Source organism: Panicum virgatum, chromosome 8N, assembly GCF_016808335.1.
Source record: "Panicum virgatum strain AP13 chromosome 8N, P.virgatum_v5, whole genome shotgun sequence".
NCBI lineage: Eukaryota > Viridiplantae > Streptophyta > Magnoliopsida > Poales > Poaceae > Panicum > Panicum virgatum.
The window spans coordinates 37,131,520-37,203,140 of NC_053152.1; the positions used below are offsets into that span (position 1 = coordinate 37,131,520).

At 47.5% G+C, this 71,621-nt stretch overlaps 4 protein-coding genes across 4 annotated transcripts; 2 read left to right on the plus strand and 2 right to left on the minus strand.

Moving 5' to 3' along the window:
* Positions 1-6,320: 6,320 nt before the first annotated feature.
* On the minus strand, positions 6,321-8,310 carry LOC120685007 (bisdemethoxycurcumin synthase-like). Its single transcript, XM_039966858.1, has 4 exons — positions 8,221-8,310; positions 7,951-8,077; positions 7,567-7,836; positions 6,321-7,170 (listed from the first exon to the last, which is right to left on the minus strand). The coding sequence occupies exons 1-4, from the start codon at positions 8,308-8,310 to the stop codon at positions 6,446-6,448; spliced, it is 1,212 nt and encodes a 403-aa protein (XP_039822792.1). The 3' UTR covers positions 6,321-6,445.
* A 5,095-nt stretch (positions 8,311-13,405) lies between these two features.
* LOC120684423 (bisdemethoxycurcumin synthase-like) lies at positions 13,406-14,880 on the plus strand. The gene is made up of 2 exons (XM_039966287.1): positions 13,406-13,608; positions 13,695-14,880. The coding sequence occupies exons 1-2, from the start codon at positions 13,410-13,412 to the stop codon at positions 14,717-14,719; spliced, it is 1,224 nt and encodes a 407-aa protein (XP_039822221.1). The 5' UTR covers positions 13,406-13,409; the 3' UTR covers positions 14,720-14,880.
* A 17,003-nt stretch (positions 14,881-31,883) lies between these two features.
* On the plus strand, positions 31,884-33,383 carry LOC120684465 (bisdemethoxycurcumin synthase-like). Its single transcript, XM_039966323.1, has 2 exons — positions 31,884-32,119; positions 32,220-33,383. The coding sequence occupies exons 1-2, from the start codon at positions 31,921-31,923 to the stop codon at positions 33,245-33,247; spliced, it is 1,227 nt and encodes a 408-aa protein (XP_039822257.1). The 5' UTR covers positions 31,884-31,920; the 3' UTR covers positions 33,248-33,383.
* A 25,245-nt stretch (positions 33,384-58,628) lies between these two features.
* LOC120685353 (chalcone synthase C2) lies at positions 58,629-61,803 on the minus strand. Its single transcript, XM_039967208.1, has 2 exons — positions 61,469-61,803; positions 58,629-60,038 (listed from the first exon to the last, which is right to left on the minus strand). The coding sequence occupies exons 1-2, from the start codon at positions 61,656-61,658 to the stop codon at positions 59,032-59,034; spliced, it is 1,197 nt and encodes a 398-aa protein (XP_039823142.1). The 5' UTR covers positions 61,659-61,803; the 3' UTR covers positions 58,629-59,031.
* Between the last annotated feature and the right edge of the window lie 9,818 nt (positions 61,804-71,621).

Genomic DNA, 71,621 nt, shown 5'->3' on the forward strand with positions numbered 1-71,621 from the left:
GAGTAGAGCAGGAGTAAATAGGAAGTTAGAGCAGTGGAGATGCACGTTAGAGTCAAAAGGGTTCAGACTTAGTAGGACCAAGACCGAGTACATGATGTGTGATTTCAGCACATCTAGGCATGAGGGTGGTGACGTTAGTCTCGATGCGCAGGTGGTGGCTCATAAGGACACTTTTCGGTATTTAGGTTCGATGCTACAAAAGGATGGCGATATTGATGAAGATGTTAAGCATAGAATCTCAGCTGACTGGTTGAAATGGGGTCAAGCTTCTGGTGTACTCTGTGACAGGAGGGTCCACAAAAGCTAAAAGGTAAGTTCTATAAGACAGCGATTCGCCCGGCGATGTTATATGGTGCTGAATGTTGGCCTACAAAAAGGCGACATGTCCAGCAACTGAGTGTAGTAGAGATGCGGATGCTACGGTGGTTTTGTGGGCACACAAAAAGGGATAGAGTCCGGGATGAAGCTATCCGGGAAAGGGTAGGGGTGGCACTAATTGAAGAGAAACTTACCCAACATCGGTTGAGATGGTTTTGACATGTCCAACGGAGGCCTCCGGAGGCGCTGGTGCGTAGTGGAGTGCTAAAGCATGTTGATAAGGTAAAAAAGGGTAGAGGTAGACCTAAACTGACTTGGGAGAAGTCGGTTAAGAGAGACCTTAAAGATTACGATAGCTCTGAGGAGTTAGCTTTGGATAGGAGCTTGGAGACTAGCTATCAACGTGCCTGAACCATGACCTTTGTGTCTTTTGGGTTTCATCTCTAGCCTACCCAACTCGCTTGGGACAAAAGGCTATGTTGTTGTTGTTTTTGTTGTTGAATAAATGTTGTTGACCCATGAGATGGCTATTGGCGTTTCTTTGCTCGTGGTAGTGAACAATTCTACTCTGATTGGCTAGATCTGATTGCCTTCTAGCCTATTGTTTAGCTTTTATGCAGCTCTCTACTGATATTTATGTAGAAGTTCTTGAAAGCTCAATTTCTTCGTTGGTCTCGCCGGTTCCAACTAGTGGCGGAGCCACCAGTTTACGAGCTATGGCGGCCATCATACTTGATGGCTGACGAGCACCTTGGTACCAGTTTCTGCGAGGTTCAGCTCCCTAAACTATTCAGGGTGGACTATTTCACCTCCTGAATTATAAAATCGGATATTTTACGACCTAAACATTTCAAAAACGGTCAAATAACCTCCTCAAGTGATTTTGGAGGGTGCTTGCTACAGTGACTTGGTTTGTCTTTTTCCTTTTTATTAATTTCTGTTGAATCTTTGAAAAATCATAGTAAATGATAGAAAAATTATAAAATTAAAAATCTAATTTTGTTGGATTCTGCATGAGCTGATCTAAATAGTAAAAATATAATATAATATTCTTTAGTACAAACTTTTTATTGTAAATTTAAATCTATGCCTTTTTTGTAATTAATTAGTAATTCATAGCTACAGTTACTACGGTCCAATTGTGGTGAAATTTTTAGGGTTCAAAAATTATTGTATGTTTGAACTGTAATAAAAATTTTATAGTCATCGGATCATGTGTAACTTAGTTACAGATTTTTTTAGGTTTATGCTTGTTAAATCTATGCTCCAAAACTATGCTTTACCTGATCCAATGAATATAAAATTTTTACTACTGTTCGAGCATACAATAATTTGCCAATTATAAAAATTTCACCACAATTGAACAATAGTAGCTGCAGCTATGAATTATTTCAATTAATTATAGAAAAAGTATAGATCTAAATCTACAACAAAAACTTTGTACTAAATAATATTATATTATATTTTTATTAATTAGATATACTCATGCGGAGTTCAACAAAATTGGTTTTTTCATTTTATAATTTTTTTTATGATTTACTATGATTTTTCAAAGATTCAATAGAAATATATAAAAATGAAAAAAGAGGATAAAATCACGTCAGGCTGGCTGCACTCGTCATACTCTAAAATCATCCTCTAAAAGAAATATTTCATCCTAAGCATCAATATTCTCTCCTCTACATTCAGTTTCTCTGTACTCGTTCATACTCTATATACATCCTCTATATCAACTACCAAACCATGGGACCCACATGTCATATTTTTTCCCTTTTCTATCCTCCCACCTCGGTCCCTCTCTCTCCTCCCTCCTCTCTCTCTCATCTCCACACGCCACCGGCGCCGCTCCTCCCCTGCCCCCTCCGCCATTTCCCACCCGCGCCGCCCCCGCTCCTCCGCGGATGCCCTCTACCTCCCTCGGCGGCCATGGTGGCGCGGCGGGGGACGACCACAGCGGCGGCGGTGGCGAGCGCCTCGAGACTGCGCGCGGCGGCCGCGGCGGCAGAGGTCGAGCTCACGCGCGCCGGCCGCGGTTCCCTCCGTCCGCTCGCGCGCCGGCCGAGGCGACAGGAGCTGGCACGCGCTCCGGGCCGAGGGATAGCGGCGCGGGTGGGGGCCAAGCGCAGCAGCCATGCGTAGCGGCGCCCGCGGCGCCCGGCGCGGCGGAGCCCACAGCGGCGTACGCGGCGAGCCTGCGCGGCGGCGCGCGCACGGTGGAGCCTGCAGCCGGCAAGCGCGACGGGCCTCGGGCGGCCAAGCACGGCGGAGCAAGGGCAGGAGGCCGGCGAGCACGCGAAGCAAGGACGACCCCGGTGGCGAGGGACCTCGCGTGCCTGGCCGAGCCCGCGGCAGGCAAGCGCGACGGGCCTCGGGCGGCCGGCACGGCGGCCTGCGGCGAGCCTACGCGACGGCGCGCGCGGCGGATCCCGCGGCGGGCAAGCGCGACGGGCCTCGGGCGGCCACGCGTAGCGGAGCAAGGGCGGACGGCCGGCGAGCGCGCGGAGCAAGGGCAGACAGCGGCGCGGGGCCTCGCGCGGCGGCGGCGGCGAGCTCTGCCGAGATCCTCGAGCCAGCGCGCAGCGGGGGCCTCCTCCCTCGATGCCCCGGCCCCTGCGCGTGGTGGCGTAGGTCGAGCTCGCCCATGCCGGCTGCGGCTTCCTCCGCTCGCTCACGCGCCGGCCCCGGCGGCGGCAGTCGTGCTCGCAGGCCTCGGAGCGGAGGCCTACGCGCGGCGGCGGCGCGAGTGGACCAATGCGGCGGCGGCCTAGCGCGGCGACGGGGTCGGAGGCTGGCGCGGCAACAGAGCTTCGGCGGGGTGCGGGAGCGACGACCGCCGACGACGCAGCGGCGAACGGCGCCGGCGTGGGGAACACCGGACGGTTGGGCGTGCGGGCCCCGCGGCGGCGTAGCAGACAAATGCTACGTGTGCTTGCAATACCAGAAATGGAGGCGTGCGGTATTTTACCATCGCCTTTACCGTCCCCCGCTGCGGGGTTTTTTTTCGCTACCTGGTACTGGATGTTGTGTTGCGTTCTTTTTACCGGAGCCGGTACGGGCAGCCTCACTGTAGCAAAGCCACAATCCAAAACCACTTGAGGGTGTTATTTGACTAGTTTTGGAAAGTTCAGGGGGTAGAATATCTGTTTTTATAGTTCAGAGGGTGAAGTAGTCCACGCTGAATAGTTGAGGGCGTTACATAGACTTTTCCCCCATGAAAATAATTGTTTGTTCGGCTGGAAACTGGAGGAAGAAAGATAAAACATTTAGAGCATCTCAAGCAAATTACTCATCCCTCTCCCCAATACTAAAAATATGTTCTTTTGGTAATGGAAGGTGCTCCAGCAAATTATCAACGTCAATACCAAAACTATTTTGGTGATCGCCAAAACACACCTCCTTGCTCAAATATAGGGGGACTCCTCCCAGCACCATATCCTTTGAGTAATCTGCTACAGTAATGGCTACGAAAATGTGAATAGTATTGTTGGTAATAGGTAGAGAAAATATATAGGATATGAGAGATAACTGATGCTCTTAGGCTTCAGACTTGTAGGCCATCAGCCTCATGACCAGCTCTTTTCCCCTCACTACTACAGAATAGACCATTGTTCCAAGCCATTTGTCCCGGTTGCCTTTGGTCCCGGGACAATAGGTGGCTTTTGTCCCTGGTCCAAAGGCTAGCCGGGCCAGCGGGGGGACAGGGGCCTTTTGTCCCGGTTGGTGGATCCACCCGGGACAAAAGGCCCAACCCTTTTATCCCGGTTGGTAGCACCAACCCGGACAAAAGTGTGACTCTTTTATCCCGGTTGGTGGTACCAACCGGATAAAATGACCCTTTTGTTCCGGTTGGTGTTACCAATCCGGATAAAAAGCCCCTCCACGTGATAGTTCAAAAAGAAGTTATTCTTTACTGAGTCACATGTACTATTTAGGTGAGTTGGCAAGGAAGTCATGCACTAGGCAATAGGTCTTGGGTTCGAATCCCGCAGGGCGCAAAGATTTTTTAGCGCGATGGACATTTTGTCCCGGTTCTACCACCGAGGCTTTTGATTTTTTAGCACGATGGACATTTTGTCCCGGTTCTACCACCGAGGCTTTTGTCCCAGTGGCCGAATCCCGATTTCAAAACCGGGACAAATAACCCTTTTGAACCGGGACAAATGGCCCGATCTGTTGTAGTAGTGCCTGAACCTGAACCGTAAAAAATTTACGTACGAAGGCATTGTCGCCCGTCGGTTCATCGTCCTAAGCTACCTCCACAGTTCCCCTTCCAAGAACTCCGACGTCTTGCGCGGCTCCACCCACGCCACCAGCACAGGCCACCGGTTGTCTTGCGCCACCCCAGCCGGCAGCCGGTGACGCCCTCGCCGCCCGGCAACCCGACACAACCGTCCAACCACCACCAACCCACGCTTCTTCTAGAACCGCAGGTCACGGATCAACCCCGGCAGCTCCCAACCCTCAAAACTCGGACCCCTTCTTCGTCTCTGACAGGAGTGATGGACTGATGGCTGTTGCTGTTTTCCACATTTGCTGTTACTAGAACTCTAGAAGCAGCGAAAGTTTGTTTTTTAAGGATTTTGATCCACTAGCTATTCAAACATACACCATATATATATCATCCACATACATGAAAGGCACCGGGCTGGGCAAATATAATCAACAACCGAGCCGAAATAACTAAGAATAGAAATCGAAAAAACCGGAACAAAGAAAATTTAGTTATGTTTCGATTCCATATTCTAAGGAACAGAATTTACCTAGTTATTTTGAGAACCGAGCCCATGCACAATTTAGCCCAGCAGACTAATAAGGCACAAACCAGCCCAAATAGAAACCTTAGCAACGCCCACTACGTACCCCAGTCACCCACTCAGCCAATTCCCACCCCCACCCCACGTCGCGCCCAAACCCCGTCGACAATGGCCATTCGGCCCTCGCCAACGACAGCCGCCGGTCCTCGCCCCCGCTTGGCGTCTGGAGCCCACATCCGTCTCCCACCAGACCGCCGCCGCAAGTGTCCGCTACTGCCGGCCCACGCCGGTGGCCGCAACCATTGAGCGCTGCCGTCACTCCCCGAAGGCACCTCCTCTCATCCCTTGCACACACCGCCCTCCTCCCCTCCCTGGCACGAGACGGGACGACGTCCCAACTTGCGCGGTGGTGATTCGAGGCTCCAATGGCGGCAATAGGGGCAACGGTAGGCGGGCGGCCGGTGGCGTGTCTAGTGTTCAAAATTTCGGCAAAATTCGGTGATTTCGACCATGTCCGAAATTTTTTGACAAACGAAATTCAAAACCTTGGGGCGTGTCTCCATGCGTGGATCCAGCGCGTGCCCGCCGGCAGGTGGCGGCCACCCCGGCGAGGTGAACTACAGCACTGGTAGGTGACAGGATCCATTTTTTTTATTTTTGTGAACCTGTGTGGATCGACTCGGTTAATTAGGTTATAACTAGAACCGAACTGAAGTAATCGAAACCGAATTTTCTCGATTCCACACTTCTAAAAAGAGCCGAAACTCAATTTTCTCGGTTCCCACTTCTAAAAATATTGGGTTATAACCCCAGGACTGGAATTAAGGCTAACAATATAGTTCTGCAAGTTTTTTTTTGAACGAACGGCACTCGACGAGTGTATTTCTATTGATATAGTAGAAAAATACAAGACTACGGCCCTAGGAGGCCATAGTCAGGAAACAAAAACAAAAAAACAACAAACTCGCCCGGTTGGATTGGGACGTCAACACGGGTTACCGCTCAACTATACTCACTGGCCGGTTGGATTGGGACATCAACACGGCCAAACTCTAATCACAACGATGACAGAGGAGAAAAGGCACAACCGCAGCTTCCACCTACCATCGCACTCTTGCTGCTATCGAAATAACTGAAGTGTTCCAGCGTTGATAGAGGAGCAGAAGGGGCAGACACCACCACACCAGAAGGCCACTGCCGTGCAGGACCCAACGCCGCAGTGCTGCTGCACCCAAACAGATAGTTCTGCCAGTTTAATGCACGTATACTTTATTGAGTACAGTTTTGAGCTCTGGATGCGCAGCAGGTCATGTCCCCTTTGCAATAACATTTCCCCGGTTACACAAGACTGTTTATTTAACCGCGCTGACGAGTTATTTCTCGTCCCGGCTGCCCGCGGCCTGCAGCACCATCGTCTCGACAGTGAGTCCCGGTCCGAGCGCTAGCATGACGCCCCATTCGCAGGCCACGTCACCAACTTGGCGGCGGCGCCGCACCTCGTCGAGAACAAAGATGATCGTCGCGCCGAGCATGTTGCCGTACTCGCCGAGCACACGCCGGCTGGCCGCCAGCTTCTCCGGCTCCAACCCAAGAGCGGCCTCGTAGCTGTCCAAGATCGCACGGCCGCCGGGGTGCATCGCCCAGAAGAGGCTGTTCCAACCGCCCCTGCCGGCAGCGAGGCCCAGCGGCGCCACCGCGTCCGCCACGCACTTCTCGACGCTGACAAGAGCTGGAAGCTCGGCGGACACGTTGTAGCCAAGGCCGCTCTCGCCGAGGCGCACCCAGACGGCGGGCTCTGTCCCCGGCAACCTCGCTTGCGAGGTGGCCACCATGTGGAAAATGGGGCACTCGACGGCGGCGACCGCGCCGGCGCCGATGATCGCAGCGCCGGCGCCGTCGCCGAAAACGGAGTTGACAACCAGGCCGTCGTAGTTCGCCTCGTCGTGGGCGCCGAAGCCGATGACGATGGCCTCGGCGCAGACCACCAGCACCCGCGCTCCGTCGCCGTTCCCGGCGAGGTCCTCGGCGACGCGGAACGCGGCGGCGCCGGCGGAGCAGCCGTGGAGGTAGAGCGCGGTGCGGCGGACGGTAGGGCGGATGTTAGTCGCCGGACGGCGGCGAGCGCCGGCGAGCAGAACACGATGGGCGGCGAGCAAGAAGTCGCGAACAAACTCAACGCGAACACGGTAGGTTTTGGTGCTGCCTGAAAGCGCAGCTTTTCTGATCTTCTATTCTCCTTTTTATTGGAAAGCAAAACAGAGCAGCGCCGATCATAGCGCGCACGTCGCGGAATAGCAGCGCGTCCATCCCCACGCTCCGCAACGACGTCCATGTCTGCATGCCCAGGTTCGTGGCCGAGCGAGTCTCGTGCCATGACCTCCTACGCGCGCGGCGTCCACAACCCGGAGCTCGCGCGCATGCAAAACTGAAACGAAAACAGATATGCAGTGCAAGCTTATCTACAAATGTCACACAGGGAATATCTAACAGCGGAGGCCCAGGAGCGCCGCCAGGCTGACGTCCGGGCCCGGCAGGCCCGCGCTGGAGTTGGTGCTGAAGACGAGGTGCGTGATGTCGCCCGCCGGGCGGCTCCACTCCGCGATCGCCTTCTCCGCCGCGGCGGCGGCGAGCTCGGGCACGGCGTCGGCGGTGATGCGCAGCCGTGCGCTGAGGGACGGCTGGGCACGGTCCAGGAGCTCGGGGTGGCTGCCGATCATCTCCTCTGTATGGTGGAAATGACGCTTCCGGATGCCTGATTTCTCACCTGGACATACAGAGGTCGAAGGGATTGATGATGATCCAGAAAAACTTTGATGAAAGCGTCAAATCAAATCAAATGGCTGAACTGAATATATAAGTTTCGATGAATTGTTGTTACATAGTCTCTTCATCTTGGCCTTGAGCGTTGGGCGGTGCTCGTTCCTGGTGACCCGGAAGTACCAGTCGGGGAACTCGTCTTGGAGGCAGAGTTCTAAATAGCCGGCTATAGCTTCCGCTAAAGACGGCTATAGCCTCTAGGAAAGACAACCGCTATGGCATTTAGCCCGCTAAAGCCAGCTATAGCCCGCTAAATGCCGGCTATAGCCCGCTAAACACCGTAACGGTGACCTTGCCGCTAAATGCCTTAGCCGGCGATTTAAAACCATGCTTGGAGGACGGAGTTCGCCGGGTTGGCCGTGCCTATGGCCAACACGGCGGCGCGCTGGTTCTGCTCGAGGAGAGCTGCGGTGGCGCCCATGCTAGTCGCTAGCTGGCCGGTGAGAAGTAAGTGGGCTCCGATGGGCCGGAGAGAGTGCATAAGAATATACTCGCAGATCGACAATATATATAATTGTACTACTAGAAATTCAGTGCGCTACTAGCTAGATTTCCACCGTGTGTATTATTGGTAGCTGATCGGCGAACTGCCAACAGCCATGACTCGTATCGTACGAGACTACGAGCTGCATGGGCCTCTTTGGAGGAGCTAAAGGTGAGTGCTAAATTTTAGCAACAATTAGCACTTATACTTTTGATATACACTAGTGCTAAAGTTTAGCACTTTTATCCATTAGCACTTGGATATAAACATGACCATAGTATAAATTGAGCAAGTTTTAGACTACGTGCCTGTTTAAAGGAGCTAAAGTTGAGAGCTAAACTTTAGCACCTATTAGCACTTATACTTTTGTTAAAATTTGGAGTCTTAACTAACCTTTAGTCCATCCTATTAACACTCATGTTTGGATACACTAGTGAAGTTTAGCACTTTGACCTAGTAACACTTGATTCGAACATAGCCTACATTGCGAGGTTGAGATACTAAGTTCATTATGTTGTGGAGAATGTGTTGGCATGAAATTCATGGCTGCCAGCAACTGGTTATCGGTTGCAGCTGTGTAGACACAGATGGTCCATGTGGTTGCCATCAGAAGCCAAGGATCACGGTTCACAAGAAAAATCAGACTTGCCAAGTACTCCACATGGCAACTAATAAGACAGAAGTTTACGTCAAAAAACCTAATAAGACAGAAGACCGGTGGGTCACGGTCAATTAGAAAACATGCAAGCGGTCATATTATTAGGATGACTTTGAGAATCAAAACGAGTCATGGGTGCTTAAAGCCATACAAGGATAAGTTAGTAATGTAAGATCTACAACATAATATGGGTATAGTGGGTGTTGACAACCAACATAAGGATATCTGAAGAAATAGGTCTGAACGCATTTTGTGGGTTTGCTAAAATGCAGATTTGACTTGTTGCATAGCTCTGGTTAAGATGATCAAAATACATATATAGAACATAGGATTTATTAGATTTTGGATGAGAGTTATGACCTCAAGAAATATTACACCTAAGGAAACAGGTTAGAAGCCATGGCAGACCAATTTCGTAATCCAAGTAGGAGTCATGTTTCGAAACAGAATTTGTAACGGATCCGATTTCTAAGGATCCGTTTAGTTAGCAAAAGAATTTGGGTAAAATTTGTTGGCAAACGTTTGCACTACTAATTAGAAGTATTAAACATAGACTAATTGTAAAACTAATTACACAGATGGATGGAAAATCGCGAGACGAATCTATTAAGTCTAATCAATCCATCTTTAGAGGTTGTTTACTGCAGTACAACATTGTCTAATTATTGCATAATTAGATTCATTAGATTCGTCTCGTAATTTCACCCAGGGGTTATGGAATGATTTTGTCAGTTATCCATATTTAATACTCCTAATTAGTGGTTAAACATTCGAAGTTATTGTAGCGCATAAAAATTTTTGGGAACTAAATAAGTTCTAAATTATAATGGGGCATGACCTCCGTAACCTATATATAAGAATACGAAGGGCCACGCCTTAGACACATGTACCTTTATAGAATTTGATTAACTTACGGCCAGTCGTAGTTTGGCCCATCATACGGTCTACCTATTTTTGGAAAAGCTGCCATCTACCAAAAGGCAGTTTTCCTACTCCATTAAACTTCTGCATCATATACAGAATAAATGATTTCAAGAAAAAAGTCGTAGTTTCAATACCGAGCATCCAAATCAAAATCCGATGGCACAGTTGCACTTGTTTCAAAAAGAGCTTCAAAACAAGAACCCACTCCACTATATTTCAAGATATATTTTTTATAAGAAACTCCTTTTATTGTATTCTAATTTGCTTATGAATTTTGCAAAATTTGCTCATATGTTGTTTGAATCACTTGAGTTTAGTTAAGTGGATTTTGATGTTGATGTTTACAAGATAATTGAATGATGTGATTAGAGGATGATGGCAAACAATTGCATTGGGGTAGGTGGATGTTTGATGCACAATCGGTAATAGGTAACTTTAGCAAGTCAATTAAGTATTTTTTTATGTTGGTATTTTTTAATCTAACTAAGCAATATATAGTATTTAAAAAATATTGTTAAAATATATGCAAGTGGGGTCTTGTCTTGAAGGTTTTTTGGAAAGATATCTAGCTGTACAATCAAAATTTAAACCACCGGTCAGTTCAAGAACTGTAACTTTTTTAAAAGAGGGAAGTAGAAGTGAATATGGAGACGGCCGTATAGAGATGTAAACATACAACATATCTCTGTAAGTAGTCTTTACCTTATTTTTGTCTCCAAACTCATCTCTCTTTCCAAACTCCAACTGTTATTTTCCTTACATCTTTATAGCGTTCAAGGGCATGCATTCTGATTGGCTAGCCGATTTTAGAGCAACCCTAGATTTACCGATCCTTACAGGATCCTCCCAAGCTGAAGTTAACGTTAGGTTTTCGCAGCGCGTCTGGCAGAAGTGGTCAGTCCTATTCTAATGAGTAAAGAGCAGTCGGACTGGTTTGCACCAAGAGCACCGCGAGATGATTTGTCGCAATCCGGGGTATTCTAGCACATTCACTGTGTTGACTAGATTTTGTATGAATAATAGGATATTCAATGTTGGGCGCAATAATTGCATGACAAGAAAGATAATCTTCGAGTGAACAATCAAGAAAGCCCATTGATATATGGGTCCTGTTTGGAGAAATAGCCAAGGGTTATTTTAAGGGCTAAAGTTTAGCCTAAGAAAATAGCCCTCCAATTAAATAGCCCTTGAACTATTTGGATCCAAGGGTAATTTGGCCTTTAATTCACTTTCACAATCAAACTACCCTGTTACCATTGAATATGGGAGGCTCTGTTGTGCTGTTGCCCTTGGTGTGGCTGACAGTGGGTGATTACCGCGAGCAGGGATTCGTGAGAACCCACGTTTAGAGATTCGGCCAGGGGTATAAACCGCGCAAGAATTTCCCTTAAGGAAGCGAATAGAGACGGTGGTTTTTAGACAGGTTCAGTCCGCCCGGAGGCGTAATACCCTACGTCATGTGTGTGTTGCGATTGGTTTTTTGACGATCCCGAGTTGGGGAGCCCAAGCCCGGAATGTCTGTATCAGTTTGGTACCGAAAGAGTCGGTCCCTTTACATGTCCTGGGACCTTTCTATTTACAGACTATGTCTGCCTTCTCTGCTACTTCTCTAACTTGTGTGAATGCTCCCTTTGTATGGTGGGCGCCGTCCTCCAGGCTATCCTGCCTCTGTTAGGCGGGCAGGCGTTTTGTCGTGCCCGCTGAAGTAGTCTTCTGGGGTCCTGCTAGTGTCAAAGGCGTCCCGAGGAGACCTCGAGGCGTCTCGAGGTGGCCGTAGACACTGACCAGAGGGTCTTCTCATCCCGGGGTGATCCGGGGTAGCTTGGCCAGTCCTCGCGCTCTCGGGGTGTGCCAAGGGATGTCCAGGGTGGCGTGAGGCGGCCACGTGACAACTTCCGAGGTCACCCCGCGGACCCTCCTGGTCCGGGGTGACCCCAGTCATAGTCAACCTCGGGGCCTCGCCGGGGGTGGATCTGGTTTTTACCGCGGCGGAGGCGCGGTAAATGGCGGTGGGTCCTGGCCACCGTCCACCATCAAGCCGATGGGATGGGTGGCTCAGGGATAAGCTATCTGCCGCCTATCGTCTTATCTTCTGTGCGTACGGTATCCCCGTAATTATGATGTTCTTACGGGGAAGCTGCGCACCCCATCGAGTCCTACATGGAGTCCGGCGGCGAGGCGCCGTAACCGCCTGGTAAAGATCTTTTTACCAGGCGGGTGTCTTCGAGGGGAAGGAAACGTCCCCCCGGGCTTCACGTGCCGGGTCAGGCCCGGCCCTTTCCGGTCGAGTGCCTGCCTCCGTGGGCGGATGTCCCTAGTGAGAGCTCACAGCTGCGCTCGGCTGACGTCGCTGGCTAACGCAGCAGGTGGCTCCCATCTTCCTTAATCGTGCATGAGTCTGGGTTATGGGGACCCGTTCCCATTATGCTGACAGTGGCCGCGCTGTAAGCGCCCTACTCTACTCAGCTCGGGCCCGCCGTTGCATGGCATTTCGCGGGTCGCCTATCCAAGTGCTGCCAATGCCTGACCGCCACGCCGATACCTCGCACAGCACGCCATCGAACACGTTGGTGCTGCCCTCGGCTTCCCGCTCCCACCAGCAGCTCCGAACACGTCGACGCGAACACGTGTTCGCGCCGACGAGCGCATCTTGGCCTTCACTCTTGGCGCCGAACCATGGGCCGACCTCATACTCCAGCTGTGCCACGGCCTCCAGTTGCTAGTGCACCAGGCCGTAGCGCACCTCCGGCTCCTCAGGCCGCCCTCCATCTTTATCGGATCCGATGGGAGAGCAGGGGGCGACACGGGTGAGGCCGGTGGAGCCGATGGGAGGCGGCAGGCCGAATCTGGAGGGGGAGGTGCGTGGATGGGAGCAAGGGCCACTGCTGATGGGAGGCTGCAGCGCGGGTGGGGGAGGCGGTGCAGGTGGGAGGATGCAGCGCGTGTGGATGGGGAGGAGGGGATCCCGTGCGCCTTGGGAGAGAGAAAAGTCTCTTTTCCAATGGGCCTCACACCAATCAACTCTAAATAGCACCCTTAGGATAGTTTTTTGGATGGGCTATTTGCAAATAACTTCCTGGTTGGCTTCTCTTAGGTTATTGGGGGCTAAAAACTAGCCCACGGTGTCCAATTGTGAGCATCTGCGTTCATATGGTATCTTGTTCAGTTTTTCTATAGTCTTCCAAATCATCCAACTCTATCATTTAAATCATGTGGAGGGCCATTATTTTTAAACCACCGCCGTTGGCCGTTGACGACATGAATAATTTTCATGTGAAGACTCAAAACTTACAAACTGTTTCATGTCAGTTCTTTGACAATAACTTTCAATCTCCAAGCTGGTTTCGACGGCGATGGCCCGGTTGTTGGCGGTTAACTGGCCACCACCTACTATGCTTTACTTTCCACTATGTTATAAGAGAGCACATCTGCTTCTAGCAATCCAACAACAACCATGGCTGCAAGTGCCCATCCGGACACCGTCCTGTGTGACATCCATCAGAGACAGCGTGCCGATGGCCCCGCGGCAATACTGGGCATCGGCGTGGCATACCCGACGAACTGCATCCACCAAGACGACTTCACCGACTGGTACTTCGGTGTCACCAAGAGCGACCACCTCACCAAGCTCAATGCCAAGATGAAGAAAATATGTACAGATCATTTGATTCAGCTCTAATAAAAAAATGTCAATCGATCATATTGTTTTGCCACATCACTAGATTCTTGCTGCTTACAGGCGACAAATCCGGCATCAAGAAGCGCCATTTCTACCACACCGAGGAGATGATCGGCGGCCACCCGGAGATAATCGACCCCGCAGCTCCGTCGCTTGGCGTGCGGCAGGGCATCGCCGCGAACGCCGCGCACAGCCTCGCCGCGGAGGCCGCGTCGAGGGCGATCGTGGCCTGGGGCCGCCCGGCGGCCGCCGTTACACACCTCGTTGTCTGCACCAACGCCGGCGTCCACGAGCCGGGCGCAGACCTTCGCCTCGCCGGGCTCCTCGGACTCCTGCCGGCCGTGCGCCGCACACTGCTCTACCATCACGGCTGCTCCGCCGGCGTCGCCGCGCTCCGCGTCGCCAAGGACATCGCCGAGAACAACCGCGGCGCCCGCGTGCTCGTGGCCTGTACGCAAGCCAACATCCTGTTGTTCAGCCCCCCGGACGACGACGCTCACGTCGACATCCTCGTCGCCATGGCCCTGTTCGGCGACGGCGCCGGCGCGGTCGTCGTCGGCGCGGACCCGACCGGCAGCCCCGTCGAGCGCCCCCTCTTCCACATGGTGTCGGCCTCGCAGACGACGTTGCCGGGCACAGACCACGCCGTGGTGATGAATCTCAGCGAGCGCGGCCTCACCGGCAGCCACTTGTCCGTCGAGGTCCCGATGCTTGTCCAGGGCAGTATAGAGCGGCGCCTGGTGGACACGCTGGCGCCGCTGGGCCTTCCGGACGTCGGCGACGGCGGCTGGAACGGGCTCTTCTGGGCGGTGCACCCCGGTGGCCGCGCCATCTTGGACGGCTACGAGGCCGTCCTCGGTCTGGAGCCGTGGAAGCTTGCGGCAAGCCGGCACGTGCTGAGGGAGTACGGCAACATGAGCGGTGCGACGGTGATCTTTGTTCTCGACGAGATACGCCGCCGCCGGCAAGATGGCTCTGACAAGGAAGGGAAGGACTGCGAGTGGGGAGTTATGTCGGGGCTCGGGCCGGGACTCACGATGGAGACTGTAGTGTTACATGCCACCGGCAGTCAGGATGAGAAGTAGTAATTTTCGCAGCTTCCTGTAGCAAGAATAATGCGAAACAGAACAGCTAGGGTTTGATGGTCGATAACTTGGAAAGCGGAAAAATATACTTGTCCCTCCATTTCTTTCAAATTGTAAGCCACTCCAACTTTTTTAGAAAATCAAACCACTTTTATATTTGACTAAAACTATAGAAAAGATTGCAAAGATTAATAGCACCAAAACTACTGGAAATAGTTTAGTTGCCGTATGCTCCTCTCTTTGTCATGTGCAATATGTCGGGTACACGGCAAAGAGACGGTTTGCCATTGAGCCGCCACAGAAAGACGCGGCAAAGACTAAGCACATGGCATACAAGTCATTTGTCTTGTGCTCCACTTTTGATTGCCCTTAAGCCTTTGACGTGGCATACAAGTCATTTGTCTTGTGCTCCACTTTTGATTGCCCTTAAGCCCTTTGACGTGTGTCACACACAGCAAAACTTTTGCCATATGCAAGAGAGGCGTGTGCTTGTGGCACATGGCAAAGAAGCTAAGTCCCATAGTGAAATAGATATACTATGAAAGTTTATTTAATGAAAAATCTAATAACACTCATTATATATGATAAATGTTAGTATTTTATTATATATTTAGATAAATTTAAATATTTTAACTCTCCAAAATAAAGTTGAAAATGATTAACAATTTAAAACGAAGAAAGTAATAATGTTACTATTTGTTTGAAGGAGTTCTTGCCTTGATTCGATGCAACCACGCATGCGTGGGAAGTCCCCTATGAGATCAGAACAGCCTGATCCGTTTTGCCTGCTCGTATATACCAGGCCAACGGCGATTAAATTACGATGGGTACATGCTCTCTATGCGGCGCAGCGGCCGCGCCTATAGATGGCCAAACGTGCAGCCCGCCCGACCCGGCACTAATACTATTCAGCACTGACACTATTCGACATTAAGCCTTAGTCGTGTTGTGCGCTGTGCCGGCAGTGTTGGACACTCGGTCCAGGCACTACACTATAGGTACTTAATCGTGCCGTGTTATGCCGGTGGCACGGTCAGCACGTCATGGTAGTACCGTCCCAGGCACTACCACCACAAAAAGGCTCAAAACACTCAAAATTCAAGTTTGGGGACGGATTCGAGGAGACTGGAGATGGGAGAGGAGGATGGGACTAGAAGGGGAAGAAGTCCTGCGGTAGTGTCGTGCCGAGCCGACGGTGGAGGCGCAACGCAGCTTCACCGTCCGGACCGCGGCTCCGATCTAGATTGGATAACCGAGGACGAGAAGAGAAGGGGAGTCGAGGAGGAGGGCGACAATGTAGCACAGGAGCAAGACTAAATGGCCCAGAACGACGGCCATCGATAGCCGGCGGCGCAGAACCGGCGGCCGGAGCGGGAGAGGTGAGAGGCAAGAGGTGATGAGCACGAGAGGCAGTTGGATGAGGTGAGGAAGTGGAGTGAGTGAGGGTTAGGATTTGAGAGGGGCGAGAGGTGTCGCCCGCGGCATATATACGCCGACCGATGTGACGAGTCTTAAGTGGGCTCTCGGTCTAGTAAGTTTGTAAGGCTAATGACTAGTAGATCAGATCTAACGACTAGTATCAGATAGGTACCCCGCCCACCAATGTTGGGCGGGCACTCGGTCACGAGGAGGGCTCGAGCATAAAGTTAGAAATAAGAGATTGGCTCTTAATTAGTTAGGTGTAAAAGCAAATCAATCTAATGTTGATATTAGGAACGACTTGTCTGATTGGATAGATATTGTTGCCACCAAATTTGCTGTAAGGATCCTGACTATCCCTCTACTTGGCGTGCCAACTATCAGATTGAGATTCCGGCAAGTCAACCTAGAGTATGCCTGAGGGAGCTCACAGAACCAAGAATTTGATAGTAACACAAGACAATAATTAAGGCAGTTTGGACCATGATGTGTGTAATACCCTACGTCCTATTGGGATGGATCTGTATTGTCGTGTGTTCGAGATGAGAAGCCGCCGAGGCCAATGGTGCGAGACCGGCAAGGCTGGCACGATGACTTAGGGGCACCCACTATTACAAAAATATTTTTAAGAACGGGTAAAAACTTATTTTTAGGAGCATGTGCGATACCCATTTATAGTTCTCCCAACTAAAAATCTTTGTAGGGGCGAATCATGGCCTCACCCATGCCTACAAATCGATTTGTTGGGTGGGTGGAATCATGACCCGCTCTTACAAATCTATTTTTAGAAAATGAAAAATACAAAAAAAATTATTTTTAGAAACTGAAAAAAATACAAAAAAACTCAAAAACAATAAAATTAAAAAGAAAAAATATTGCAGCTAACCGGTCATCACCACAAGCCCCTCCACCTAGGTACAATTTTTTTTATTAAATATGCATAAAATGAGGTTCAAACTGCTTACTTCTAGCCTCACGCATACTCTTCTCTCAATTACACAGTCATTTGTGACTCTATGAGTTGATATTCTTTTAAATTAACTCTGAAATCAATTTGTAGGGCGGTTGACGATCACCCTCCCCAAAAAACATTTTCTATTTTATTCTAAAAAATATTAAAATCTTTAAATATATCAGTACAAATAAAAAATGTAAAACTTCTATGCTATTGTAATTGTGAACCATAGATATAGAAAAAATTATATCAAATATATTTATAAAGGTTAAGATTGTAGAAACTTAACAATATGAGTTGAGTTGCATGAGATGCTATACAATCATAGCCATATGTGGGGCAAAACTAGTAAATAATTTTGTGATCCTAAGCGGTCTTAAATGAATAATATATAAACCATAAAGTTTTAGATCTTACCACTACAACTTTGATATGGATCTACTCTACATCCGAGGTTATTTGAAAACAAATCAAAAGTTTTAGATTTTAAAACTAAAGAGCTTATAATAATTTTTGGACTATTAAATGACCTTAAATTTAAAAGTTATTAACTATAAAATTTTAGATCTCGTCAAGCTCTTTAATTTTAGTATAAAGTTTGTCTTTATCCCAGATTATATAAAAAATTTATGATTTTTTGCATGAGATTATTTGGAGGTACGGGTCATACCATCATCTGCCCCTAAAAATTATTTTTAGAGATGGGTAATGCCATCACCCGCCTCTAAAATGACCACCATTTCCACAGGAATGTGATGGCATCATTAGCCCTTAAATTTGATGGTCATGTTTAGGGCTTGGTGACACTATGACCCACCTCTATAAATGCATTTTTAGGGGCGGTCAGCTGCTATTGTAGCTCCGCAGGAGCGGATTATCTTTTGACCCGTCCCTAGAAAAAATGGCATTTCTACAAATCGTTTTTTTAGTAGTAACACGTACCCCTCCTTATATACTCTAGGGGATAGGGTGTACCTGGCAAGTCCCCTAATCACTTACTATATAAAAGATCTTGTCAGATTGTATCTTGGTAGAATATATCTTTCCTCTGTCGTCAGCTCGGCCCATCTTGTTGCCAGTCGAGCCCTCTGTTGGGGTACCGGTACCCCGGCGCTTTTTTCTTTTTTATATTTAAAAAAATCAAAATTTCAAAAATATATGTCCATTTTGAAATATTTCAAAACTACCCCCGGTCGCCCCCCCATAGGGCGACAGACCCTAAGTGTAATTTTTTTTTCTTCAAATTTGCAACGAGGTCCCTGGCAAAAAAAATTCAAGGGGGCCTGTCGCCCCCCCCAACGGGCGACAGGGGCCTGTCGCCCTCCCCAGGGGCGACAGGGTCCTCCCTCCCTATATAAGCCCTGGCCGTCATTCTCTTGTTATTTGAGCCTAAAAATTCAGAAAAAAATAGAGGGGTGAGGAGAAAAAAGCGGCGAAACTCTGCCGAATTCCACACTTGTGATCTACCGGTAACTTCCGTATGAATCCGTTGATATTGTATAACAATTTAATTTAATTAGCGGATTAGCTGAATTAGATTTGGTGCTTTAGAACACTCATTTAGTATTACAATTTGAGTACTATTACAGACTTGTTTTTAAATTAATTATGCATTAGAATAGAATTATGACAGGACCTTATTGATATTGCAGCATAAGACAATATAATTATTACAGTACCTATATTTTCACGCATCGATTTGGTATACGATATGTGCATTATTTAAATCATTGTTCGTCATTTGGCGCACCACACTATAGCGCCAATGTCTTCGTCATGATCAACCTACATTCCGTGGAGCAAGTGTGAAGCCACCGTACCTGAAGGAATTGATGTGCCAATGTGCTTCTGCAGTTCGTTATGCAAGTTCATGCAATCTGAGGTTTTAGGAGATGACTACGGCATGAGGTTTTTTATGTGTGAGAACTACGAATATGATCCACCTAAGCGATACGGCAAAGACCGGGCCAAGGTAGCAGGACAACATACGCTATTTTTCTTTGTGACCTATCATTGAGTTATGATTCTAACTTTTGTTAGACAAAGTCTCCTCCGCCTCTTTGTGATTTTATGCAGTGGTTCGACACCGTGCCGTCGCAGCAGGCAAAGGACTTTGTGGAACAACAAGCAAGGTGGGCTGCAGAACGTTGGCGCCGAATGAAGCACGAGGAACAGCAGGAGGAGAAGCGCAAAAAAGAGCAAGAAGAGATCCGCAAGAGGATGGAGGAGGTGGATCGTAAGGCGGCGGCCGAACGTGAAGCTGACAGGGAGAGAAAGCGAGAGAGGGCACGCCGTGCGAAGGAAGCCGGCCCCGAAGCAATTAGGAAGGGCAAATATCCTCGGTGCACTCAGTAGAGTAGCACCATGTAATCCCGGCATTTTACATTCCATAAGGCATGGTAGGTTTAGATGCAACAAGAAATTACCTTGTCGCGTGCACATGCCACTGCAATTAGTTGTTTATGTTTTCAGTTGAGAGCTTGACTCTGTGTGGTGTAACTTTTACCATTAATTTGCAGTTATAGCCGGGAATCTATGAAATCTTTGAACTTGTCCTTAATATTTTCGGAGCTTTTCATGTCACTAGAATACTAAAAAGCACACATTTAATTAATATAACAATAAGAAATAAGAACTAAGAAATGCATTACATAATATGAACCATCAAGTTTACATCATAATACAACGATAGTGGAACACACATCACACATGTAGTGGCATGGCAGAAGCCGTTGCAAACTACGGTAAACGGATTCTGGACTAACCTAACATGCCTTAGGTAATTTAAAAAAAACACAACAAACACAATGATGCAGCATGTCACTAGCACTAGGGTAGTCCTAGTAGCCGTACCCCAAACTGCGTTGAGCCTTCTCCGCAGTATCCACCCATTGCAGGTGGTGCAGGCGGTGGTGCTGGAGGCGCAGGGCCCTTCTTCTTGTGACAAGGGTAGTTGCAGTAAGGAATAGTGCATGGTTCATCCTGTGAACCAGCAGCATTGCTGGTATCATCATCTTTGTCGTCTTTGTTTCCCTCGCTCACTTCCTCATAATGGTTCACTTTGCATTCCAGATCAAAGATCTTTATCTGGAGGTACTCGATGAACTCCTGAACAGAATCAATTGGTGCAGGATCGACTCACCTAGTAAAACCACAATTTTCTGGAGCATCGGAAGACTGCAAAACAAATTTCATATAAGGTATCTCATTGAAGATAAAGAAATGAAACAACCGAGTATTACCCATGCGTGTGGACATTTAAAGAAACGCCGACTGCCATCCATCCCGTCGGTGCACATCAGCACTAAGCAGTCCTCACCATGTCAGCATTTTGGCCATGGTTCTCTACGGTTATCGTATTGTCGAAGAGGATTTTCATTGGTAAATTCATTCTTGTGCTGTGGCGGAAACTCAAACACTGGTTCCAGAAAGGAATCAGGTCCAAGAGGCCCCTCCCATATTATGGGGTCTCCCTTTCTTCCCCCTTTTCTTTTCCCAAAACCGTAGTAATTATTCCCGCTAGACCCACCTCCAGACATTGGGTATACAATGAGCTTTGGTGTTTGAGTGCTGCTAGGAGTTCACAAACTTCGGAGTATTTATAGGCGCACAAAGGTCTGATACCCGGAGTGTGGAGTGTAAATGCACCTAAAAAGCCTACATGACAACACAGTGAAGAGGCTAGCTGACCTAACACTAAAAAGGCTAGATTCGATTCTCGAAATGACTACTCGCAGCACTGCATTGCTGCGGCTCGGTCGATCGCGCCTAGATGCCGCCTTCCCCACTATACGCCACAGACCTTCGCTGTAGAATGACATGTCCGTCGTCCTTGCCAGAGAGACTGCTTTGAAGGTGAGCTGGTGTGGTTGCCGTGTTGTCACATATTTTTGAAATGGTGGAAGGGCACTGCTATTGGGTTGTCGTCTTTTGTCACGTATGTCTGGGCAAAGAATGCGACATTTGGGAAACTCGTGATTGCCGTGCTGAGCAGTGGCAACCTGTGATCTCGTACTCGCAGCTAGATACACTATGGTTCCTAACTTGTCCTTCATTAAATCACGGAAAAAATTCGCCAGAACTTCCCTTATTTCACGAGCATTATGGAACCCACAAACATAACAAGTTCACATCAATAGTATCTATAGAAACAAATGATAAGTAAACTAGCACAATCATAAACATCAGATACAAATAAGCGGTCCACAGCTATCTCATTACAAATAAACATCAGAGATACAAACATCAGATATATCTAACCACCCCTAGGGCGTCGGACCCTCTTAGCCCTCTGCTGGGCACGGACATGGCCCTCGGAGTAGGTGTCGCTCACCTGTTGCTCAGGACGCGAAAGGGGCTGCGGTGTCTGCTGCTGAGAGATCCCAAGTGGTGCTCCTCCTAGCTGTGAATACCCCAAGACATCGGGGTCACCTTGCGCGGCAGGCTCGTCTGGAGTCAAGCTGTCGAGTTCGTCTAAGGTGAAGCCCTCGTTATCTGGAACGAACGTACTCGAAACAAACCCTGCGTAACATATAAACGTAAACCAACATATGTTGCATGGTAAATTAGTGAGTGTATTGAGAGAGTGTATTGTACCAGGTCGAAAGGAGGAAGAAGAAGGTCCGGCGCCCGCATCGGGGTAGAATCCTACGCATAAAATGCGGATGTTAGTGTACGCTCGTGTCTTTTGTCATGACATGTAGAAACCGAAATACGAAACATAAACTAACTTGTGTAGGCCGGTATCTGTGGCCCCGGTACCATCCCTGGATATGGTCCGCCAACCGGTCCAGTATGGCCGAATGCAGTAGTTGGATCGTATCCTGTATGTGATATTAGTAAATATGTAGGAACACTTGATCTAATTTTAAAGAGATATGTACGTTACCTGCACTTGGGAAAAACTGTGACATCGTCCCGTGCACGGTCGACGGACACGGGAACGACGAGGAGGCCTGGGACGACCCGTGGCTGTCTTCGTACTACACACGGCTTCCCAAGTTGTGCACTACCTGACGCAACTGGTCACGCTGCCTCGACTATGCCTCTGTCTGCTCAAACTGGGTCATTAGGGATCCGGCACGTACCCTCGTCAGGTAAGTCGAGCAGTCCGTCTCCATCATGTTGCAAAGGCGAAACTGCATCCATTCAGTAAAGAAACAGTTATAAACACATGAATTATCTTATGAATATTAATATATATATATATGCAAATATGATCAAGAGACTCACCGCGCCAGCTAGTGCCTCCACGTGGTGCCGGGCATAGCCATCCTGAGGCCTCGCCTGGTGTGCCTGCGGGTGAGTGTCAACATAAACCAGACGAGCCCGAGTCCGGGGTAAGTACCAGGTGAGGTAACCCCTAAAGGAGCTGTCTGTGTGTGGTCCTGTTGGATGGACCAAGTGCTCGTCTGCCTGTTCCCATTGGTCCACCCACGGCTGCATCTTGGTGAGCCAATCATCAGAGCACGGCAAGCCACTCCTTGACAACCTACAAAAGTGGACCACGAAGAATCGTTAGATTCGACATAAATGTATGAGCCGGCCTTCATTCATAATTACCTGTGGTCCTGGCGACTGACACGCTCCAATGCGGTGGGCACTAGAAACTCCTGGCACTGCCCAAACTGTCTCCTGACTCTCCAGGGGCAATATGCCTCAACCACGATGTCATAAACCAGGACGGCTGTAGTAAGCCATAGGCTCGCATTCGCGGAGCAGTGCGAAGATAGGCCTGCTGGTGCACGGGTAGCCACAGCCTCTGGGCTGTAAGGCTCCCAGACAACGTCCTCGGGCGTCAGCATGTTGAGCTCCGAAACAAACTCAGGATATATATGCGCGTCTAACCTGCGCATGCGCCCAGGACCTCTGCATTCCGAATAAGTAAAATTAAAAGTGCGCTAATGCATCATGTAACAATGAATAACAAAATTAGATTTGTTGCGAACGTACCTAACGCCAGATCCAGATAGTTCCCATAGTGGGCCTGTCGTCCTCCTCGTCGCCGTACATGGCCCCGTGGCAAGGCTCGTGGCTGACCATGGGCCGACCAACGGCTAGCCTCTCGTACGACCAAAGCTGTAGTAGTAGTAGTGGGCACCCTGCCAGGATAGCGTTCCCATGTGTCTTCATGCAGCAGTCGCAGAGTCCACGGTAAGTGGCTGTAAGTACCGCCTCACCCCAGCTGTAGGCCGGTACGTCCTCGTCTCCATCCGCAATCTCCCATGCATACGGAAGGAGAATCCTATCGACCGAGTTGCCATGAGTGTTGTTGAACATGATGTAACCAAACAACCAAAGTAGGTACGCCTCCAGCGATCTGGTCACACTGTACTCGTCGGCATCCGCAGCCAACAGGGCAGGCTGCATAATCAATTAAGATTAATGGTTTCAACTGACAATGCAACATGTGAATTGTAACAATTAAATTTAAATATGCAATGAATACATACTGTAAACTGTAGGAACCAGGTCTTCGAAGGACCTGCTGCTCGCAGGTGCGGGTTGATCGGACCTGCTTCTTCCACGCGGTCAACCAGGGCAAAACGGGCCTCCAGGTCATCCTTCCACGAGGCCGCCACCACACGCTGAAGTGTCCCCTCATAAGAGAAGACTTAAATGTGTTACAAACATCAGTCCCAGGAGGCTGTGGACACATTTATTACATCAGATGGATCATTACCGTACAACTCTATGCGGTAGTGAGCAGAGAAACGCCACTATCGCGAGGATTACAATCCACACACGCGCGATGATATTAAAAACAAAAAAAAATCATCAGAGTCTTGCGCCATGCGGTATCTCCTGCTGGTGACCCTAATCCACAGGCAAGGCTGGGTGCAGGACGGTACCCCTACTCAACGTCGTCGGGCACAAAGTCTGGATCTTCCTCTGTAAAAATAAAGAATGGAGTGAGTACAAAACGTACTCAGCAAGTCCAACCACACCCACGGAGGGGTATAAACAGAGTATAATGCACAAGGTGAATCAAGGATAAGGCTAGGGTTTGATTTGTGGAAAGCATTATTTAATGCAGGGGTTCATTTGAAAGCAAATATTTCTAAAACCAGTTTTTCTTGTACCGAGTAACACCAAGAATTGATCCACACGGGATCCAAGTTTTAAGACTGCTACCGGACTCCTCATCCGCCGTAGCACACGGCACAACTGCCGGATACATTTCCAAAACAACTCACGCCAACCCATCCCAAAGTAAACACTAGTTGTGAGACCACACCGTAACTCGCCCAGTACCGTGGGCACGGACTATTCGAATAGGTTTCAACTCTGCAGAGGTGTGCAACTTTACCCACAAGCGGGGTACCGCAACTCGATCACCTTAGTGTCGGTGTAGATCCCAACAAAGCCATTACCCACCTTAGCTAGACCTGACTAGCCATCACGGGATGCACCAAGGGGTCATCGACCTTTCACCTAGGTTTAACCGGGGCATAAGTCACTCGGGGCTTATCCCTTCTCCTTAGTCACCCGTTGCTCTCAGCTCTCCTGGTGGCTATCAGACTAACTAGTGGGATTTATGCTAAGCCGTTGCCTATACAACGGTCGAGTGGTTTGCACGAAAGTGGAGTTAGGTGAGATGTAACACCAACTCGGTCCTTAGGGGTGACAAGATGGATATCTCCCTTCCTTACCCTGCCACACCGGCACGAGCACACTAAACGGCAAATCAAACTGAAATCTAGGGGTGACAAGATGGATATCTCTCTTTCGAAAATCCACTTTTATCCCTTCCCACACACACACCTTTTCTTTATAAAACAAGTTATATCGTATGTAAGATCCTAAGCGTTCTAACAGCGATTAACGTCCAAACAAAATCAGACATTAATCTAGGTGGTCAAGGAATGATCATAACAATCAAGGGGTGGCTATCCAACTGTGTTTTCAGCAAGCAAAACATATGCAATTTTGTAAAACAGGCCATTGGGTTGTGTTTATAAAAACTAGGACAAAAGCATGCATCAAAGGATGGGATTGAACTTGCCGTCTTCGAAGCCTTCGGGGAGGTCCTGGTCGAAGCACTGTCCTTCGGGCTCGGGGTCCTGGTCCTTGTTCGCTGGCTCGCAGTACTGCGCGTCCACGGGCTCTCCTTCGTTCACACGGTGGTCTACGACGCATACAAACAAACACACAATCAAGAAAAAGAAATAAAAGTTTTATCATTGAGCTCGAATCAGAAATAATTAAGATATGGAGTTTGGAATTATATTTTTGGGTGGTTTCTTAATGGCACGGCCCAAAACTATGTTAGAAAAGGCATGGTAAAGTTTCGTGTCGATCGGAGATGGTTTGACACATGAAATGATAGGTTGTATAAAGGCTTAGGTGTTAAATAAGGGTCCAGGGACTTGTTTGTAAATATATTTGAGAAGGTAGGGGCTTGGTTTGTATTTTAGAAACTATTTGGGTCATTCTAAAAAGGGTCAAGGGTTTAGTTAGAAATATGTTTATATGGGAAAGGATTTATTTTGAATTATAACACAAGGAGGGGCTTATTTTGCAAGAAGGCTTAAAAGGGTGGGGGCTCTTTATTGAATAGAGGAAAGAGGAGGGGGTTATGGGCAAAACCGCCATCTCCTTCCTCCTCAAACCGCAAGAAACAGAGGAGGGGGAAAATTGGGGGCGGCGGCGCTCGGCGGCGCCTGGCCGGCGGCCCCTGGGCCATGGCGGCGGCTGGGAGTTGGGGGAGAAGGGCAGGGCGGCGCTGGGGATCGATTCCCCCCTCGATTTGAGGGGTGGCGGCCCGTAGAGGCGGCGCCACGGCGATAGGTGGCGGCGCTACAGAGCTTGGTGGCGGCGCTACAGAGCTCGGCGGCGGCCGGGGATGGGGGCAAGAGGGAGAGGGGGTCGAGGGGGTTCGATTCCCCCTTACCTCGGGCCGGGGTGGAGCAGGGAGGTCGGGACGCGGAGGCGAGCGGTGGCCGGCGCTAGCAGCTATGGCGGCGGCGCTGCGGGGGTGGAGAGGGGTTGGTGGGCGGCGGTGGAGCTTGTGGGGGTGGAGAGCTGCGCGGGGACCCCTTTTATAGAGCAAGCGAGGCGGTGGAGGGTGGGGTGCGCCGGTGGCGGCTCGGCGGGTGGCGCGGGCCGCCTTAATGGCGCTGGAACCGGTTCGGCCGTCGTGGAGCGGCGTGAGCGCCGAGGGCATCGTCGTGCACGTGGAGGAGAGGACTCGCTGCTGCTGTTACTTGTCGCCGTGTGCGGCTCGAGCATCGAGGCGGTGGTGCTGTGAGCATGCAGTGCTCGTACGGCGGCGCGGGCGGCGAGTCGGCCAGGCGAGCACAGGGCGGCGGTGGCGTGAGCGGCGAGGCTGTGGCTCTGCGACGGCGCGAGCAGCGGTGGTGCACGTGCGAGGCGGCAGGCGGCCTGGCCGGGCGGGGCGTCGAGCGGCCCGTGCGCGTGGAGCACGCGCAGCACTGCTCGGCGGTGCTTGGCGTGGCGGTGAGCGGGCAAGGGGGTGTGTGTGCGAGCGGGGCCGGGCTGCAGGGGCGCGCGCGCGTGCGCGGCGGCGCCGAGTCAGGCGAGCGTGCGCCGCTCGGTGTGCCGCGGTGCGGCGAGCGTGGCGTGGGCGCGCACGTGCGCACGCGGGGGCGCTCGCGGGGGAGAGGGGCAGAGGGAGTCGGGCCGGGCGGCATTCATGCAGGAGCGGGGCAGGTGGTGCGCACGCACAGGAGGCAGGGAGCGGTGTGTGGGTGTGCGGGCGGTGCAGGGCCGGGGGAGGCGTGCGTGCGGGGGCCGAGCCGGGAGCGGGGCGCGAGCGCAGGGGCAGGCCGGGAGCAAGGCGGTGGCTGGCTGCCGGGCGGCGTTCGGAGGCAGGCGGGTGCGCGGGAGTGGGGCAGAGGGAAGAAGGAAGAGAGAGAGAAGGAAGGAGAGAGGAAAAGAAAAGAAGGAAAAAAATGGAAAATAGGGAAAAGAGAAAAAGAAAAGGGAAAAAGGAAGGGAAAAAGAAATGGAGAAAAAAAAGGAGAGGAAAAGGGAAAAGGGAAAGAAAAAGGAGGGGGCGAGTGCGCGCCGGAGGCGACCGCGGCCGCGGTCGGTCACGCGTGCGCGGGCCAGGGGAGGTGGGGCACGCGCGGCGCTTGCGGTTAGGCGGCGCTCTGGTGCACGCGGCAGGGAGAAGGGGGGGGAAGAGAGAGAGAAGAGGGATTCGCGGCGACGATTGCGACAGCCGGTGAGGAACAAGAGAGAAGGGTTCGTTAGGCGTTTGAAATCGGATGACAGGACAACAGAAAAATTGGGAGAGAATTAGGGTTTAGGGGTAACTGAGCTCAACGATGAAAAAGAGTTTTGAAAAAAAAATATTTTTAGCGTGTGATTTATTTGGTGCATTTTTCGGGTCGTTACACACGCGGACCTACAGCCTCCCCGACGATAGGGAGGCCGAGGAGGTAGGCCACGTCCTGCAGCGTAGGAGTCATCTCCCCACACGGGAGGTGGAACGTGTGTGTCTCCAGCCTCCATCTGTCAACGAGCGCCGTCAGGAGGGATCGGTCGAGCTGAATAGGCCCACCCTCGACAAGACGGCCCAGAGTTAGTAGACCGGCCTCACGTAACCTGCAATAAACAAAATTGTCGAAACAAAAGAATACCGATGAATACCTAAGTGATAAACAATAATATTTCATTACATACCTGTCACACCAATCGTGGTGTATAGAGATCACCTCCCCGGGTGGACGAGGACGTAGCACCTCTAGGGATCGGTGCTCAACTGCTGCAAAGTAAGACCTGTGGCTCGAGTCGGTAACTGGGTCTAGCAAGGAGGCCATCTCCATACCTGCATTCAAAAATATATGACAACACATAGGTACATATATGTTTCATACAAACTAGACGCGTAATATTTATACATTATAGATAGGTTCGATACAAACTCCACGCACGATTACTACATATTACAGATAGGTTCGATACAAACTTCACGCACGATATTTATACATTACAGATATGTTCTATACAAACTGGACGCACGATTACTACATATTACAGATATGTTCGATACAATTGTGGATCATGACACCGAATGCCTTCCACGAGCAATTCTCGCCGATGGTCGTCTGAACGTAGGAGGTGCTCCATCTCTAAGATTTCCGGAAGGACCGACGTCAGCAGCATCATGAAGTGCATTCTGAGGACACTTCTTGTAGTTGTGACCCAATGCTCCACATTGGCTGCAACGCTTTTCTGCCTTGCTTGCTTCGAACTCGTCCATACCATTCCGAATACGATGTGTCTGACGGCGGCCTTTGCCTTTCTTAGTGGCTGGATCAGGAATAAACATCTTATTCTTATTATTCTGAATGAAAGTCCCCACTATTCCAATCCCGTATACCTCATGTCCCCAGGTGGATACAGCTGCTTCCTTGCTGAAGTAAGGTGAAACAAATACTCCTGGCTGCAACGCAGACTCTGCACATGGCGCAATGAGATGCGAGCATGGCAAATGCAATAACTTAGGCTTCATGCAGGAGCAGAAGGCTTTGCCATCTACTGTAATCAAACTCTCCTATACCACCCTATCTCTACGGATACCACGACCAGTTCTATCCTTGCATAGAACCTCAAATCTATGCTCCATTGTACCTGTCGATATGACGCGGTGCAGTTTGGCCTTTTCAATCTTCTCTTACATATATTGTGTCACTCTTGTGCAAAACCGAATTTGGGAGTTCCTGATGTTTATGCTTGCAGCCTTGTAACGCTCTCTTAAAAACTTCATGCACCCATACATGATGAACTCAACAATTCCCACAAGAGGAAAGGCACGACAAGAACGCATAACCATATTGAAACACTCTGCATGGTTCGTTGTCTGAATACCATACCGTATTCCGTTGGTATCATAAAGGAATGACCATTTCTCCTTAGGTGCACCTCGAATCCAGTATGAAAATGGCTTCTCAATTGAATCCCTAGCCTATACAGCCTGACTCGTGCCTGTTCCTGATGCCCTTACCTTCACTAGCTCTGCAGTCAACTGATCAAGCATCTGTCATAATGCATTGAATTTTCTCTATTGATTTTGGGTGCACAACCTCTTAAACATGTTCTTAAGATCCTTGTTATTGAAGTGGTCATAGAAGTTTGCACCCATATGCCTAATGCATCACATGTTTTGGACATCGGGCCACAATGGAGGCGTTGTCGCAGTTCCACGTTGCAATTTCAGTATTAATTGCAGCAGACCTGCATGCCTATCACTAATAAGGCACACATCTGGACGTGCAGCAACAACATGAACCTTCACTCGTTCAAGGAACCAATACCAACTGTCTAAGTTCTCATTCTCAACAAATGCAAATGCGAGCGGAACTATTTGGTTGTTGCAATCTACCCCGATTGTGGTGAGTATCTGACCTTTATACATTCCAGTCAGAAATGTGCCATCAATGCAGATCACCGGAAGACAACACTGAAATGTTCTAACACAAGCACCTATGCAAAAGAAGGCTCGTTGTATAATTCTTTGCCCCCTAGTCACGGCTGGTACGAGGTATGTGTCATAAAAGCTTCCAGGATTTCTAGCAGCAATCTGGGATAACATACGAGGTAGGTTATCATATGATGCCTCGTATGTGCCGAACCGCATCTCGAACACCCTTTGTTTAGCCCGCCATGCCTTCAAATAACTAATGGTGTACTGGTAAGTCTGCTCAATGTGTCGAACAATCATTTATGGCTCATAATTTAGGTTGTCCATAATCAACCCATATATTTGCTTTGCAACAAAGTCGCATGATATATTGCGATGCGAGGGAAAAACTTCTGACAGCAAACAAGTGTGCTCTGTCACAATGGAACATTTCCAGTTCGACTTCCATTTTCCCTTGAATGCATGTACTCGCCATGGACATCCATCATTCACACACTTCACCTCATATTCTTTACTGCCAGACTTTACGACTCTAAATTCTCGTTTTAATGATATTGTTCATAGTCTCACAGCATCTTTTACGGCTTCAATGTTTGGATATGTTGCACCTTGCACTACCTCATTCCGTCTGTACTCCCACTCCTGATTTCGTACGTCTTCTGCGACATAACTGCCAAAACCATGCTCCTTCCACTCTTTCGGCAATGAGTACTGCTCGTCATCAGATGAGCCCTCATATTCTTCCATCTCTATTGCGGTTTGGTCTTCTGCCTCCATCTCGTCCACAATGCTATGTATCCTCTCTCCCTCATCAGCAAGGCCCTGTGGTCCCATATTTTGGTTCTCTGTCTCTTCTGACTCATCTTGCTCAACATAATTGGTCTCTCTTCGAATACTCGGAGTTGCTTGATCTGCACCATGTTGGATTTCATTTTGTGTCTTCTCCCGGATTTGAACAAGAATGGCCAGAGGCCACCCATGCTCTAGAGCTGCTTGCATGTACTTCTGCCAGTCATCAGTGCTGTGTATCATCATCGATTCCCATAAATCACTTTCTACCTCCCAATTAACAAGAGACTGGACGGTCATCACATGTGTCAACGGATCAACACGGAACCCACGCTGCAGCCACTTACATATGGAACCAAAACTCCTTTCCAGAGATTTATCTACGGCGCTAGATGTGCACTTAAAGGCAGAAAGGTCTACTCCATTTGGCCCATACAAAACATTGTAGTCACCATAAAATACTTGAAACTGCATCTTGCTCGATATATCTGTATATCACAGAATACTTATCGAGTTATACTCTTTACTTCACTATCTTATTCAATAATCCGTAAAAACTAAGTATGGAATTCAACTACAACGTATAAGTATTCATAACTACGTGATGACACTCAAATTCTATACTGTATATGCCAAATTCTATTCTAAATCGTAATTAATTTATAAACACGTCTCTAATAGTACTGCAATTGTAATAATAAATGCGTAGTACTAATTTTCTAAACTAATTTACTACTACGTAACTAAAAACTAAAGTATCATTAAACACCTACTTAAATGGTTCTACTATAGCACTAATTAAATTAAATTACTCTACAATACCAATAGAAAAATACATAAATTAAATGTACTAATCTGCAGATCACAAGTGTGGAATCCGGCAGGGCTTCGCCGCTTCCCTTCTCCTCACCCCTCTCTTTTTTTCTGGATTTTTGGTGGAATTTTTGGGCTCAAATGAGGAGGGAATGGGGGTAGAAGGCTTATATAGGGGAGGAAGCCCCGGTCGCCCGAGGGGGGGGGGGGGCGACAGGCCCCCCCTGTCGCGCCTGTGGGCGGGTCCCATCGGTCGCCCGAGGGGAGGGCGACAGGCCCCCCTGTCGCCCATGGGGGGGGCGACAGGCCCCCTTGAATTTTTTTTGCTAGGGACTTTGTTGTAAATTTGAAGAAAAAATATTACACTTAGGGCCTGTCGCCCTATGGGGGGCGACCGGGATAGTTTAGAAATATTTCAAAACGGACATATATTTTTGAAATTTTGATTTTTTTTAAATATAAAAAAGAAAAAAGCGCGGTACCCGAGGGTTTGCCTCCGTCAAAGAATAATTTGATTCATTATAAATTTAGTTAAACTTAGACTAAGGATAAAGCAAAAATGTACGTTTTATATTTTAGGACAGTGGGATTGTAGCTGAAGGAGGAACAGTGTTCGATCATTAGTTCCATGTGTGAAGACATCAGGCATACACATTTGAGGCAGATCCATTTCTCAGCGCCACAGTTTGAGGTTAGCAGTTAGCGGGCCGGTCGCCAACTGCCAAGAGAGTGAAACCAGGTACTATAGTTTGGCGTATGTCTATATCTGTATACATTCTCAGCACATCGACGTCACATGCGCTAGCTTTGCTGCTCTCGCCAAACCAAACACCAATGGCCGCACCCGCCCAGCCGTCCACCGTCCTCAATGAGCTCCGCCGGGCGCAGCGTGCCAATGGCCCCGCCGCCGTGCTAGCCATCGGCACGGCGGTTCCGGCGAACTGCGTGCGCCAGGATGAGTTCACCGACTGGTACTTCCGAGTCACCAAGAGCGACCACCTGACCGAGCTCAAGGCCAAGATGAAGAGAATGTGTACTGATTTCATCATTCAGTTTGATTAATCAAATCAAAACATTCAGTTTGTGGCCTTTTTGTTGATAAGTCGTCAAATTCTTGCGTCTCTCCCCCGCAGGTGACAAGTCAAGCATCAAGAAGCGCTATTTCCACCACACCGAGGAGATGATCGGCGGGCACCCGGAGTTCCTGGACCGCGCGGCGCCATCGCTCGGCGCGCGGCTGCGCATCTCCGCGGACGCCGTTCCCGAGCTCGCCGCCGCGGCGGCGGAGCGGGCGATCGCGGAGTGGGGCCGGCAGGCGGCCGACATCACGCACCTTGTCGTCGCCACCAACTCCGGCGCCGGCGAGCCGGGCGCGGACCTCCGCCTGGCACGTCTCCTGGGCCTCCGCCCGACCGTGCGCCGCACCCTGCTGTACCTCCACGGGTGCTCGGCGAGCTTCGTCGCGATCCGACTCGCCAAGGACATCGCCGAGAACAACCGCGGCGCGCGCGTGCTCGTGGCCTGCGCCCACGCCACCATCCTCCCCTTCGGTGCCCCCGACGAGGCCCAGCTCGACGCCCTTGTCGCCATGGCCCTCTTCAGCGACGGCGCCGGCGCAGCCATCGTCGGCGCCGACCCGACGAGCCCCGTCGAGCGCCCCGTCTTCCACATCGTGTCGTCGTCGCAGGCGACGCTGCCGGGGACAGGGCACGCCCTGGGGATCGATCTCGGCGAGGGTGGAGTCCGGTACCGCATGGCCGCTGAGGTGCCGGAGCTTGTCCGCGGCAACATAGAGCGGTGCCTGGTGGACTCGCTGGCGCCGCTCGGCCAGGCGGCCGCGAGTGGCGGCGGCGGCGACGGCTGGAACGGCCTTTTCTGGGCGGTGCACCCTGGCAGCCGCCCGCTGTTGGACAGCTACGAGGCCGCCCTAGGTCTGGAGGCAGGGAAGCTCGCGGCCAGCAGGAGCGTGCTGAGCGAGTACGGCAACATGTTGGCCGCGACCATCATCTTCGTCCTCCACGAGATGCGGCGGCGCCGCCAAGATGGCGAGGAGGAAGGGGACGCCTCGCAATGGGGGATCATGTCGGGCCTCGGGCCAGGGCTCACAATCGAGACAATAGTTTTGCATGCCTCTGCTAGCTGCTTAGAGCAGCTTCACTAAAGGATACGCACAACCAAACAAGAAACGGCAGATCTCCAACACCTATGAGGGAAGATGTGTAATTCAAAAATTAGGTGCAGTAAGTGTAAGATGGAAATTATCTTTCAGTGAACAATCAATAAACCATACTATTCACATGGGCATCTAATAGGCATCTTTGTTCACAAAACGATTCTACTCCCTCCGTCACAAATTATTAGTCGTTTTGACTTATAGATACATAATTTTTATTATGTATCTAAATATATATTATATTTATGTCTATAGCAAAATTTATATATCTAGAAAAAGTTAAAAGACTAATAATTTAAAATGGAGGGTATACATCTTCCAAACTGCCCAAGTACTGCACTATCTGAACCATGGTTAGGGTGACTTCGTCCATAAATAATGCTTTTTTGTGGCGGGCATCGTTTTCATATGAAGACTAAAACTAACAATACACATTTCAAGTTTATCGCACCTCCTCATATATACTCCCTCCGTTTTAAGTTATTACTTGTTTTGATTTTTTTCTAGATGTATAATTTTTATTATTCATGTAGATATATATCATGTCTAGGTCCATAATCTAGAAAAAACTAAAGTGACTAATAACTTAGGATCGAAGGAGGTTGGGATGCGGGCCATTGGCCGTTCGATGGCACCTAGCTCTGCATCAAGAGATGAAAGTTGAGCTCCGTATATGAAACTGCGTATGTACAAGAACCGTACTGACAGGGTTGTATATAAATATAGAATAGAAGAAGTGCAGTACCGATGTACATAAATGTACAAGAACCAGTACTACTGTGGCCCTGTTTACAAAAAAAAACATCACATCAAATATTTTGACACATACATGGAGTACTAAATGAAGTTTATTTACAAAACATTTTGCATGGATGAGCTGTAAATCGTGAGACGAATCTAACGAGTCTACTTAATCCATGATTTGCAACAGTGATGCTACAGTAACCATCCGCTGATTATGAATTAATCATAGATTAATTAGCATCATTAGATTCGTCTCGCGATTTACAACTCATCTATGTAAAAAGTTTTGTAAATAAATTTCATTTAGTACTTCAAATTAATAAGATTCATTTGCAAAATTTTTACACATAAACAACTAAACACGGCCTGTGTCCATTACAAACAATTGCGGCCCAGGATGCAGAAGAAGCTAGATTGGCATTGGCCTGGGATACGCAATGGGCCTGCTGGGCCTAATTGTTTAAGTGGGTATTTTTATGCCACATGAGCTTGAAGGCTTGGCCTACGAAGTTTTCACAGGGCTTGATAAAACAAATACGGATGACTTTACAGACTGGTTTCACTCACTTTTCTATGACTATAGATTGTTTCAATATTTGTGTTGTTTTGTTCGCTGGCCGTTTTATTTGTGGGCCAATTTAGTATTTATTATTTCATTCATTTCGGCCCATCTAGCTAAAAGCTTTCTATTATATTTTTTATTAGAAAAAACCCCAGAAATATGGCCTTTGCCTACGAAGAAAGCTGCAATAAATTATGACAAAAAATGTTGGTCAATACTTGGCCGATAGCTGATGCTGGGGAATCGAAGACGGATCATAGCAGTGGTAGTTTGATGGCTGATTCTCCTTATTTAAGAAGAAAAAAAAAGTTCTAACCGCATTCAGCGTTAAGATGACAACACTCTTCATCACCATATGATCACCACTTCTCACATCTCTCATTCTCACCAACTTTCCCAGCTAGCTTATACAGCACAGCAAACTGAACTTGCATATATATACACCATATATACCCTGCACACCAGTGCACCACAAACACAAAATCGCCACCCCCCTTCACTGACAAAAGTCCACAGCAGACAGCCATCCATCCATGTCTACAAATTAAAGTGTATGTCCTTGTGAACGTGCTACCTAACACAACACTTCTTGCATATCCCTAAAATACACATTTAATTCAGCATCGGAACAGGATCATGCATATAGCTTGCACATGACAAGATGTGTGTAAACACGCATGCGCCGCTAATGATAAGTTGATGTATGACCTAATAACGCGTATCCTGAGATTTATATGAAAAGTCCAAGGTTCATTACATTCCTCGTTACATCACCTGCAACAGCTTTGCATGTGTCCGTACCTGAATTGTCCTTGGCAGGACACTGAAGCTGATCGATGAGCGAAGTGCAGCTGCTAGTACCTTTTGGATTTTGATGGGCGAACATGAGTGCTTGCTGTAGGTTCCAAGTTTAAAGGGGACGAGGTTGTTAGATGGACAAATGGGCCTTGATGGATAAAGGCAGCCGAGCTACACAGATAGCTAAATGTGATTGGATTTCATGTGTTTTCTTTCTTTAGGGGTTGCTGATGAGGCACATAAAGTGGAAACTAATACACACGCCTTGTTTGTAGATTATAAGAACGTGTTAGAGAATCAGTACCATTTGGATGTAGTGAATTTTGTTGTTGTTGTTGTTGTTGTTGTCATGCTTTTATGGGCTGCAACGTCCATACACCTGCAGCGAAAAAGGAAAGGGACAAAAGTTTTCAACTACGAACTAAGGGTACCGGCCTAGAAATTGAATGTCAATATACTAGCCAGGAGTGATCTTTCTAGCTCCTTGACATTTTGCACCCTATAAGAATCATAACGTGCACAACATCTAATGAAGGAGGGATGTATCCATAAATTCTGCAAAAATCAATGGTTTCACACTTGTTCTATTTTTTTTATCTCATGTGAGCTTATATTAACTTTAGAGAATCACTACTACAAAAAAATTTAGGGACGGGTAAATAATATTTTTAGAGACGGGTGGAGTACATACCTCTAGTTCTCGCACCTAAATTTATGTTTGTAGAGACGGGTAACGTGCCTGTATTTGTAGGGGTGGTTGGCGTCACTCGCCCCTACAAATCGATTTGTAAGGTCGGTTGAGCCCCTCACCCATTTCTACGAATCAATTTTTAGATAATAAAAAATAGAAAAGGCTTGAAAAATATAAAATATATCCCAGCCAACCGGCCACCACCACAAGCCCCTCTAATACCGAGATACAATTTTTTGACAAAAATATGCACCCTTGCGTAAACAAGGGTTCGAATTGCTTACGCCAAGCCTCACGCATACCCATCTCTCCACCACACTGCATAGTCACTTGTGACTCTATAAGATATGTTACTCTTTTATTAACACTGGAATTGATTTGTAGGGGCGGGTGATTGCGTCACCCGGACCTAAAAGTATTTTCTATTTTATTCTAAAAATTCATTTAAATTTTTAAATACAGCAGAACAAATAAAAAAGTGAAGCTTCTATACTATGATTATTGTGAACTATACATACAGAAAAATATGCCAAATATATTTCAGTATCTATAAAGGTTAAAATTGTGGAAACTTGAAATTATGTCTTGAGTTGTATGAGACAGTATATAGTTAGAGCCATATGTAGGGCACAACTAGTAAATGATCTTGTTATACTAAATGTTGTATTAAATCAATAATGTATAAACTATAAATTTTAGATCTTACCACTAAGCTTTGATATGGAACTACTATACATTCTATATCCGAGGTTGTTTGAAAACAAATCGAAACTTGCAGATTTTTGAAACTAGAGAATTTATAATAATTTTTTGGGTCTATTAAATGACCTAAAATAAAAAAGTTATCAACTACAAAATTATATATCTTGTCAAGCTCTACAATTTTGGTATAAGCATACGCGCCGCTAATTATAAGTTGATGCATGTCCTGAGATTTATATGAAAAGTCCAAGGTTCATTACATTCCTCGTTACATCACCTGCAACAGCTTTGCATGTGTCCGTACCTGAATTGTCCTTGGCGGGACATTGAAACTGATCCATGAGCAAAGTGCAGCTGCTAGTACCTTTTGGATTTTGATGGGAGAACATGAGTGCTTGCTGTAGGTTCCAAGTTTAAAGGGGACGAGGTTGTTGGATGGACAATGGGCATTGATGGATAAAGGCAGCCGAGCTACATAGATACCTAAATGTGATTGATTTCATGTGTTTATTTTTTAAAGGGGTTTCTGATGAGGCACATAAAGTGCGAACTAATCCGCAGGCCTTGTTTGTAGATTATAAGAACCTGTTCAAGAATCGGTACTATTTGGATGTAGTAGATTTTTTTTGTTGTTATACTTTATGGGCTGGAATGTCCATAGACCAGCCAAAAAGAAAAGGGTCAAAAATTTTCAACTACTCCCTCTATCCCATAATATAAGCATTCCTAGCTATATTTTCAGGTGTCTAGATTCATAACATCTCTAATATATAGTAAAAGCTATGAACCTGGTACATGTCTAGAAATGCTTATATTCCGGGATGGAGGAAGTACGAACTAATAAGGGTACTGCATACTGGCCTAGAAAATTGAAGGTCAATATACAGGCCAGAAGTTAAAAAGAATGAGACGATCGATTGAGCTTTATTTGATTTAATTATTTGAGTGATCTTTCTAGCTCCTTGAAATTTCCACAAGAAGCTTAACGTGCACAACATCTGATGAAGAAGGAGGGATATATCCATAAATTCTGCAAAAATCACTGGTTTCACTCTTGTTCTATCTTTTGCCTCATTCTCACTTTGTACACACGTTGGCATACTAGTAAAGGTTGAAGTATAATAAGTGGTACTTTCTTTAATAAAGACTGACGTATATAGATATAGGACACCATCTCTCATGTCAACTCAGGTGGCTATAACCCTGCTTGCATAAACATTTTGCTTATGTGACAGGCCAGAAATAAAAGTTAGACAGGAGACAGGCGGAGAGATAAAAAGTTGACTACTTTCTTTAATAAAGAATGACATATATACAGGGCATCTCTCATGCATGTCAACTCAGGTGGCTATAACGCTGCTTGCATAAACATTTTGCTTAATGTGACAGGCCAGAAAAGTTAGACAGGAAACAGGAGAGATAAAAAGTTGACTACTAGTTCCAATGTACGCGTCGTTACGTTAATAAAGATTTATCACATGTGAGCTTATTAACTTTAGTATAAGGCCAGTCTCAATGGGAGTTTCATGGAGGGTTTCATGACATTAAATACCATCACTTTTGTTGACATAGCAAGGAGAGAGAAGGCTAGAGTTTCATGGGATGTGAGGAGAGTTTCATCACCATGAAACTCATCTGGCACAGTTATCTAGTTCTCAGTCTTGGTAATTGTGTCCATGAAACTTCCACTGAGACTGGCCTAACGTTGTAGTTTACCGACTGGACATGTTGTCGCCATTATTAGATGACATTCATGTTTCTTAGAGATAGAGATAGTGGTTAGCTCTTGATGAGCCCATGGCTCCTCAAATTGCTATAGCTTGTCAACATGAAAGGAAGTACACAGTTTCCAACAATTCAGATGCACTGCATGGAAAAGAAATGAAAATGAGCCAAGGAAATTTGTTTATATTGGCGCTATGCAAGTTGAGATCATCGATGCTTTTCCAACTTAATCATACACCTAATTTGCTGGAAGAGTTGTTGGCGTCATTAGCAACTTGGCCGGAATATTTTATTATTCCTATAGACGTGATGTATGGTCAGGGTTACTATTTTATACATTAATTTGGGTGCAGCTTCGTGTGCTGTTTTGGTCCAGGTTATCTTTATTAGAATACAAGTCAAGTAAGAGATGGACTGAGTTTGATTAGGAGTCAAATGGGCCAGCCATATTTGTTTAGGGTGGAGTCAGACTTATTAGCTTCTGTTGAGTCCTAGTCTGGTTTGGTCATTTGTGCCTGCGTGGTCGGCCATGTACCATGGAGGAACATATTTTATTTGGTAAATTTTCTCGTCAGAACACAAAACCCTAGGGGACGATCCCTTCCGATCCATCTCGTGAAGGGAATTATCGTCTGATCCCTTTGAGGATTTGGGTTGGTGTGTGATCAGGGATTAAATTCTCTTGGGTGCGCATCTGATTTCGGTGGAATTCTCTCTTCTAATCGTGATCTGAGGCATCACGGATTCACGGGTGGAGGAAGGCCTTGGGTTGTAATCATTGCAAGTGATGATCTGCTAGTTATTTGGAAGAGAAGCTGCTATTGCAAGTACCGTGAAAGATTGGGCAAATTCTCTAAACAGTAAGCGTGTCCTTATCAGCTCTTGCATTGGACATGCCGCCCTGGATTACTGGCCCTGTTCTGCGCCTGCATTCTTAGAGTTCCTACCACGCACGTTTCCCGAGAGAAGAATCTCGCATGCATGCATGGAGTACTAAATGAAGTCTATTTGCAAAACTTCTTCAGGGATAGGTGTAACTTTTCGCGACGAATCTAATGGCGGTAATTAATCTATGATTAGCTACAGTGATGCTACAGTAACCATCCTCAAATCACGCGGTTAAAGACCTCATTAGAATCTTTAGGGTTCCTAGCGTGGGAGTTCTGAAGTTGATTTTATAAACCGACTTTATTTGACACCGTAATTAGTGGTCAAAGTGCGTTCTAGCCCATTCTAGAAAAAACCAAACAAGGCCACTCCATCTCCTCGACTGCTTCAATATGTATGTTTTATACATAGCCTCATAAGAATTTGTTCAATGTACTTCGTCCACCTCGTAAAAAGTTTAATACTAGCATTTGAAAAAATACTAATAAAAAAGTGCAATTCTAAAAATTGGAATGGTCAGATTTGAATTGCATGATAAAATTAATTTCTAGCCATGACTTTAAGAAGTTTGTTTAGTTGCATACGGCCACAAATGAAGGCATATATGAGAGTATGTTTATGCTGCTACTAATCTATTAAAGAAAACGAGAATTGAACTCTTCATGGGAGAGAGGGGGCACGTCCTTAAGGAGATCAAGAGTGTTGTTACTGCAATATTTCCATTCTCTACCCCTAATTAACACTTGGACACAAGAGTAGTTCAATGTTCTTTATAGGGGTATAGATATAGATGGCCATGTCAGTTTGATTTATTTTTTGAACCACTACGTACATCTTTAGAGACTTAGAGTGACAAACTCATTAACTACTCGTGGCATGCATGGCTCAGTACACACAGTCAACTTGGTTTGTACGAGAATCTATGTGATAACCAGTGCAAGTGGCATGGGGATGACCCTCATGGCAGTGAGGTTATGGACACTTTCCTTTTGCGAGAAAGAGGTTATGAACACCATGCTTATGTAGTTTTAAGATCTTACTAAAAGAATTAATATATAATGACTGCCAGACACTACTAGAAAACACCCTATCCATCCAGACTAAATATTCCAGCCACTATTGCAACCGGTACTGATGGGAGCATGCATCAGTACCGGTTGCAACGACTGGATCTCCAGGACATAAAATGGAGACAACTAAATCACCTACCATTCTACCACCGGTACTAAAGGGCTCCATAGACTTTCTTTTTTTAAACGAACCAAGCAGCAAAGTTGCAAATTATATTAAAACGAAGAAACAACACCCGGACTAATAGCCGACACCACCACCACCACCGGTCAAATAACCTCACAACTCCTCTCTAACTCAACTCAAATAACCACCGTTTGGATTGAAACATTAACACGGTTGCGCAACTCAACTCGACTCCACACCCTCTGCCTAGGTTGGATTGGTACATCGACCTAGACTTCAACTCACTCTAGCTAGCCGGTTCTATTGGGTTGTCAAACGCAACCTCTGTGTCAGAACCGGGGCAGCGGGACTGTTTATAGGCATAGAATATTCTAGAGTAAGGGATAGCTCATGGATGTACCTTACCTCTTTTGTAACTACCCGAATAGGCGTAGAACTAGCTGATCGTGATGTAGTAGGACTCCAACTGTATTTGGCTAGGACTTTCCATGTAAACCTGTCCTCCCGGATATATAAGGGCGGGCAGGTACCCCCTCCAAACAATCATCAACACCTAAGGCAATACAAACCACACAGGACGTAGGGTATTACGCAAACTCGCGGCCCGAACCTGTCTAAATCTTTGTGTTCCTTGTACCATCAAGTTCCAGAGCAGTCGATCCCTACCTACAAACCTTACTGCTAAGGGTATCCCTTAGCAGGCTTGGCAGTAAACACTGACAGCTGGCGCGCCAGGTAGGAGATTCGGCGAGTTCATCAGCGAATTCGATGGCCGGATCAAGCGACGCCAACAACGTGCCGGAAGGCACAACCCTCATTTTAGGTTCCTGGGCATGCACCGCTGACGGATCAGGCGGCTTCTCCAGCCACCTTGTCACGCCTAATTCGCCTAAACCGAAAATTGTCTACCAAGTCGCCGACATCCGCGACTCTACGGATTTAGACAAAAAAAAGAGTTCTACCCGAACTCGACTCGAACAATCTAGAAAACGTGTCAACTCCAAACCGGACTCTTGGTTCAGTCGAGTTTGACACAAACTCTGATTCCGAAAAACCCCACTTTTCCAAAACTCTTGGAAAATACTTGACTCGTCTCAAGACGATCAAACGCACCAGGATCAAAAACTCAGAACTACTCGACGGAGTAAATCAAGTTTCACGATCAATAGAGGGTTGCATCAAACTTGCAGAGAATGCTCTTGGCTCATCTACATCACAGCAGAACCCAGAAGTGCTGAACCCACCACAGAAAAGGTCGGGTGATATACTCTCAGGGATCGATCGGGGGAATTCTAAGCTCGCCGACTGCATTAAGAAAGCTGAAAGCACTCTGCAAAACAAAGAGCATAAAACAGGAGGAGGAATCTGTGGGGGATCTGGTGAGACAAACTCCCGGTTTGTTCGGATGGGACCGTCTATCTCTAGGATACCTCAGAGCCCTTCACCGAAACATGCTCACATTCGGACTCCTGAGCCAGGCAAGTCCTCGTTCGATCGGGACTTTGATAAATTCATGAACGGTCTCGACAACTTTGAACCGTTCGATGATCTCGAAGACTGGTCCGATAATGTCGACTTGTTCATAGACGCCATGGCCAATCCACCCGAGCATGCTGACGTTCTTTGGAAACTTGCCAAACTTAAAAAGGGAAAGGCCAAAACTCCAGAACAATCCAGTAAGTCAATTTTCGACAAACCCTGGATTAAGGATCCTGAAGGGCTGACTCCTACTCAATGATGGATACACTGGATGAATGAGAATGCCCTCCGTGTAGAGATGACATCCCTCTTCTCGCTCACCCAAAGCACACATATTATAAAATCAATGGACTAACCGATTTCAAAACCGAGTACTCTTCCAACTCGGAGGGCGAGCTGGATGTCCTAATCCAGTACAGCAAGCAAGTCGAGTCCAACTCGGCTAAGAACTCCAAGTCCGAACAGGACTCCCTCCCTAACTTAGTCATATATGCAACACCGCAAGGACGGACAATGCGCCTAAGGAAGACACAAGATCCCAACACCTCCGGCTCACAGCCAACGGGTCTGCCTTACCAACAGAGCACCCCTCTAGACCCGTCCTTAAGCAAACAGGACCAAGAAATCCAAGATCTTTGCCGTGAAATCCTCATGGTTCGCATCTCTGAAGTTCAGGAACCTGAGGGTGATTCCACGGAGCGTCTCAACCTCAACGACTACAATTCCGATGATTTTGATGAGTACCTTTCTGACAACATGGAAACTACTCCTCCCACAATCATAGAAGCCCAGGCTACTACCAAGCAAGATCCGCTTGCACCTCCTCCAGCAGTGACAGTCACTGCCCAACTGGAAGAGCAGCATCCAGCAGAAGATCTCTACGAGCGTCGTCGCCTGCTTAACCTAAAAAGGGCGTTCAGGCGCCAGCGCCTCGCCAATAGCTAGTAGGAACAGCATGGCGACAACTACGACTACTCCAATTGCGACCTTCGCAACGTGATCAACATTGGTCGTGACGCACGCAACGTCATCATCTCAAGGAGGAAGGAATGCGAGGAAGTCGAGGCTTACAGTCCTTCTTCCAACTACAAGCCGGCACCCTTCACGGGCATCCCACCAAAGGCTCCCGCACCCTTCTAGAAGTACAAGCTGGCAAACGCCCGTCCTTAGGGTAAACCGCGCACCCCATATCATGGAGAAACATCTCTCATCGGAGCCAGGGTCAACAAAACTCTACAGCGCAAGTTCTTCATCCACCCGAAGAACTCTCACACGATCTTCGAGTGCGACTCACTCCGCAAGGCCCTCGGGGCACCTCTCCTGAAGGAGACCTTACCGCAAATCTAGTCGACCATCATATTGACTAGTTTTATCTTTGAATAATTCTATTCAGTCATGTAAACCATTGCTCATGTTTAACGGGCAAGGGGTAGGTTTTAAGAATCAGAGTCTGTTACTTTACAATTATTGTAATTTCAACAAATCCAAATAAAAGTTGATTTCTTCCATAAATCGACTACTTGGCTTTCGCTCATATGACCAATACCCCATCTCGAAAGTCATGCTCAGCATTAGAGCAGCTATCGAGTAGTTTTTATGGTTTACACTCGAGTGCTTTTTTGACATTTACGTCTTGGACAACCCGACGGGGTTCGTACCTAAAAGTTCTGTCTTAAAAGTTACTCCAGTCCTTGGTTAAAGGACACCCTACTCGCCTCGCTCGAGTAGGTTTTGGATATCCCTTTGACATTTACGTCTTGGATAGCCCGACGGGGTTCATACCTAACAGTTCTGTCTTAAAGATTACTCCAGTTCTTGGTTAAAGAACACCTTACTTGCCTTGCTCGAGTAAGTTTTGGATATCCCTCTGACATTTACGTCTTGGACAACCCGACGGGGTTCGTACCTAACAGTTCTGTCTTAAGGATTACTCCAGACCTTGGTTAAAAGACATCTTACTCACCTCGCTCGAGTAAGTTTTGGATATCCCTCTGATATTTACGTCTTGGACAACCCGACGGGGTTCGTACCTAACAGTTCTGTCTTAAGGATTACTCCAGTCCTTGGTTAAAGGACACCTTACTTGCCTCGCTCTAGTAAATTTTGGATATCCCTCTAACATTTACGTCTTGGACAACCCGACGGGGTTTGTACCTAACAGTTCTGTCTTAAGGATTACTCCAATCCTTCGTTAAAGGACACCTTACTCGCCTCGCTCGAGTAAGTTTTGGATATCCCTCTGACATTCGCGTCTTGGACAACCCGACAGGGTTCATACCTAACAGTTCTATCTTAAGGATTACTCCAGTCCTCGATTAAAGGACACCTTACTTGCCTCGCTCGAGTAAGTTTTGGATATCTTTCTGACATTTACGTCTTGGATAGCCCGATTGGATTCATACCTAACAGTTCTATCTTAAGGATTACTCCAGTCCTTCGATAAAGGATACCCTACTCGCTGGCTCGAGTAGGTTTTGGATATTCCTTCGGCATTTTCGTCTTGGGCAACCCGACGGGGTTCGTACCTAACAGACTTGCCCTAAGAGTTACTCCAGTCCTCAGGTAGGACACCTTACTCGCCCTGCTCGAGTAAGTTCGGGATATTTCTAGAATTTTTACGTCTTGGTTAACTCGATGGAGTTCAATCCTAACAGTCCTATTTTAGAAATCAATCCAGTCCATGTATAGGACATACTACTCGATAAGATCGGATAGTCTGGGATATTTTTACAATAGTTGTATGCTATCTGGGTGACCAAGCAAGGTCGACCCTAACTGGTCAACTATAAAAATCCCTCATGGAGTACAAATAAGTCCTTGATACTCTAAAATAGGTTGACAAGAACTTCTTGACAACTTATCTATCAAGAGACATCCTTTCGCTCCTTCCTAAGTACTCGATAAAGAGTTCTTCCCCCATTGGACAACTAAGTCCATGTGAGCTTTAACAAAGCATTTCCTTGGAAAAGGAAACCTACACTAAGCTACAGCTTTTTAACACTCTTATGGTGCTTTTCCCACTTAGTTAATCCTGCGGGATTCAATCCTAAATGGTCAGTACTACGATATTGATTCAGAAACATTCAAACTTGATCCTATTCGAGAATACTTTGGCTTTTAAAGCACCTACGGATGCAATCCCTCGCATCTACCATTATAACTGAGTAGGCGCGATGCTGCCAACACTCAGGACTTTCGAGTACAACTACTCGACACATCAAAGGATTCCACAATCCTAACACAAAATAAGTACTTGACATTACACAAATATTCAATATTGGTTCAAAAAGTACTTGCGGCCCATAGGCCAACCCAATTACAGTAAAAGATTAAGGAGAATCAGGCTTGCTCAAGGACTCCATAATCTGGTTGGCCACCATAGCAGTTTCTTCCAAATACTGACTGAACTGTTCTTCAGTACAATCAGCCTTGGCGCCCTTCCCAAGTGTGTCCAGACGAGTGGTTGGCCAATAAGACTTTACCAACCCGAGTACATGACCCACATAGTGACGGGTGGTCATGGGGACATACCTTTCAAAGGCTTCGGGTACTTTACGAAGTTTCCCCGCCAGTGAGAGCGGTTCGTCTCCGTCCCCTTCCGAGATCTCCATAGCCTCAGCTATTTCCTGACCAGCATCCCTAACTTCCCGCAGTGTGACAAGTTCTCACTGCATCGAGTCTCGGGACTCGGATAGCTCCTTCAGCTACTTCATGGCTCCTACCATCTCTTTGGTCTGAATCCGCCTTGATCTTCTTGAGCTTTTCAATTTTATCTGCGTTGCGGTACATAAGAACCTTTAAATCCAGTACTAAGCTTTCCTGAATCTTTAAAAATTCTGCACAAGCTGTGTACTCGAGTGAAAGAAAGTCTTATAAACACCAAGCAGATCTACTAGTCGACTGCATCATATATGCTAAAGACTAACCTTTCTTGGATTGGGACAGCTTCTTAAGCTTCCCCTGGAGAGCAACCTTCTCGGACAAGAGCGTCTTCACCCTCTCTTTCAGAGCATCTAGCTCTACCTCGTCCTGAGTCTGGCCACCCTCCCGTCCCAGTGCTTCCTGCAAAAATAAAAGATCAGTATACTACTCGATCTACACTAAAGTATTCGAAGAATTCGACTACTTACTTCTAGTAGCTTGAAAGCAAGCTCCACCTTCTCTCGCGGCAAGTCACTTCCCGATGTGACTTGGGAAGTACTCGCCCGCACTTCAGATACAGCCCTCTTGGGCACATCTTCAATCGTCCCCACAGTATTCCCTGTATTTTGGGAATCTAGAGGAACAGTATGCTACTTAATCAACTTAAGAGCAGTAAAATACCTTTCCTATAAGGTGGTACAAGCTTACCTTCAAGGGTCTTGTCGGGCTGCTTTTCGTCGCCTCCCTCAGGAAGTTTTTCGCCTTCTCCCTCCTCCGGAAGCTTATCGCTTCCACCATCCTCCGGGATCTTCTCATTGCCCCTTTCGGAATCCGGCAATGGAGAATCCCGAAGCATGGAGTCGGCCATAGCCTCCGCATCATGAGCACTCACATTAGGAGTATTCGGAGGCTTCTTCACCCCCGATTTGGAGGCTGAGTTGTCCTCATTCTCCACGCTTGCCTCCAGGATTGTGTCGCTGAAAAGACAAAGTAGTTAAAAACTACTAGACATAAAGGCAAAGTCCTATAATTACAAGTTTCAAGAAACTTACGTAGGAGCTCTTTTCAGAGCAAGATCCTTGATGCTGAATTTGTGGCCAGGCTTCACAACAAGAGCCTGCTTACCCGTATCTCTGGCAATATGTACATTGGAACTACTCGCCGAAAGAATAGTCCCGGTCCCCTTTGATGGGTCCACTGTGGTGGAAGGGACAGATTGTCCCACCACAGTATCATCCCCAGATACTGATATCCGTGGCATTTTAGCCACCGGACTTGAAAAAGCAAAACGCAAATCAGCGAATCAAAAACAAAAGTACTCGATTGCAATTAACTAGCTATATACCTGTTGCTAGTAGTCTGGGAGGAACTGCTTCACTTCCCCACAGTCGAATGAGTACTCATCCGATGATCTACATGAGTATCTTCGCTTCGACTAGGACTATGTGCCCTGTTATCATCCCCGGCAGATTCCGCAGCTTCTGCATTAGCAGTTTCATCATCAGAACTAAAGCCTTTGATTTTTGAAGAATATTCAGAATCAGACACAAGTTTGTCATAAGCACTCGCAACGAGATGGGACGGGCGAAATATGCCTAGCAAAGGAGGATTACTCCTATAAACATTCACATCATCCTACAAAAGGAAAAGGAAAAAATGTCAGTGGCAAAAATAAAGTACTCGATATCACAAATCGATTACTTATTACTTACCTCCTTGGGAGGATTCAGCGCTGAAAATGTGTTGAGGAGATGTGGAACATGTTCCACCTTCTCGAATAGTCGATGGACTCGTTGAAGAGCTTCTCCATTGGAGATCTCTTCCCCTAAACACCGAGACGGATCATTCTTCCCCTGGTACTCAAAACCAAAAGTAACTCGAGCTTGGAGAAGCTGGACTCTACGCTTCATCCAGGCAAAGGCCACAGACTCTCCACTTATTCCTCTTTGCTTTAGACTTGCAATCATTTCCAGCAGCTCTGGAATTTGGCTCATATGAATAGGCTTCTTCAGCCATTCAGCCCGCTGAACGGGAGGGCCAGCTAGGATGGGTGGAAGGCATTTTCCGTGATTTTCGACATAAAACCATCTTGGCTTCCAGTCGATCACTTTTTGAGACAACTTATAGGGGATGTAAACCATATTCATCCTCTGTCGCAATTGAATACCTGCCCCACCAACTACATCTAAACTAGCCGAACTTGGCTAAGGCTTCAGATGAAAAGGTGGCGGAAAAGATCGAAATGGGGCTCGATGCCCAGAAACGCTTCGCACAAATGCACGAAGACAGATATATGCACGAAAGAATTGGGGGGGGTAAGATGGTGAAGCTGGATCCAATAATAATACAGGAGTCTAGAAAAGAAATTAGAGTTGGGAAGACCCAACCCTTGCTCAAAATATGGAACAAATCCAATAATCTCGCCTGTATTTTCATACGGACGGGCGTCACCAAATGCGGGATGCCATTGGATTACTGATTCTAATGGCAAAACGCCCTGCTTGACTAAGGATTCCAAGTCAGATCTGGAACACTTACTTGATTCCCAACTTTCCTCACGGGTTGGCTCTGCAGCCGCACCCTTCCCCTTGTTCGCCTTATTGGGGGCCATCCGGAAATCAACGGATCGCTTCACACGCATACACTAGTGGAAGTCCTAGGGCGAAAATGGGAAGCAAAAGGGAAGCAAGAACTCTAGATCTGGGGGCTTGAGGGCGAGAATAGATCTAAAGCAGTAAAAGTGAATGGCGGCCGGTGGGGTAAAACCTAATTATCATTTCATTTTATAATGGCAGTGGCAGGATGGTAAAAACACCCAAGAGGCCAACAGTCCGTTGCAAATCGCGGAAAAAATAGGATTTTTTGAGACATTCCTTTTTTCCTAAAGATTACATTCTGGAAAAAGAAAACGCTCACATCCCTAGTCAACTACTCGACTCTTTTTTTCTCGATTGGGATTACATTCCAGAACAAGGAAAAGTACTCGACACAGTACAACTACTCGATATTACAACTCGAGTACTTTTTTTCTAACTAGCTTTACAATGACTCGGACCTGCATGCACATCACCTGGATCTCTTGGAGCTTCTAGTTGACGCCTGTTGCGGCTAGATCGGCCCGAGGCCATGACAAAGTACAAACTTGTTATTCCCACTAAGGGAATAATGATACTCGTACTCTGAGAGAAAAGTTTCAAAAGTATGGAGGCAGATTACAGTAATCACCTCGCAAGTCCTCTTGTAGCATCTTCTGGAGCAAATTCTCCTTCTCCGAGAATACGTTGTGACAAGATTAAGTCTCCTTACCAGAGATGTCAGTTCTTGGGCACCCAGAAACAGGCAACCCCAAGGATGTGACACAACAAGACTCAACCCAGTGACCCAAAATCTGCCTCATTGGAAGATGCAAGGACATGATGTCCAAAATGGATCCGATGAGAGCATTGGGGTTGCTGGATGAGGTAGTAGAGACTTTTCTTGTCACTCGCAAGTTCTCTTCTAGCATCTTTTGTTGGAAAGGACTACACACACTTCAGGAGGGCGAGAGCAAGAACACCAAGGATAAGCCATGGCTGCTACACGATTGGTGTTTCTGGCGAAGGCCTCTCCCCCGCATTTTATAGCCTCAAGGGGGCTTACTGAAGGAGAACCCATGACTCTACAATGCATGCATTCACAGATGCATTCATGGCAGTATTCATAGAGTGATTCACGGGTGCAGTCAAAGACACAATAATGCAGATTCTCCAAACAGTAACGTCCCACGTGAGCATTGAATAAAGGGTCATACATCCCGGGTTTTATTCCTGAAGTTATTTCGGGTGCAATCAGTGTGGCGTATCCAATTGTATCATTTTTCTGAGATTTTACCCGAAAAAGAGGTCTTTTCGGATACCGGATCTGATGAATCCTGCAAATAATTTGAAGGGTAAAATCTGATGCCACGTCTTAAATACTTAATTCCAAATCTATGCTCGGGGGCTACTCGCAGCAAAAGAGATTTTGATTTAAGGCTCGGGGGCTACGGGATATGTGCATTAGAGATTTATTTTTCAATTTTTTTGGAAAATAAAGAAGAAAAAAGACTGAAGTGACCCTCAGCCTGATTCTGCAATTCAAGCTAAGGCTCGGGGGCTACTCCATATGGAGCGTGAGTACTTCGCGCACCATATATGATCGAGATTTCGGGGCTTGAGCACCTCACAGTCTCGAAGCAAACGGAACTACTTGGAGGACTACTCGACGTATCTGAAGGAAGGCCCAGAAGCAACCAGAAGGATCTTCTGACTACTCAAAGTACTCGAAGACGTCCAACCAAGTACTCGACGCCTGCAGGACTCGGCTACGAAGAGCTCGGGGGCTTGTCAGACCCGGGGCATCGGGACTGCTTATGGACATAGTATATTTTAGAGTAAGGAATAGCTCATAGATGTACCTTACCTCTTTTGTAACTACCCGAATAGGCGTAGAACTAGCTGCAGTACAAGGGAAACTACCCGATCGTGCTGTAGTAGGACTCCAACTGTATTCGGCTGGGACTTTCCATGTAAACCAGTCCGCCCGGATATATAAGGGCGGGCAGGTACCCCCTCCAAACAATCATCAACACCTAAGGCAATACAAACCACAGAGAACGTAGGGTATTACGCAAACTCGTGGCCCGAACCTATCTAAACATTTGTGTTTCTTATACCATCGAGTTCCAGAGCAGTCGATCCCTACCTACAAACCTTACTGCTAAGGGTATCCCTGAGCAGGCTTGGCGGTAAACACCGACACTCTGCACATCCTACCCAGTCGGATTAGGTCCTCGACGCGAGCCTTACCAACACAAGAAACTGAATTTTTTATATAAATATGGAGGAAGAAAGGAGAAGAGGTAACCAGCCCTGTCGATGGCCGGCGCAGCAATCCAGATTAGCCTGGCATCTCCTTCAAGAAGGTCACATTGCTGAAGGCGCCGCCAACCCTAGCCCAAGAAGGGTTGGGTTTTCACCCATGGATGTCGCCATCCAAGCTTTCATCAGCACGTCAGCCAAACCACGGAGAAACGACAACAGATCTGACCGTGGCCGGCAAGAGTGGTGCAAGTGTACCAAAACGGGCATCCCCATCGTAGCCTGCCGCCGCCGTGCACAACACGGGCATCCCCGCCATGCATGCCACCACGAGAGGCCGCCGCAGACCTAGGATCGGCCCCGTGCTTTGTCCACGGCGCACGCCTACACGTTAGCCGCGGACATTGCCGAGTCGAGCCCTGCACGCCGGTCATGGGCGCCGCGGAGCAGAGTCCCACCGTGCTCTAGCTGTGGAGCTACCATGCATGCCACCGCAGCCAGGCCCTCTGCCACCTCAGTGCGCCGATGTGTAAAGGCCCAAGGGGGTGGGTCTGGGCCGATGGGCACCGCCGTGCCAAGCCCTGCCATGCACATAGACCACAGGAGCCACGGATGCCGGGCCGCACAACTACAGGTGACGTGCGGATGCCTCGACAAGCAGATCCGGCGTCTGATGGTGCAGATCTAGGCCCACACGGGGTGGATTAGGTCACGAACAACCGAAAAGTGCCACCGTCGCCATGGGTGGGACCACCAACTAGGAGTGCGCGAGGGGGAGGATGGAAGGGGAGGGGGGTGGGGCTCAGGCGACAACGAGGGTTGAGGAGCGTCACTGGAAGTGTGGCAGCACCGGGCATTAGTAGTCTGCCCGAGCCGCCTTGTGGAGGAGCGACATGGGCAGCTGCATGGTCAAGTAAGGCCTCCATAGGCTTGGATCCACCTCAAAATTACTGGTATGAACTAGATCCGATACTTATTCTCGATACTTTTAGGGTGGATCCATATACCTTTTTCTACTAGTGCACTCTTGCTTTTCGCAACTAGAAAAGTAGTATTTGCAAAGGGTGGGCCATGTTGGGGTGGTCAAAATAGAATGATGAAAAATTTACTTATAGTTTGACACCTTCCATGTGTAGGCTTCCTTTACATCAAGCATGAAAATAAGTGGCATTTAGTTTTTTAGTTCGGTCCAATTAATATACTACCCATGTCATAATCAATTTCGATCACTACCAGAAATATAGACTTTTGCGCGACTAAAAATATTGCAAGAGCACATTAATTGTGATGCTAATTAGATGATGCTGCCACAATTTCAAATTTTGTGATAGTATATATGTATCCACGAATTTATATCATTGTCATTGTACAACTTTCGTTCAAGAGAGATTAGCATCTATTGCAACATAAATATATATATATATATATATATATATATATATATATATATATATATATATATATATATATATAGTTGCATTATTAAGGTTGTTGTTTTACTACACTAAGTAAGAAAATCCTAACAGTGACGGGCATTATCTTTCTAAGGTGACGGGCATTGCGCCCGTCACTTCTACTGCATCACTGTTCAAAACAGAAAGGAGACGATCATCTGCCCATCACCTATGTGACGTAATAGGTGATGGACTTCACTAGAGACCCATCACCTTTCTTGGTGATCAGGACCCCATATGAAGTCTACGCTCGTCACCTTTGCCAAATATAGATGACGACCAAAACACAGTGCCTGTCACCTATAATTCGAGCATAAGTGGCGGGCGTAGGACATCACCTGTCACTTTTCAGTTTTTAAAGGTGACGGGCTTTAATTTTGTTGTTGCCCGTCACGTTGGAACTAGACCCATGCAGAGTCTTTTTTTTCTAGCTGCATTCTAGAGCACATCTAGGATTTGGTAGCAATCTTGATCCAGCAAACACACAGAATAGAGACCATATAGTGTATATGAATGGAGATGTAACATAAGTCTACAATCATATATCACAAAGGTTCATATATCATTATATCTGCAATCATATATCACAAATGTTCCATCAGAAACAACCAACAAGTGTACATTGCTTGCTTGCAGTGATCCTGCAAAAATAGGCAACAGATCACTATTTCAACATGACAGATCACTATTTGAACATGAACAACAAGTATATATAGCCAATATAGGTCACAGCAAGTATCCATGAATATTTAGCATTTCAAAAAAGGCAACAGAATTGGGAGAGATATTTTTGGATTTTATAAACATCCATAAAGACATCAGCCTCGAAAGGCATAAGCACATGCATGCTTGCCATAAACACCTCAGGCTTGACTGCGGCATGTGCATCATGCCCTTTGAGACTAAGGTATTTATGTATTGTTCTCAGAATAGTTTATAAGAACAATCTGCATTAATTTGTACTCTCGTATCGATCTCTCAATCTCTCTTGGTGAGCAACAAGTATATCTCTCAATCTCTCTTGGTGAGCACTGAGGTCAATCTATCTCCCATCATCATTTGCCAAAAATGCTCACGAATGAAAGAAAAAAGAAAGAAGGCCTCAAGTATATATATGAAAGCAAGGATCCATGAATATTTAGCATTTCAAAAGAAGCATCAAAACAATATTTAGCATTTCAAAAAAAGAAAAGGAAGAAGGCCTCAGGTAATTACCGAGAGCTGAGGAGGTGGAGGTCGGGGCTGGGGACGCCGGGCGCGATGAGGAGGCAGCGGCGTGACCGGAGACCGGAGAGGAGGCGGCGAGCACGACCAGCGAGCGGGCGCCTGGTGTGCAATGAGGAGGCGCGACGGCGTGCCCGGCTCTCCTCCTTGCCTACAAGCGGTGGCTCGGCGCCGGTGGGCGGTCGCAGGGTCCAGGATGGCGCGACGAGGTGGCGGCGAAGAGGGCGGCACAACTAGAGGAGGCGAGGGAGGATAAGCTTAACCTTGCACGACCCCCATCTTATTCGCTTAAATACTAGATCAAGATCAATTTTGACGGGTCTCAATTGGAATCGTCACCTATGTATCAGTTAAAGGTGACGGACATCGTTATGGCCCTTCACTTATACATGATTGCATGTGACGGGCTTCATATACCACCCGTCACCTATATATTTATATAAGTGACGCGTAATATATGTAGAGCATCACCAAGGTCATGTGACGCGGCTAGCAACATTCAATTGCTAGGAATCGCAACCTCCAATGCCCCCTCGGCAACCATGCGCGCCCTCTCGGCGCCCACCCTCTCTCTTGGCATTCCCGCGCGCCCTCTCAGCTCCCTCCCTCCCTCTTGGCAACCGTGTGCACCCTCTCGGCTCCCGCCCTTCTGCATTATATATTGCCTCCTGGCCGCAAAAGGATGCATGGTGATAGGGGGAGGTACTTAGTCAATGTGGGGGAGAAGTGCAATTTGATGATCCCATGGACTAAGGTACAAATTTTTCATTGCTCATATGGTTCAAACCACACACAAGCCTTTGTTCTACAATTCTTTCTACAATTGGTATCAAGGGCTTTTTAAAATGAGCATTGAAATGTCATCCAAGCAAGCTAAGTAGTTTCTAACTTTTCAAATTTGTATCAATTTCATATTCTTGCAATTTATCTTGCTTGCTTTGGTTGTGTTGTCATCAATCACCAAAAAGGGGGAGATTGTAGCGAAAATGGCATCTCATGCCATATTTCAATATAATGTTTTGGCGGTTGATGACACACGCAACACTTGAACTAATGTGTTTGCTTAGATGATATACTCAGGCTTTTAGGTTCAAGTGATGACAAAGAGAAGAGAGGCGAAGCTAGGCCCGAAGGGCCGCCCCTACGGGGGTTCCGCTGGGAGTTTTAGTATCACCGGATGAACCGACGTAAACCTAAAAGAAATCAAGTCACCGGTTGAACCGACGCCAAGCAAATTACACACGTCGGTGCATTGACTTGAGCACGTCTGGGAGTTTTAGTATCACCGGATGAACCGACGTAAGGCAAAATGTACTCATCGGTGCAATGACAGAGATGGCCTGCGGGCTAGGGTTTGGCACCGGATGAACCGACGATAGGAAGTTTGAATACGTCGGTGCAATGGCAGAAGCAGACCAAGGAAAATGCATACATCGGATGAACCGATGATGCACCGGTTAATGGCGTCGGTGCAGTTGTCCAGAGAGTTTGTTTTTCAAGGATCAGAGGACAGTTGCACTCACCGGTTAAACCGACGCTAACATTACATACACTGGTCGATTGCGTCGGTTGATTGCCCGTACACGTAACGGCTAGTTTTCAGTGGGCAGTTTAGTATCACCGGTTAAACCGACGATGGCGATTTGGGGAGCATCGGATTAACCGGCGTTAAGCGTTTTTCTGGCAGCTTTTCTCCAACGGCTATATTTGCTTGTGCTGCCTATATATACCCCCAAGGCCGGGTCATTTGAGAGTGCTGGAGTTCAAAGAAGTATACTAGAGCTAAAGATCATCTCCAACCACCATAGAGCTTCATTGTACATCATATAGGCTTAAGCACACTTGTTAGAGTGCTTAGTGCTTGATTAGGGATTAGTTCTTGCGAGAGCTCCCTTGAGAGAAGTCTTGCTGCGGCAAGCAAACACTTGTACTCGTCGTGTGACCCTCCGACTTGGTGTGGAGTGGCAACGACACTTTGTGCGGGGAAGGAGGCCCCTACTTGGTGTTAAAGCTCCAAGATAGTGAAGACGGTGCCGTGGTGACGCTTCGACATAGACGGTGGCGGTGACCTCGTCTTTGTGACTTGGTGTCACTTAGCCTTTGCTTGTCGGGAGCCTTGGAGGCGTGGCAAGACGGTGATCAAGCGAAGAGACTCGGTATCACACTTGTTCTTTGTGAGCAAGTGGCCGTGGACGTAGGGAGGGACTTTGGTGTCCTAACCGAACCACGTTAAATCGTGTGTCTTGGTGTCTTCACGGGAGTTTGCATATCCTCTCCCTTACCGCTTTACTTACCGCATTACGTTTCCGCATTTACTCTTTCTTGCTTACCTTTACTTTCCTAGTTAGTTTGATTAGGATTGACTATAGGTTGCAAGTCTTTTGGGGTAAGTAGAGGGTAGCATAGATAAACCTTAGTCATAACTAGCATGTGTAGGACGTGTTAGGTTTCTCTTATGCAATTAGATTGAGCCCTAGGATAGAAAAGCGATTAGCGACCCTATTCACCCCCTCCCCCTCTAGGGTCGGACACCCCGGTGATCCTTACAGATGTTTATGATATTAAACTTATTGATCATGAGAAAAAATTGTATAGTAAACCCACGAACGACCCATGGGTACCCGCTAACCCGATGGGTTTGGGTTTGGGCAAAATTCTAAACCCGTCACGGGTATGGGTTTTTTAATGGGTTCAAATATTTTTCATGGGTTTGGGTTTGGGATGGCAAAACCCGATGGGTTTAGACCCGTTACCATCCCTACCAAAGGGGACCATCATCCTCAGACCGGCCCCCGCGAGAAGGTCTCCGCCTCGCCTAACGCCCGCGGAGGGACCCCACCACGACAGACCCTTACGGAAAATATCGCTCTGACCCCGAAAGAAGAAGTAGGGGCGGGCCCATCTGGCAGATTGACCGTGCCGCGAACCCGAAGACCATCATTAGTCAGGAGAAGGCCCGCATGGGCTGACATGACCGTTCGCCCCTGCCATAGCACGAGCTTGGGCAATCGCGACAGTAATCCGACGTGACAACGCCTTACCGACGGGACGGGGCACGCCTCCTCTCACCCCGAAGTCAGCTCTAAGGACGGGAAGACCGTCCTCGGAGACAGGGGGAGGACGCCCATCCCTGCCAATGCCAGCACCGCTAGCGAAGCGATCACCAACGCGTGTCCCTGCGACAGGACAACAGCTGCAGCACGCCATGACTTTCTCCCACCCATCATGATCACCAGGAGCGGGAGTCAGGGAAGAAGATTGCCACCGAAGGAATAGGCGGCTAGAGGCCGTACCAAGGCCGTCCAACCAGAAGAGAAGATGGCCAAGATGCATCTGACCCCCTCAGCTTTTCCCTTCTTATTTTCCCATCCTTTTTGTATCCGACTCCCCGGTCTCCCTTGGACTATGAAGGGACGGGGGGCACCTCATGCACGGGGGACCGACCAACAGAGCGACCACACACACGCACACCACCCATTCGTTTCACCAGAGACTTGGGAAGCCCGTTCCCTCTCTCGCCCGTTTGTAACCCCTACTGCAAACTTTGAGTGCAAGAGCGCGAGAGCTCGAACTGGATGTAGGGACATTCCGCCCGAACTAGTATAAACCCTTGTGTCGAATCCTTGCATTACTATCCGGAGTAGCGACGCGTTTACAAATTTACTAGCCGGTGATTCGAAACACCAACACATGCATCAGATAAGTTTTTTTTATTTTCGCGATCGTGCCTGAGCACATTTTTTAGTAAGAAGAAAGCAGTTACAGACAAAATCTTGATTCGGCCAAATAGAGCTTGACCAACACAAGAGCATAAAGGACTGAAAATAGAGAAACACTGAAAAAAATGCACACATAAGCAAGAAAACACAGTAACAACACAGACAATAGCAAGCAATATGAGGAGGACAACACGCTCAGCCTACAAACCAAAGGAACCCACACCACAACTACAACCAAACCTGCAAAAAGAAACGCAATAACACTATGGTTGCACAGCCTCCGTCGCAGCACCGAGATCCTCAGCGGCAAAGCATTTGCTAAAGGTGAAGAAGAACCACGGCATCAAAGCATCCGCCCAAACCAAGAGAGGTGGCAAAGCATCAACCAAAAGGCACGTCCAGTTCAAACCCTGACGGCAAAGCATCTGTCCGAACAAAGTAGAGGTGGCAAATCATCCACCTAAACAAACTTCGACCAGCAAGGCGGCAAAGCATCCGCCAGACTAGAGCGACCTGAGCAACCAAAAGTGATGGCGAGGAAGATGAAGCGAAGGCAGGATCAAAGGGTTGATTGACAGTGGAAACCTCCGTGACGCCTGAACAAGGTGCGTAGGGTAGGCACCCTATGGCCCCAAAGCCAGCAGCACTAACAGCAAAGCCTCCAAGGAGAAAGTGACACCACTGGCGCCATCGTTGCTGGACCAGAAGGTCAAGGTTTTCACCCAGAAAACTTGCCGGAGAGGAGGAAAGAGGGGGGGACGGATGATGCGTTAACAAGGTAGGCGGCGCCCAAGGGCGTCGTCATCATCGACCCACAACGCGGGTGTGGCTTTCACCTGATCCCCCTTCCTTCCCTCAAGAACGCGACGCCAAGGAAGTCAGGCAACGCAGCGAGATAGAGCCAAGCAAGCCCACCAGGCCTCACCAAGCCGACTGCCACGTTGGCCGAAGGGCCACCAGAGCCACGACCGCCAGGGCGCGGCGGGCCACCTGCGACCCATGCGCCGCACCCACACCGGCCAACCTCGTAGCTGGATATTGATGTCATACGTGCAAGCATCGGGAGAGGAGGCGGGGGCAGTGCCACCGCATGAGCACACATGCGAGGGGGCGGGGGAGCGGCGCTGGAACCGCCGGCGAAAGATATAGCTGCCCCAATCCGGGCGGGCGGGGGAACACCACGTCACGCAAGATCCGGCCAAGGGAGGCACGGATCCGGCGATGGAGCAGGCGGATCCGGTCACCGACGACCAAGACGGAGGAGGAGGGCCGACCTAGGTAACGGGGGATAAGGGAGAGAGGGGCTGAGGGGGGAGGGCGATTGGCCGATTTCGGTGCAGCTGCGGGGCGGGGGCTGGCCGGCCAGGCAGCGGCGGCAGCCACCGGGGTGGTCGGTGGGGAGGGGGGACTGCCGGAGAGGGACGCACAAGTAGGGTTGAAAACGGGATGGGAAAATCCCGTCCCGACCACCACCGAATCCCGTAAAAACCGATCGTATACCATTTCAGAAAAAAAAACAAGAACAAAAAAACAGGAAAAAATTGGCAGGAATAGGAACAGAAACAGGAGGGGACATTTCCCGACCGTTTTCACGGTTACCGTATTGTATACAGGAATTCCCGCCAGTTGTTCCCGTTTTCGGCCTGCAGAACAATTCAGCCCACTGCCCACAAGCTCGCATCAGACAAGTTCATGAGAGCTATAGCTAACAATGTGCCCCTAACTCATATTATTAATCGAATTCAATAATGCCAGCCATTGCTCACCTCCACATTATAATCTTCTTCACCAAATAAAATAGAATCCAGCCAAGCTTATCTTACACAGGTATACAATACCTCACCATCCATAATTAATATGCTAATAAATGGCACTCTTACAGTTTTACCCTTGATCTAGCTCGCTCTTAAAATTCATCATGTATACCAGGGCTTACTTGTACAGTAAATGCAAAATAAAGTAATAGGTAGCGTCTAGATTACAAATATAATGATGCAGAAAGTAGGGCGGGTACGTTATTCATCACGTGACGGGTCGTCGGAGGCGGCAAATAATGATGGCCAACTGTTGGAGGTCGTCGGTCGACCGGCCGGTGATGATCGGCGGCGATCACTCATGCGCGGCGGTGATGGGGACGCTGTGGAGGACGACGGTCTCGACGGTGAGGCCGGGGCCGAAGCCGAAGAGGACGCCCCAGTCGAAGCCCTCGCCGGTGGTGGCGTGGCCGTCCTCGGCGGAGCGCTTGCGCATCTCGTCGAGGATGAAGAGCACGCAGGCGCTGGACATGTTGCCGTACTCGGAGAGCACGTGCCGGGTGGCGCGCATCCGGGCCTTGTCCAGGCCGACCTTGGCCTCCACCTGGTCCAGGATGGCCGGGCCGCCGGGGTGCGCCACCCAGAAGATGGAGTTCCAGTCGGAGATGCCCAACGGCTCGAAGGCCGCCTCCAGCGCGCGCTCGATGTTCTTGGAGATGAGCCCCGGCACGTCCTTGAGCAGGTGGAAGGTGAGCCCGACCTCGCGGAGGTGGCCGTCGATGGCGCCCTCCGAGTCCGGCAGCAGGGTCTGCGAGGCGGACACGAGCTGGAACAGCGGCCGCTCGACGCGCTCGTCGGGGTCGGCGCCGACGATCACCGCGGCGGCGCCGTCCCCGAACAGCGCCTGCCCCACCAGCGAGTCGAGGTGGGACTCGGACGGCCCGCGGAACGTGACGGCGGTGATCTCGGAGCACACCACCAGCACCCGCGCGCCGCGGTTGTTCTCGGCGAGGTCCTTGGCGACGCGCAGCACGGTGCCGCCGGCGAAGCAGCCCTGCTGGTACATCATGAGGCGGTTCACGGAGGGGCGCAGGCCCAGGAGCTTGGTGAGCTGGTAGTCGGCGCCGGGCATGTCGACGCCGGAGGTGGTGCAGAAGACGAGGTGCGTGATCCGGGACCGCGGCTGGCCCCACTCCTTGATCGCCTTCTGCGCCGCCGCCTTGCCGAGCTTGGGCACCTCCACCACCACGATGTCCTGCCGCGCGTCCAGCGACGGCGCCATGTAGGCGCACATGTTGGGGTTCTCGCTCAGGAACTCCTCCGTCAGGTGCATGTAGCGCTTCCGGATCATCGACTTGTCGCCTGCACGCAGCCACACAACGGAACAACCACCACCCGACGACGGCGACGGCGCACGGACGTCAAGGCGGATGTCAGCTACCCTTCTTCTTTCTCCGTACAGCGACAGGTCAAATATAATAAAGATGGGTAAAACAAAATGTTGCGTTCACCAAACAAAAAAAATAACCAAACGGTTACTTAATCTCCTACTAGTAGGTTAATCATCAGGAGGTACTGATGATGCAGGTGTCAGGGTAACTGCGCAGTGAGCACAGTACGTAACTGCCAACTAACCCAGATAGTAGAGTCTCATAAAAACAAACAGCTACAAAAAGGTTGCTGTCAAAATCTGGAAGCTGGCCATGTGTGCCATTCCTCGTGACAACACGTCCAAATCGACGATCAAGCAAAAGCTTAGCTTCACCCCCGTGCATACGCCTGTTTTAAGTCTGCTTCCCCGTGCACGGGCCGTGCGCATCGATGACCTGCGTCTTGTCGCCGGCGTTGCACACCAACAAGCAGCAAAGGGATCGGCAGGCCGGCAGCAAGCTGCCTCTCTGCAAGTCGCCGGAGTTAGATGCTGTTTTTTTTTTGAGAGAGAGAAAGATGCTGTTTGTTAATTAGCATGTTATTAGTTTATTAGAGTTTACATGTTAAGTGTTCCTACTTCGTTAACTTTTGTAAAGAAAATACTGAGTGAGAGTAACAACTTGTAGTATCTAGTAGGCAGTTAGAATAAAATCCGTGTTGTTGGCCTGGCCGGTTGACCCTCCTTTTTGTTATCATGCTTATTGTGTGTGCATGGAGATGGAGGACCAGGTTGTAGTTATCTAAGCATGCGTCCCCGGTATGTTGGTCCTGTCACTGCACCCAAAATCCTGGAACACAAGGTTTTTATGGTGCAGAAGTTTAGCCTGCTTCCTACCAGCAGTTATCTGTCGATAAATTCTACCCAATTGTAAACAAAAAAAATGCCTTGATGAGCTTGTTTATTTATCCTCTCAATCGACGTCCTAACTAAAGTCGAGAGTATTTATTTATACTTCCCCTAGGATTATATTAATACCACATATATTAACTCATGTTACTGAAGATGAGGCTATAGTCTCTAGTGTTGACTCTTCAGTACAATTCATTCTACTACTTGACCGGATATACTACATCCTGCAGTGAATCGATCAGATGCTCAGGATCACTTTCACCTGACGGTTGATGTATGTGTGTGTGCAGTGAATCAGATGTTCAGAATCACTTGTGCACCTGATGACGTACGGCACAGATGTGCACGTATAGTTGCGTGCAAGAGCACTAGAGTCTATGGAGATCACGTACGATGCGCGATCACACACACACAAGGTCTGCATGGAAGTGGTAGCTGCTAGCTAGCTAGTGCAGGAGCTATAGCTAGCTATATACGCGTGAGTGTGGTGGCGATAGATGGTGGTACTCACACATCCTTTTGAACTTCTCCTTGAGGTCGGTGAGGTGGTCGCTCTTGGTGACCCGGAAGTAGTAGTCCGGGTAGTCGGCCTGGTACACGCAGTTGGCCGGCGTCGCCGTCCCGATGGCCAGCACGGTGGCCGGCCCCGACGCGCGCTGCGCCTTCCTCACCTCCTCCACCGTCGCCGTCGCGCCGGCCATCTCGCTCGCTCCGACCCGGTGGCTCTGCTAGCGTCGTACCAGAGGCAGGCAGGCAGGCGGCTCGCCGGAGCTGCGAGGGCTAGCTGTGGATCGGAGGCAAGGCGATGGCTGGGAGAGGTAGCTACTGCACTGGCAGGAGCGGCGGCATGCGGGGTGGTTATATAGCTAGGGGCGGGCGCGGGGGAAGAGTGGAAGGTGGAGATGGGGTTAGGTCAGTTGGACGGGCGGAGGGGCGGCCACGGGTGCGGGGGCCGCCGCCCGCGACGCGTGTGCCAACCGATCCCGCCACGCGCGCGGGGGATGCCGCTGCCGCCCGGGGCGCCGGGGTTAGTTGGGTCGCGTGGCCACGGGCAGCGGGGCGTATGTAGCTGGGAACCGCGGCGCCGTCGTGCGTGCAGCTCGCTAGCTAGCTACGGGCGAGCCACGAGCGTGCCGTAGTAGCAGGGGCGTCCCAGTCAAATTGGCGAAATATTAAAATGGACCATACGCCCTAGTAACTAAGTAAAAATAAACAATAGTAACAAGTAACAATAGAACATATATGATATATATACATGTAATTAATATTTATAAATAGGATATTTGAAGAATTATTATAAATATTCTTCACTCGAAGAACTTTATTCTGTGGGCATTCCTTGAATTAAAGTCTTTAATGATGCGCACATAACCAAAATGTTAAGCTTTTCTTGTGTCATTGTAAAATGTAAATAGGACTTTAATAGCTTGAATTTTGAAAAAAAAAACTTTGTTTCGCTGATGCAAGAGTCACAGGGATAGTCAGCATAACTCTATATGCAGTAGTTGCATTTGGAAAACAATCATGTCGCTTCAAAAGTTTTAGAATTTCAACAGGGTCCACATTAATATCTTTAGGATTGAAATCTCAAAGGAACCTCAACTCCACATACAGTTCACTAGCAGCAGTATCATAATTTTCATCTCTTGTAAGGACTGCCTCAAAAATGATTTTCAAGCTCTTAGTATCTAATGACTTTAATGCTTCAGGATGTGTGACTTCCAGGTATAATTATTTGGAGCTCATTTTGCTACGGATAGAGCTGCAAATTAACAAAATTAAAATCACCTATATATTTTTCCTTCAAAAAAAATTCACCTATATTACGATACATAAAGTATACTTTATATTTTGCTACTCTCCAAATTTGGAGACCGTGCGGTCGCACGGCCCGCACGGACCAGGGACACCCCTGGCAGCAGGCAGCACGTACACACCGGCCTACCGGCCTCGCTGACGATCGAGTCAGCGTGCGCTAAGCGGCTGCGCCCACACGCGTGTGGACGGAGACGAGACGAGCGCCTCGTTTATTGTTGGATGCTCGTATACCAACAATAAACGCACGCAAATGCACCGTACGTCCGTGCCCCTACCAACAAGCAAAATCATGGGTTTTCTATTTTGCGGGCGCCCGTACGCAAGGAAACTAATGGTCGATCTCCGACAGAGATTAGTTTTTCGAAAATATTTCACCCTCGGTATCATTTTTTTTTTCTTTGACTCCGCGCCTGGTCTGGCTGCTCCCTTCCCCTCACGTCACCTCACCTGGATCTCGTTTCCCTCCCCTCACGTCACCCATGTGGTTTCCCCTCTCCAACTAAACAATCTTCTATCGTAACACATTTACATGTTACAAAAATTAGCATAATTTAGACAAACAAAAATGTTAATAGCTAGATAAAGCACATACAAATATACAACAAAATCTAGATAAACCAAAATTTTATAAATCAGATTTATAAAAAAATTGCAACAAAGCTTTGAAAATTTTTGAAAGAAGAAATTTTAACAGAAGGATTTCATAAAAAATTGGATGGGATATGTGATAAATTTTGGAAAGAAACGTCTAGAAAAATTTTAATTTTGTTCAAGACAAAATTCGGCAGCCGAAAACATTGAGGAAAGGAATCTAAGAATAGAAAACTTGGAGATAAAAGTTTGGATACAAAATTTCAGGATAAAAAAAAAGTGGCAAAAATTTCAAGACCCACATTTAACGAGTGCATACGGGAACAGTCAAATCACGTTCGAGTACTTCATAAATATACTCAAGTAAAAAATCTAGATATAAAGTTTTTACTATTATCTAGATATTTTTTCTATGCATCCAGATATACGTTATTTCTAGATACATAGCAAAAACTATGTATTTAGATTTATCAAAACATCCTACAATTTGGAATAAAGGGAGTAGTACTTCGTAAATACATTCAAGTAGAAAATCTTAATGTCGGAAGTTTTGTGACCGTAACAAGCTGAAAAACTTGAGATTTGGGAGTCAACGCTTGGATGAAACAAACTGGTTGCTTGATTCGCGAGTTTGTTAGCCGCTAAGTTTCTTCAGTTAGCTAAAACAGTAGTTGTGGCAAGGCCACTTTCTTGGTCTTGGCATTAGTGCTAAAAGTTGATCTTTTTTTTTTATGCCAAATGCATATGATTGTTGCGTCCAAGTTGGAAACTAAAAGTCCTCTCATACACTAATATATCGGTTAATTTCCAAGAATTTAAGCCGGCATTCAAGAGTTACCAAGTATGTCTTGAATCTACAAAAGTTATTATGTGATAATTATATCATTATATTTATAATTAGAAGATAATTTTTATGATATTATGATTTGCAGAGTGTCTTAGTTGAAAAATTGAACTTACAAGAGTAAATTTAGACTATCGGGTTTGATTAACAAAATTCAAAACTAATTTATTTTAAAACAAAAATATAAAACTAGTATAAAAATTAAAAATATAACATATCGGTTGGTGCTGTATTCAGATGTTGTTTACTAAAAATAATAGGTATAGTTGGGCACATAATGGTACTAAATATAGAAATGGATTATATCAAAATGTAGTATCAATAGATAGGTTTTATTTTTAGAAAATATGGACACTAGTTTCAAATTTTGTTCTAATTTAAAATAAATTAATTATATTTCTTAGATTAAACTTGATTGTCTTAATTTTTATAAAATATAAAATTGTCTTTGAAACCACCGAAGAGGCCAAATTTGTCCAGTTTCAATAGTGGATAGATATCAGTATCCAGACTTTTCTGATAGTTGAAGGATCACTACTAGAAAACACCTCATCAGTCCTTGTTGAAAACTGGCTTTAGTTCTGTTTCTTTAATCAGTACTAGGGAATCGAGACTAAAGGTCTTGGTCTTCAGCACTAGGTAAATAACATGGTACCAAAGGCCTTCTCTCCGGTACTAAAGGGGTGTCACGCTGACACAAACTGACGGCCCCTTTGGTGCCTGTTGGTGCTAAAATATAATCTATCGGTTGGTGTCTATTTAGATCTTACATATTAAAAAATCATAATTATAATTATAAGCATAAAAAATACTACATTTAGAAATGAACTAGATCGAAGTAACTGAAAATAGAGTAACGATAGATATGTTTCATTTTTAGAAAGAAAAAAAGTCCATTTTTGACACCCCAACTATTGTCTTTGTCCAAGTTCAACCCTCAACTACAAAACCAGGCACAATAGACACCCTAACTACAAATACCGTTTAACTTTGGCACCTGTTCTCCTTTGAGGTGGTTTGGTGCTGACATGGAGCGGGTTTGACCCACCACGCTGGCCACGACTGCCAGCTCGGACGCCTGCGCCTCCCGCAGCGCCTCCCCGCCTGCTCGTCGTGCGCAGCTCCGCACCGCCGCCGGACCCACCCAAGCGCCGCCGCTGGATCCCTCTACGCGCCACCGCTGGGCCGACCTCCCACACGACCTCCTCGAGTCCATGCCCGGCCGCCTCCCCATGCCGGACAGCCTCCGCTTCCCCGCCGTTTGCGCCGCGTGGCAGTCGACCGCCGGCAGTGCCGTGCCGCACGGTTCCTGAGCCTGGCGGAGGGCAGTGCTCCCGTTCGTTGATGACGGCCGCATCGCGAGCTACGACCTCTGGTGCTGCTTCACCGGTGACGACGGCTGCGACGACGAGGTGATGATCCCACCGGAGATGCTCACGCCAGACAGACTCCGGTACGAGGTCTACGAGAAGGCTGTCGTCGTGGCCGCGCCGCGGAGGATTGCGCCGTCGGTGACCTGGGGTGGCTACGCCGTTCTGCTAATATTCCAGCCCTGGTCCCGCCTCGCCGTCGCCCGAGAAGGGGACACGGAGTGGGCTCTGCTCGACACGCCGGCGCGCTGTTGGGTAGACACCGCCATGGCAGCGTCAAGCGGTCTACACGATGGACACCGTGGGGCACGTCGAGTGCACGACCACTGACGTCAAGCGCTTCGAGGGGAAGGCCGGCGCCGCCGATGAAGCAAGGGACGACCACCTTCCTAGGTGGGTGCAGGTGGACTGCCGCCGCCTCCGCTCTCCCATGGTTCGGGCCTCTGTCTACTGCCACCGCACGCCTCCAGCCCTCGCTCGCCACGCTCATGGGTGGCACCTCCCGCGTCGTGGCGTCTCGAAACGGCCGCCTCGTCCTCGACCTCCGCCGCCGCGCAACCTTCTTCCCCAAATCCGGCCATCCGCGATTTGCCTCCTCCGATGAGCCCCATCTCGATTCCTCATGCATACACCTTCTCCTTCCTCCTCTCCGTCGATTTTAGTGCTCACCCGACCGATTCCCCTCCTGTAGCGCCTCCCCGCCGTCGGCTTCCGCCCATCGCTGCCGTTGCTCGCCGCGCCGCTCCTCCGCTGCAGCTTCCCTCCGCCCAAGCCCCTGGGGAGCTTTGCCCCGTCCCAGACCAAGTCGTGCACGCGCCGGGGCACCGGAGATGCACCGGGCTCGCCGGGGAGAGGGAGGCACGGGAGAGGGAGGGAGAGAGGCGCCGCCGCACGAGCTCGGGAGAGGGAGGGGAGGCTTCGTGCATACCTGGATGTAGAGGGAGGGAATGAGTGGGTGATGCGCGGGCCCCACATGTCTACGTGGCGGTCAACGCCAGCGTGGCATGGTCAAAACAACTAAACATTGGTCAAACTAGCTTTTCCCCCTCCCAGGTGCTAAAAGTGAACGGTTTTGACAGTTGGGGTACTGGTACTAGACGGTTTTATAGTTGAAGGTTAAAATTAGACTAACACAAGAGTTGAGGGGTCAAAAGTGGACTTTTTCTTTTAGAAAATATGGGCACTAGTTTCTTTTTTCTAATTTAAAATGAATTACTTATATTTTTGTAGATTAAAGTTGCTTTTCTTCAATTTTCATAAAATATAAAATCACCTTTGAAACCATCCAAAGATTAAATTTGTCCGATTTCAATAGTTGGACAGCTATTGTTATCAAATTAATAGTTGAAGGATGAAATAAAATAAGCTATTTTGACAACTGAAGGGTGCAAAGTGAACTTATCACTAAATGTAAATGTTTTTATTATAAATTTGATCAAATTTAAATTAATTTGACTTGGAATAAAAGTAGAATGGTACCTTTTTTAAGATGAAGGGTGCACGTCCCGATCCATTAGAGAGGTAGTGGTAGATACATTTTCTATTTTAGTATGGGTTCCATCTAATTTATTACTGATTGGAACCTTTCTCTAGGTACATCTTAGTACTTCTTATATCTCAGCCGTCAATTTCAGTTTGATAGACGATCTTTATTTATTTCAACCATTGTAAAATTCCTCTAATGACGCCGGTCATATAGCTTATTGGTCCGTACCTTGCAGAGCCTGTTTACCACATGACTTGTAAGATGGGCACCGAGATACTTGCATGCACATAAGTTGGACCATACTAACCATATAATAAAAAGATGATAACTCTGTGCTAACTAATGCAAACAATATACATTCATACTACTTTGATCCATTCCGTGCGTGGCCCTGCTTTACTTTGTTCTTGCTGCACGCTGTATGTACCTACCTAGGAGATAGGGTGTAACTAGCGACAGGGATGGATTGTCCTGTATCTTTGCTCGTACTGTCACTCTTATTTCTTTTGGCAAGCTAAGGATCATTACTTGATTCTTAATTTATGTCAATAACTAATTAAGCTCGTGAGATCACTGCTAGATGGCACGATTTTCTTTAGTAGTTTTTGATCAGTGACAAAGAACTTCCTTTAGAGCGGCATCGCGGTGAAGGGTAGCATAGCAGTGGCCTTCTTGGTGCGGTGGTATCTGCCTCGACGCAGGGTCACGCCTGAGGTGTTCGACGACTACAAGAGTGTGGTGTGTGGCTGTGTGCTGCGGTAGTGTTTCGGCTTTGCTGCTGTGGAGCGGCCATGTTGATGTTTCAAGTTTGAGTGGAGTTGTGTGGTCGTTTTGATGTTCCAATCCAACCAACCGATGTCATTGTCGTTGTGCCCAGTGTAGGCATTTGTTCCTTCATTTTAATATAATCGGCAGCTCTTGTGCCTAGTTCGTTTTAAAAAAAAGGAACTTCCTTTAGCAGGTACCAGGATGTGGTGATCGATTTGCGACCTTATGGTTTGCATTTGCAAAATTTCTCCGTGTTTAGTTATTACCATGTAACAAATTTAGTCATCTGACTTCCAAAATATTCCATTGCACCTAGGTAACGATACAGATATCCTAGATAAGATTCATTGCAAAGCTTCAAACGATCACCGTGAGTGGCACCAGCACACATATTGGATCACACAGTCACTCAGTTACTACATGTTGAAAATGTTCTAAGATCCTTCATGTGTATCCTTTTTCGCTCGGTTAGGTGAGATTTGTTAGCGAGTCCTTCTCTATATAAAGAGGGTATGTATTGGTCCGTGAGTAAAGCAATTTAGAAAAGTATTGGAATAATATATCTCATGTCGGTCCATGGTTACTTGTTTCACTCTTGAAACCTAAAGCTTGTGATGACATGTATTATTAGAGACGTCTTGTGTGCCCACAACTGCACTGGGTGCACTGCCTGTATTCACTTTGGACCTAGCTCCTATGGAATATATATATAGGGGTACGGTAGGATAGTTTAAATTTGCACTGGATCCTTACAGTTATGATCCCAAAACCCTTATGGAAGTACACATATATTAATAGGATCTTACATCTGTAAATGGCTCACAAATCGCAGCAAGTACGTAATCGACCTAAACTTGCAAGCATATGTATCCAACTTAACCTGAAATAGGTATAGCTTACTTGAAGCCTTGAACCATGCATTCTGTTGGTAAGTGCAGTAGTAGCTAGGCCACTAGACAGGGACAGTGGATGTAATGTGATGTGAAGCAATATAATGGGACCATTTGGGGTGGCATATATATGGGCACCTTTTGTGTGATTTGGCCAGGTATATGGTGTTGGTTAAGCATGGTTTTCATATATCCCTCTCTTTAATTATTTCAGGACGATAATTGTCGAGGAATGCATGCGCGCGCTAGATATCAATACTATTTGATAATGAAGGATCATGCAACCACTGTACGTTAGATGTATGGTTTACAAAAGCCAAAGTTGTGCAATGGTGAGGCAATGTAGATGTAAGCAACTGGGTTGGCTATTAGGTCGTGTCAGGCCACTTATTATGGCAACCACAGATGATTTAATTCTACAAAGCTTCAAGGATATGTGTGAAACGACATGTGATGACTTGAGCAGAATGGCTGCTGAATTGGGGAGTATTTTGTCTCTTTAATTGTGCACTATATTTAGGGGTAGGTGCAACAAACGGGAGATGGCACTGTTTGATATTTTTTAGAAGTCTTCCTGGGGAGAGAACTTGGGTAAGGTAAGGTAAGCCAAGGTAAGGTAAGGAAGCTCCCGGACAATATTCAGAGGAACTCTACATCCATTCCAAGCTACCTCTCAACCATGGTGAGATGATCAATTCCTTTCCAGGAGTCGCGGATTATTTGTCATGCATTTTCACTCTTCTTCATGCATGACCTTACTTTCTTCATCATCAAGTGAAGTAGGAACGATGGACACTCAACGCCTTTCATGTTCACTTTTTTTTAAAATCTGTTTGGGCTTTCAGAAAGGTTATATATAGCTTCTGCCCGTCTGCCCACATATAGATGCAGCCCTATGGATCTTTTAGGATGATCTGTCAGCATGGTCTTTTTCTCTCTTTTTGTCCTCTCTCCTCAATTTGCAAACATTATTGGTGACAGGACATCATTTCTCATACAGCAACATACAAAAAGATCAACCCACATATATTCCTTGAGCCAAGCAAATGCATTATTTTCAGAACTACTATGATATCAGACCGATGATCCATCGCCATCTCACTCCTGAAACCCAACGCCATATAGATGTTTGTTTCACGCCCGATTCTAGCGCAGCTCTCATATATGCACGCATTGTCAGATAGATGAAGGGGATAGAACTGATTAAATAAGTTATTAATCGTAATCAACCGGCACTAACATCTTACGGATCGAACTAGATGATGCGAATCTGACGTGGGCGTACTTGGGTTGTCAAAAACTGACAAAGAAGCAAGGAACTGTCTGTGCCCCATGTCATCCGGTGCTCTGATGCTTTCTGGTTGTTGTCGGTATATTCTTGAGATCGAACTGTGGCATCATCTGTCTTCTGGTTTGGAAGCTTGCTAAAACTTGTAGATGATTATTAATGTGCTTATCGGTAATTTGACAATTATATATTGAATATAAGGGTGTCACGAGGAACGGGAAACGGTACATGGGATGTATTTTTACACTAGGGGAACAAAAATGTTCCCATGTTCCCGGAACGCGTGGAATGCTGGGGCGATCCTGTCCCCCGGTGATTATGGTCATGCCGTTAAATCGGGTGCATCTGTTCATGCATTGCATACAGCAGGCAGGTTGAAGGCAGTTCCGGCGTGTAATCGCGGTTCTTTGTGTTTAGCCTGCATTCACGATTAAAACTTTGTCCTTAACAACAGCTAAATAAGACCATGTTTGGTTAGCCTGATTTATTTTGAGTCACCCTTCGTTATGTCCGTTTAAGTTAATAGATATCCAAACAGGCCTGACTTATAGGAACTACAATAGATTGGAGGGACTTAAATCCATAAGTCACTCAAGGATAGCTTCAAGAGATTTATTGGTCTCTTTCCACACCTACCCCTACGCCATGGTACCATATTAGTATTAATTAAAGGCACAATGGTCTTTATTTCATAGTATTAAAGTACTTTAGTCACTGCAATCAAACAGGAGGTAACTTAAAGAAATTAGTCTTAAAATAAGTCACCAACATAAGAGTAAGTATTATAGTGGGCTCACTACTAGAAAACGGGCCTTGGGCACCGGCTGAGAAGGGCTAAAGGCACCGGTTTCCCAACCGGTGCCCCGCAACCGCGACCAATGGCCTCGCCTTAAGACACCGGGTTTTTCAACCGGTGCCTTAGGCTTCCATTGTTACCGGTTGGAAAGACCAGCCGGTACCAAAGAGGCTGCCACGCTGATGTAAGGTGGCAGCCCTTTTGGTACCGGTTGGTATTTCCAACCGGTACCAATGACCTTTTCCCTTTTTTTCCCAAATCCAGTTTTGTTTGTTATATTTATTACTGTTTATTCTTTTATAATTGCTAAACGCACTCAAGCTTTACAGTACTATACGTTCATTGGTCGTTCGTGTTCGTTTTCAGAGAATATTTGAAACTAACTAAAAGTGAAATGCGAGCATATAATTAAGCTAATTAGATGAACTAATATATTTACAAATTTACAAGCATCAAGGCATAATATTTAAAAATATTTACAAATGTACAAGTCATGTTAGCAGTCCAACTACTAGTCCCCTCAGGAGGTCGATGGAAGTCCTCTATAGATGTGACTGTTGTGGTAGAACTCGCCTCTAGGATCCAAGATCTCGTTCAAAATGAATCCGGCGAGCTGCTCGCACACGGCGTTGATCCGATTAGTAGAGTAATATTCATCCCCCATTTGAGACATCTATCATTTAGGAAAAAAGGATTAACATCATGTGCGTTAGTACAATTATGAAAATATACTAGTGAACAGTTTGGACGTACTCTCGTTTCTTCATCAGTAGCCTTCCCGCATGGAGTCATGATGTGCAAGTAGTCGCATAT

What these genes read in the sequence shown, in the direction of transcription:
- LOC120685007 (XM_039966858.1), bottom strand. Translation starts at nt 8,310, where the DNA reads ATGGGCGCCACCGCAGCTCTCCTCGAGCAGAACCAGCGCGCCGCCGTG. An exon ending in CGGCGAACTCCGTCCTCCAA is followed by an intron (nt 8,078 to 8,220) that starts GCATGGTTTTAA and finishes TAGAGGCTATAG; the next exon opens with CCGTCTTTAGCGGAAGCTAT. An exon ending in GGCCAAGATGAAGAGACTAT is followed by an intron (nt 7,837 to 7,950) that starts GTAACAACAATT and finishes CTGTATGTCCAG; the next exon opens with GTGAGAAATCAGGCATCCGG.
- LOC120684423 (XM_039966287.1), top strand. Translation starts at nt 13,410, where the DNA reads ATGGCTGCAAGTGCCCATCCGGACACCGTCCTGTGTGACATCCATCAG. An exon ending in TGCCAAGATGAAGAAAATAT is followed by an intron (nt 13,609 to 13,694) that starts GTACAGATCATT and finishes TGCTGCTTACAG; the next exon opens with GCGACAAATCCGGCATCAAG.
- LOC120685353 (XM_039967208.1), bottom strand. Translation starts at nt 61,658, where the DNA reads ATGGCCGGCGCGACGGCGACGGTGGAGGAGGTGAGGAAGGCGCAGCGC. An exon ending in GGAGAAGTTCAAAAGGATGT is followed by an intron (nt 60,039 to 61,468) that starts GTGAGTACCACC and finishes GGCTGCGTGCAG; the next exon opens with GCGACAAGTCGATGATCCGG.
- LOC120684465 (XM_039966323.1), top strand. Translation starts at nt 31,921, where the DNA reads ATGGCCGCACCCGCCCAGCCGTCCACCGTCCTCAATGAGCTCCGCCGG. An exon ending in GGCCAAGATGAAGAGAATGT is followed by an intron (nt 32,120 to 32,219) that starts GTACTGATTTCA and finishes TCTCCCCCGCAG; the next exon opens with GTGACAAGTCAAGCATCAAG.